The 71221-nt window shown below is 42.7% G+C and overlaps 3 protein-coding genes across 4 annotated transcripts in view; 2 read left to right on the forward strand and 1 right to left on the reverse strand.

Annotated features, from left to right (window-relative positions):
- Positions 1–47970: 47970 nt before the first annotated feature.
- phospho2 (phosphatase, orphan 2) lies at positions 47971–54809 on the reverse strand. The gene is made up of 4 exons (XM_076028431.1): positions 54445–54809; positions 53765–53845; positions 50120–50214; positions 47971–49986 (listed from the first exon to the last, which is right to left on the reverse strand). Exons 2-4 carry the CDS (start codon positions 53833–53835, stop codon positions 49424–49426), a joined length of 729 nt encoding a protein of 242 aa, XP_075884546.1. The 5' UTR covers positions 53836–53845; positions 54445–54809; the 3' UTR covers positions 47971–49423.
- Positions 54810–54847: 38 nt separating this feature from the next.
- On the forward strand, positions 54848–60676 carry syap1 (synapse associated protein 1). 2 transcript variants are annotated; one of them, XM_076028430.1, is made up of 9 exons: positions 54848–55128; positions 55471–55589; positions 55770–55836; positions 56444–56517; positions 56617–56756; positions 57125–57282; positions 57977–58026; positions 58226–58373; positions 60038–60676. In XM_076028430.1, exons 1-9 carry the CDS (start codon positions 54927–54929, stop codon positions 60166–60168), a joined length of 1089 nt encoding a protein of 362 aa, XP_075884545.1. In that variant the 5' UTR covers positions 54848–54926; the 3' UTR covers positions 60169–60676. The 2 variants fall into 2 exon arrangements, with proteins under 2 accessions (XP_075884545.1, XP_075884543.1); XM_076028428.1 differs by having other exon boundaries at positions 54850–55128; positions 58217–58373.
- A 9068-nt stretch (positions 60677–69744) lies between these two features.
- LOC142889645 (adhesion G-protein coupled receptor G1-like) overlaps positions 69745–71221 on the forward strand; it is an 18897-nt gene continuing 17420 nt past the window's right edge. The window contains exon 1 of the mRNA XM_076028433.1: positions 69745–70164. The gene's annotated coding sequence lies outside the window, so the exon portion shown is untranslated. The remainder of the gene's footprint in view (positions 70165–71221) is intronic.

A 71221-nucleotide genomic window follows, 5' to 3' on the forward strand; every position in this document is an offset into this window, starting at 1 on the left:
CATTGCATTCATTAAAGGGCGTTAAATATTTAGTTCAAGCAGAGAAGGACGCAGATCACTTTAAGAGCCCACATAAAAGAATAATAACGCTAACTGACTTACTCTTTAAGAAATACATACAAATGGGTTCCTTTTTTATGTCGCATTTACTGCGATGAACTGGCAACTTGTCCAGGGTGTCACCCTGCCTTCGCCCTAAAACAGCTGGGAGAGGCTCCAGCAGAACCCCCGTGACCCTGAATAGGAATAAGCGGGTATAGAAGATGAATGAATGAATGAGTGTCGCATTTATGTTGTTTGGACTTAGCATGAGTGATGTCTGTGTAGGAATAACGCTGATTCTGACGGGTCAGTATAGTTTTGAAAAGGTAAAGCAAAAAGGGAAAACATAACTGTCCATTGTCTTGTCACTTCCTGTTTTATTTTGAAACCCTGTTTCCTTCATGTGTCAGCCACTGTGGGAAAACACTCAAGGGAAGTTCAAGCTGGCTGTGTCTCAGTTCAGGGTCTGCATCCTTCGAAGCATGCATTTGAAGGCCAGTCGCGTCATAGCACTGCGCGAAGGCTTGACCCAATTCCCAAAAATCCGAAGGACGCTCCAAATGCGCCCTACTTTTAGCCGATTCGAAGGATGCACCGCTACTATCCTTCGTGCCCTTCTGTATCCCAGGATGCTTTGCGCACTGCTGCTAAGCCAATGTCTGATGAGTCTTCCCCTCCCTGATTGTGTTCGCCTGTTCTCCATCACATTGTGTATTTATAATCTGCATCTCCCTTTGTCCAGAGCCAGTTGGTCTTGTGTTTTCTCAGAGAGCCAGCTCGCATTCATAATTTAGTGCAAGCACCAGTTGAATGGTATTGTCTCATTTTTCATCAAAGTTTTTGTTTGCTACTTTTGTTCATGGTTTTTCCTTTTCTGAGTGATTTTCTCTTTAGAACTTTTGATTGTGTTTTTTTTTCCTCTTCTAAGTGTCTTTTGTTAATACCTTTGGTCAGTCGGGTGTGTTTCTCAATTTTTGCCTCATCAGAGAGTTTTTCTTTTGTGGACTCTTATTACTAATAATACTTTTATTTGAAACTTTGGTTTTGTAGTTGTGCATTTGGGTTCTGTTCGAGTCCAGTCGTGACATTATTAAGAAAATACAGTAGAGGACTACGGTGCATTAACTTGGCAGGTTTTTCTTCTGTGAATGTGTAGGGAAGGTGAATAACAGCACATTTTTAAAATAGCCAGCATGTTTATTTTAGTCCTCAAACTCTGAAGTGGCCCCCCACTCTGCACACACACACACACACACACACACGCAAACACACACCCGTGCACTCAATTGACATTTAACAAGTCATTACACATTTTTTGGAGCTGTCCTCAAACGCACAATGGAGCAGCCGATGACATACACTGTTGACACTGAGTTCACGTGAGAAAGAAGCTCAAACTGCCGTTTGGAAATGTCACAGACAGAATTGAATATGTTCATGCACCTGAAAATCTTGCACATCATAAACTTGAATTGGATTTATTTTGGCCAAAGTGATATCTATCCTGCAGTAAAACAAATAAATAAATAAATAAATGAATAAACAAACAAACAAACAAACCCTTAGAGAGTTATAGCATGCAGTGTCACTTGTCCGCTCAGAGAAAATAGAAACGTTGTGGGTGGTTGTGCGAGACAAACTACCCGCGATTCAACTTCATCTAGTGAAAGCACTTTTTCCTTGATTAATTTTTGTCCTTGGTATTCACGCGTTCAATTTTCTGGCCAGATCAATACGGGCACACTAACCTTTCTCACTGCTGTAACTTATTTTCCAATTTGACTGCAGAAGGATCTTCAATAGGAAACAGCTGGAGCCGAATGAAAAGAAGAGCACGCAGCAGGAGGAAAATGTCAGTCCACTGGTGGATATGGTCCGTTTTGTTTGCCCGCGTTCACCCATGACAGTTAAATGAAACACAGCATTTGAATTTGTTAGATTAAAAAATTATTAATTGAAAAGTATTTACTAATACAAAAAAAAGGTCTGCATTCACCTATTTGGTTATAATTCACTAAAATACATTTGTCAAGAATATTACACTCTTGGCTTGACTTGCAATTTTGAAGTGTTTTTTGAATTTGCTGTTTGACTTAATTCAGGAGTCAAGGTTAAGAAACCTAAATGCACAGTCAATCATTAAAAAAGTATTATAAATATTAACATGAATAAATTAAATCACATCCAAAGGCGTCTACAAGCATCTTTGCACAATCAGGAAAAAAAACAACTGACCCTCCAGACCAGCAGGGGGCAACAGTGGGCAGGTAGAAACCTAGGGCATATCCTGACTACAGAGAGCGCTCATGTGCTTTGTTGGGGTGAAAAGGAAATATTTTAAAAAATGAATGGGGGTTGTGGGGGTAGTCAGAGTGGCAGACAGACCAGAGTGAATTGAACGTTGAGATGAACATCCTCACTTATGAAATATACTTTACAGGACTTTCAAAACTCTCATTAAATAGCGATATAAATGTGTATGTACATAAATAATTAAAATATAGAAACACACACACACACACATGTACATATGCACCTGACTGTGGCTTTTGGCTGGCCCAGGTTAACGTGCCTTTCGAGCCTAAGTCGGCAAGCAAACCTGTTTAATACATGAACGATGGGGGCGCCACTGAGATACTGGGACTGGCGGCGGTGTCCGGCAGACTTTTGGAGCTGTGCTTCCTCCTGTCGCCCTGTCTGAGGAGCTGCAGGGACCAGGAACCTCGGACGCTACGCTAACGCTTGAACATTCCAGCTGCTCCAAGCTACGCTAATAAGGGACCTGCTATCTACAGGGAAACTATTTTGCTCAATGGAGCTGACTGAACTCCTCCTTATGCGCTAACATGGTGCTGCACGTCATACAAATGTCGGACCTCAATCGTTGAGGACGAGGTAAAGCTGAGCTTCTGGCAAAGGGAGCAGAGAAAGACAAGACAAAGGTGAAAGAGTAATACTGGTGGGAAATCCAGCGTAATAAGGAACAGAGGAGTGATTAATTGCAGAGCGATCAGCTTTTCTGTCTGCATAGAATAAACTCACACAGTGCAAACTTCACAGCTTCAAGGAGAAGAAACCTCGACTGGGCCACAGCAAGACGAGTGAGCAGTGCGCTTGTTCTGTGCCCCAGGCTAAATACCACTCACTGCAATGATCCCAAGACCTGAGATGGATACACCTTGTGTATTGGAGTATGGAGACTGCAACCAAGGAGCACTCTGCGCTAAACTGCATAAGGAAAAGCAGGCAGTGAGCTGTTCATAAAAAGTGCAGCAGGAGAGCAGGAAGGAGGAGAAGAAGAAAAGAAAAGACCGCCAACTTGTAAATAATGGATTCAGGCTAAAGCGATTGGCATGGATGCTGTGCTGCCATTAGTTTTTATCAGAGCTGGATGGCATTTTCAAAGCAATCCATCAGATATCGTAAATGGACATGAACCGTGCCATTAGCTGATTTAGTACGGCTCAACTCGAGTTTTTTTTTTTTTTCTTTTGTTTTTTGTTTTTTTTATCAAGTCTTGTCTGTCTGCTTTTCTTTCATGTAAAGAAACGCAGTGCATTTAAAATGTGAGTTTAATCTCGTTTTTATCACCAGCCGTAAGAATTGTTGACTTATTTTTGCAAGGGCCATAATTTTAGTCCTTATTATTTTTTCTATTGCCCCTTTGTTGTTTTCGCGGCTGTTTGATTCATGCGTTCCTTATTTTTAACGGAGGAACGCGCCAAGAGCAGCACTCCTCACTGCTTTGCCCAATAAGCTGCAAAGACAGCAATAGCAAAGTCAGCGGCTGAAACCAAATGCACGACTACAAGCTAAAGATTCAACAATCTTTATTCACAAAAGTAACAACACAACAAAATCACTCTTCCAATGGAACACAGAATCACTCCGTAGAAGTAGAACTTGATCGAAAAGTTTAAAACCCAAAATCACTCCGAAGAGCAAAACGTGGTGAGAAACGCACAAAGTGGCAAACAAAACCTCGGCTGACAATATAGGAACAATAATGCAAAACCTGATGGCCTGAATTTGATGATGAAGTTACTGATTCTCTGTTACAAGGAACAAGATTAGCTAAACTGGAACAGGACTACTGAGAACTAACAAAATTAACCAACAAAATGCATTGTGAAATAATTAATTAAATGTGTCATTAAATAATAAAGAGTATTTTTCAATGTCTCATAAATTAATTAAAATACCAATTTGTTTTATGGAAAAACCTATAGAACATATATATATGTATATACACATGTATATATATGTATATGTATATATATGTACATATATATGTATATATATATATATATATATATATATATATGTATATATATGTACATATATATGTATATATATATATATATATATATATATATATATATATATATATATATATATATATACATATATATATATATATATATGTATACATATATATACATATGTACTTCATTCTGTTGGATTCACGCATAAGAACTGAGGAAAGTGCAGCTGAAGCTACTGGAAGGTTCTGGTTCCAACACTCAACCTGAACCCTCGGCTGTTTTCTGCACATGTTTTTTTGTTGTAATTAGAAGTAATTACAACTTCAACATATATATATATATATATATGTATATATATATATGTATATATATATATATGTATACATATATATATATATATATATATATATATATATATATATATAAATATATATATATATATATATACATATATTTATATATATATATATACATATATATATATATATATATATTTATATATATATATATATATATATACATATATACATATATATATATATATATATATATATATATATACATATATATATATTGAAGTATGTATTGTAAGTAAGTATTGTATGGCGTCTTAACGGCACAGGGTTCGCATTTTGGCATATTTCCCTAGTGCCAATACCTATATGGAAAAGTGCATTCCCTTATCAGAATCTGATGTTGATAATTAAAAGGAATGCACCTACTCATACAGGGTTCATGGAAACTGGCCAGTTTGCCAGAACGATGTGGCTGTGATAACTGCTTTGAATATTCTCGCTGTACTGCCAATCTTATTTTCTTCAAATCTAAATGGACCACATCACTGTCAGCCTTTGTCAGACAGTCAGAGTTTTTTGTTTTTTTTAGGTTTTTGCTTTGTTTCACATTAACTATAATTAAGGTAGAATAAAATGCGATAAAATGAAAGGGGCATTCATCGGCGGTGGGTCATTGGGTGGGTGGGCTGCCGGTGGGAAAAGCACAATATTGTCTGCTCTTCCCCAACTGGACAAGGTCAATTAACACAGGACGATTTGCAATCAAAGCTGACACCAAAGATTGACTACAGTGATTATAACATGTAGATGGCAGGGACGGGTTGGGGGGGCTGTAAAGGTTATTAATAATGATTTATGGAATGAATTAAAGAAGTAAGATAGGACACATTATAAAAGTCCAACTGAGGGAACATTGACCACTTGCTGGAGCTGCAGTAAAATTAACGTAATATGTGAGTGGGGTGATTGGACGTTTGGTTGGAAGGCTGCTTTTAGTTACCGTTACCTGGAGAGGGGAGAGGCGGGGGGGGGACTTCATGGCGTACAGGTCGGAGACCTCAACCTTGCAGCCCCGTTCCTCCAACGTTTCCCAATCCCTCAGTCACTACGTTTGCATGACGCTTGAGAAAACAGATTAAGGAGTCAATTTAACGGGGTTCCTCATTGGACAGATGCAAATGTCATCATCATCATCCAGGTAACACTTGGTGCAGGCTGCCGGAGACAACTAGTTTCCCTCTGCTATTATGTTTTCTTTACTTTCATTAAAATCGCGAGTCACATGCTGTGTTTGTTTGTGATTTTTTTTTTTTTTGACGATCCGCTGACAGCGGTGCGGCAGCTGTTCCGTGTGGAAACTGATGGGGATTTGGAGGGGCAGCAAAAAACGCTGTTGTGCCGTTGGAGGGCTACAACAAAACCACGTCTTCGTTTCTACACGTTGTGCCGTCACTGTGTCGACTGACCCTTCGTTGTTGGTGCGTGTGCTGTGCGGCGAACAGACTGATGGGCGAGGGATTGTAATTGCAGTGTATGGAGCTTCAGTAACGAATGCAATGAAACGTACCCGCCGACTCCTTTTATTGTGGCGATAAATCCTCCTGAGACCCAGCCCATTCACTTACGTCCTTTATGATGGACATTTTGTTCACCTGTATATTCCTTAAATATTTGGAGTTACCCTATCAAGCCCTATAGTACTCTGTAGAGGACATCCTGGGCTTCCCAGTGATGTCTCATGTGTTGGGTTTACATGCTGGGAACTTTGCCTATTTTCTCTGTCAAGATGGCTGCCATAACAACAACCACATTTTATGGAAAGAGGAGAGTTTTCCTTATCAAATATTCCTTATCTGTTGCTATTTTTACCATGATAGTTATATATATATTCTTGTTCATTAACATGTAAATAACAATATTTTTACATCTGAAATCAGTTTCATTATTTCTGTTTAGAAATAACAGTCATTTAATGATTGTCAACTGTAGTGGACACCGGGCCGCTTTTAATGTAGTTAATGACTGCACATTGTTGTAGGAGAAAGAAGTGAAGCAGAAAGGATTCTGTACAAAATAGAAGAAGGAGATTCTGATCTGGAGCTGTCAGATGAGGGAAATGATGAGGATGAGTTTCAGCCTGTGATGGATGATGAAGATGATGAAGAAGGAGAATCTGAGACAGGGACAGAGCAGGGAAGTCGTCGTGCTCTGTGGGCCAGGACTAATTTGTATGTTTTGGGTGGCGTAGACCTCTGTGACCGAATGCTGAGCTTCTACCGCATGTCAACCAGGACCAAGAAGTGGACGTCACGTGTGATGACACATTTCTCTGATGTTGCCATCACAAATGCTTGGATCCAGTACAAGTCTGACAGCAAAGCACTGAATCGACCAGCTAAGAATACACAGCAGTACCTGGACTTCAAATTGCACCTGGCTGAAGAACTGCTCCGCGATGAACTGGTGACTTGTCCAGGGTGTCACCCTGACTTCGCCCTAAAACAGCTCGAATAGGCTCCAGCAGACCCCCGTGAGCCTGAATAGGAATAAGCGGGTATAGAAGATGAATGAATGAATGAATGAATGAATGAATGAAGAACTGCTAGATAGTCCTTCATTTGATGACAACAGTGAAGACAGTGAAGAAGAGTATCAGCCACCAACCAAAACAAGGATCCCACAACCAGAGCCATCTGATTAGAGATTAGGATTAGGAGCCAGGCACATGCCAGAGATGATGGACATCAAAAAAGCAGAAAGATGCAATGCAATGGCAAGACATATATCAGGCGCACCAAATGCAAGATGTTCCCCTGCATAACCAAAAAGAAAACATGCTTCCAGCTAAAATAGCCAGAGGAAGAAGAAAAGCTCAACTGCTTGTGTCCTATGTCTTATAGTTCAATGTGATGCATTTACATTTTCAAACACCAAGTAGCAGAAGATATATAGATATAGAATTTAGTTTTTTGTTCAAATTGAATGTGTTCTTGGGTGAATATCAAAAGATATCAGAATCAGAATCTAAATTCTAAATTCCGTTACATGTTTACACGGATATCATCCTGTTGTCCTCTACAGTGGACATGCTGTGTATGCTGTGTAAAAAAAAAATTAAATTGTAAGGTATTTTTTTAGGCCCCAGAAGACAGGAACTCGCACAAAAATAGAAATTTTAAGACACTTTTTTTCTTCAGTTCTCAGGAGGAAATAGAAGTAGAGAACACTTGGTAATGAAGGAGTTTCAAACACATAACGTAGAGACAATCGCGGAATGACGAGCAGATCATTTGAAAAAGTTTGACTTGTGAAGGTGTTCGAAGAGCCTCGAGGAAGCAGCTGTACAAGCGCCAATTCCACCCCAGGTGAGAAGTGCCATTTATTCTGTCTGTCTGGTGAGTTGTGCATAGCACCGTGTCATTGAAAACTCTTTTTGGAGAACACAAATTAACTGAAAAGGTTTGTGTACTTTTCTGCAGAGGAATTGTGTTTGTTATCCACAAACTCCTAAAGATGCCGCACGTTGAAGAAGCTCATGTCTTTAATGTTTTCAGGGGTGTGGCGCATGCGCACACGCATTCCCCAGTTAAACTATGACTAAGGTGTTGTATATGTGACAGTGGCGGTCCTGTCACTATGCCTCCAATTGATCATGCGCCCTGGCTACTTGGCCAAAGGGAAATCCCTTTGGCCGAATGGTTAAGCGCGCATGGCTATTACCCGGGAGTCTGGGGTTTGAAGCCCACCCGGGCCCTCTGCGCCTTGGCACATATACATGAGGGGGAAATTCAAATTCCAATCGCATTATCCCGAGGTCTTAATCAGAGTTCTCCAACTCTCCCACTTTTAGTCAGTTTCAGTTTTTGTAAAAGTAAAAGTAGTGAGTAGCTTTTTTAAATGGATTTTGTCATCTGCAGTTGTATTTTGTTTTCCTAATCATTCATTTCCACCGCTTGTGTAATTTACTTTGGTTTTTGGTAGGTTAGTCAAATGTAATACGCAAATTTCTCCTGGAGATCAAAAAAGTATCTATCTATCTATCTAAATGTCGAAACATTATTGCCAATGCTAACGATGACTCTTTCACTGCACCACTACATTTAAACTTGAATGTGGTGTTACTGCACCATTTTCTCCAAGCAGCACGGGAAATTATATGTACAATGATTTAATTTCGAACCTCCTTTTGCACACTGCTGTTTCGGACTGGCCTGGAGCAGTGAGACAGCTCTTCTTGCCAATGTATCATTCCCCGTGAACATGTCAAAACTGCTGAGATAATTTGATGCATTACTGTGTAATGCCTGCGTAATTATTCTCTCCTTTAACGAGGCAGCAAAGCAGAGGCAGGCAGCAATCCTTTACTTACATGTCTCACTCAAATATACTTGGCATGTCATTTTTCATTTTCTCTTCACAATGTATAGCCGATCGGAGCCTTTTTTCTGTGTATGGGCAAATGTTACACAATATAAATAATAACTCATTTTGGCAATTGATGTGATACATTTGAGCTACATTTCAAATGCACACATCTTTGCTTTTAATCATTAGTTTATTTGTTCTTCTACTCAGGGAAGCATAATAAAAAGAAAGGACTTGTTTGTGTTCAACATATACACAAAAGCTACACCCACATTTGTAAAGCTCTGACAAAAAAAATGTCTAGTTCTGCTTGCTCCATATGCCAAGATTGGAGTTAAAGACCTTTGCTTAAAGCACCTGATTGATCATTTTTGATGGGGGTCAGCAACTAATTTGCTTCCTTCACGGGAGCTTTTCCCCTGCCAGCTACCAAGACTGAACCCAGTGACCTGAAGGTTACATCTCGGCTTTTTTTTTGGCTGCGTTTGTTTGTTTTTTTTTCTCAAGCTGTGACTCCAAACCGTTTGTCAAATACAATTATACTGATTGTGCTCTTAAGTAAAATCAAAGTTTTTCCAAGAAGATGAGAGGTGTAACATGTTTTTGATTATTTGTTTTTTGGGTTTAATGTTGTTCTTGTTGTTTGGGGAGAGTTTTTGTTGGCTGTTTTTTACTCAATGTAATGGGGAGCTGTGTGTTGCTCTGTCTGTTTTTCAATTTTTTTTAAATAAATTTTTTATTTATGCAAACAGGAGTGTGCCGATTACTGATTGGTTCATGATGCTGTTCCAGCTCCAGTGCTGATTGACTGGGTCATCTGGAGGGCGGCTATATAAGATCCAATACGGTGGCGATGCAGGGCAGCAGCCCTTCATCTTCCTCATTTCCCAACTGGCCACCTGTCTGACCCCTTGTGGGAATCTGTACTTTTCAGCCTTATTATATTTACTATATCTGTTTGGCTGTACTGCCAGTTATGTCAACCTTATTTTCTCCTGTTTATGCTGTTTATGTGATTTAGGGAGGGAAATGTTCGGTTTTTTGTTTGATTTTTATTACGTTGTTTTTCTAGTTATGAGTGTTATGTTTGTTATTTTGGCTTTGATACATCGTAAAGTCACCTTATTAACCTTATTTTCACGTTGTTTTTAAGTGCAGGCTTTTCATGGCTGCTTGGGCCTTTTTCATGCAATTTCCCAACACCCCTTGACTGGGCATAACACAAGTCTGTCCAAGCTATTGGTTAAAATGCACTTTATGTTTAATGCTGGACTAAGCTGCGGAGTTCAATTTGCAGTCACGCTAAAATTGTGCGCAGAACTCCCTCTCTTCTCTCTATGCTGTGTCTCACAGCAGGTGAATTCTCAAAAGCTACAGCAAAATGATTGAATGATGAAAAATATGTTGATACAGAACAAATGGTGGGAAAATAATAGGGAAGTAATTGCGCTGCACTAGAACAGGAGTCTTCCTCTCTGTGCATCTCATCTCCGAGTTCATTCCACCACAAGGAGAAAGACTCTCCTTTCCATCTGTCCAAATTCTGAACTCTAGCATATACACTCGCAGGCCACTAATTCTCGTACACCTGTTCAACTGTTTGTTTAATCAATATCTAATTAGTCAAACACATGGCAGCATTTCATTGAATTTAGGCATTGCAAACCTGCTCAAGAAAACCTGCTGAAATTTGAACCCACCAGAAGAAGGGAAGAAATGTGATTCAAATGACTGCCTTGTTTACCAAGACAGAATAATATTTTGGAAATGCTACTGGGAACGTCACCCCTTGCTTTTGTATTGTATAGCTATATTTATATTCGTATTTATATTTATATTTATGTGAGAGTGATAGAACGGTCTGAAAAGGCATGGAAGGCAGCAGCAGTTCATCACTCAAACAACCATCTGTTACAACAGTGAGGCACTCATGTCAGCAAAGTACTGGGAACTTACGCACAGACCTACAAAAACTGGACAATTAAAATATTAGGAATACTTTGCTTGGTCTGACAGGTCACACTTTGTGTTGCAGCCTTTGAATGGCTCAGAGTTCCATCCTGCTCTGCAACAGTGGTCCACACTATTGATGGTGGGTTTGTGGAATGAACAATGTGTGTATATTAGGAATGGTGAGATTCACCGGTACGCATCGGTGGTCTGATACAAATGTTTGAAGTACGACTGCACCGGTTGCTTCAGTGTGCATCGGACACAAAAGGCAGCTGATTCGCAATGTATCGTTTCTAACGTGCCTGCGTCGGTAAAACACGTAGTTTAACCGATTATTTCATGTTTCATTTCCTTCGCTCAAGTCGTGTTTCCGAGGCTCCCTGAACGTAGGCTACTATCGCTAAGTTTCGTCTTTTTTCGGACTGAAACCGCTGTCGCTACCTGACCTACTGTGTGATACGATGTGCATGATCCATATTCAGCGCACCACCATCGACCCACAAGTCAAATGTGTGGCGACAGTTCGGGTTTTACAAAGAAAAAAAGGAAACTTTGACAAGACGCACGCAAATTTGTAAAAAAAAAAAAAAGAATATACCGTGCTGCCATTAAGTACATTAGTAGCACGACGAACATGGCGACTCACATGAAAAGGCGCCATAGCGTTGATACCGCTGCGGCTGCTCCAGCCCCACTCACCTCTCGCTCGGGTCATTCCACCGAAGCAAACGACGGCGGTAGCAAAAGTGGTGAGAAAAGTATCTCAAGGTATTTTGGCTCAGACGCTTCTCTGGCAGCTAACTCTACCCGCTCACAGGCAATAACCAACGGCATTGCCTATTTTATCTGTAAAGATATCCAGCCGTATAGCGTTGTAGAAAACGAGGGCTTCAAACAACTCCTTAGAGTTAGACTAGGAGGTGAAGAACCAGTCCCGAGTTTTGTTTATAGTGTAGCAGAATGTTTTGTATATGTCAGACATTATAAGCGTGCGTGACAAACATAAACTTGATTGAAATACCTTGTGATATTTTATTTTGGTCTGTGCATTTATTTTCTATAAGGGTATTTGTTTCCTGTAGTGGCAGCACTTGGTGTGCTGCCACGCGTCGGTGGACTTCAAGCCCATCAACCCCCTTCCTTCACCCAAGAGACGAACCTTCATCAACCTTCATCAACCTTCAGAAGCATGGAGGAAGTTCAGCTTCTGCGAGATCGAGTGAGTGCAGCCCTATGGCAGCTGAGGGAGGAACCTCTAATGGATGTTTGCAGGTCCTTGAAGTGTGATGGCCTGGACAACAGAGAGCCCGGCAGCATGCCCCGTAGGCTGCTCATCAGGAAAGCAGAGGACGTACTGGATGAGATAGAGACAGCCCGTAGTGATGATGAAGTTAAAGACATTTTGAACAATGTCCTGATAGAAATGGAGAAACAAGAAAAAATATATCAGAACCCTGCAGAGAGAACACTGGAGGAGGGATCTTCACCATGTCACCCACAGTCAGCTGTGAAAGCAGGTGTACACCAGAAGCGCTCACCACTGGCTCACCATCTCCTTAAAAGCCCAGAACCTCCACTCAGAGGTCCATCACACATGTTACCTGAGGTCACACTGAGGAGAGAGTTTAAAATCTGCGGACAAATAGGGGAAAGTGGGCAGAGGGATAAATTGTCATACCTTAGTCTAGTCAGACAGATTGAGATTGGAGCAGAAAAGGGACATGCAGAGTCTGAGATAACTGAAGCCGTGATCAGGGCTGTGAGCCCAGGACTGCCAATAAGAGACATGTTGGAGATAAAGCGTGGGTTGACACTCTCCTCACTCCTCACCATCCTGAGAGGTCATTATAAGGTCGACAGCTCCACAGATCTTTACCACCAACTGATAAGCCTATCTCAAGATCCAAAAGAGACAGCCCTGAACTTTGTGTTCCGTGCTATTGAAATAAAGGAGAAGTTGCTATGGAAAGCTGATAATGAAGAGAGGAAGATTACAGTCGAGCCATCATCCAGCGAAAGTTCCTCAGGTCCATTGAAACAGGATTATTGAGCGACTCTGTAAAATTTAACATATTGCCCTATCTCAATAATGTTAACATCACAGATGCAGAACTCATAGAGAAAGTAAACAAAGCTTCAAGGGTGGAAAATGAGCGACAAGAAAAGCGAAAGAGGTTCACTGCTGCTAGAGGCCCCAAGGTACAAGAGCTTAACTCTGATATTCAAACTGACTCCGTCCCATGCAAGAGCACTTCAACGTTCAAGGAGTCCAATACAACAGTGACTGTCAAAGCAGTGAAAGGCAAAGAGAACAAAACAGAGCAGACCTTGAGCACACAACAGATGATGGAAGAGCTGCGCACAGAAATGAAACAGATGTTGTCCGCTGTCTTGGAAGCCAACCGTCATCCCCCTGTGATGAAACCAAGGCTGAAAGGTTGTCAAAAATGCAGAAACGAGGGAACAGGTGATAATTGTTTACACTGCTTCAAATGTGGGCAAGAGGGTCATTTCTCCCGTGGCTGCAGGGCACAGAGATGGAAACGGGCCAGGACTGCTGGGACGGGACCACCAGTAGCCCCAGATAAAGAGTCCCAGAGTCAGCAAAGGCCTGCCAGTCTGTCATCACCAGGGCCCACGCATCAAGATATAGCAGCATTGGTGAACACAGTCCAGTACCTGCCCTCCAAGCACCAATCACAGCTGGTTGGACTGGTTGGGAAAAGGTGCATTGTCAGCTGTTATATGGACAATCACTCAGTGAAAGTGTTGTGGGACACAGGTGCTCAGTCCTGCATCATCAATGAGTCCTGGCGCCAACAACATCTGCCCCACACAGTTATTAGGCCCGTTGCGGAGCTGCTAGAGGACGACACACTGACAGTGCTGGCAGCCAATGACACACCGATACTTTATGTTGGCTGGGTTGAGGTCACTTTCCAGCTGGACAATGACAGAAATAAATTGCAGGTTCCAATACTGGTATCCAGTGACCCAGCAGTTGCCAGTGACCACATTATTGGTTACAATGTCATTGAAGCTGTAATAAATGGGAAGGAGGCAAAGACAAGAGGAGAACGAAAGCAGCTGGCACACAAAGTGAGCAAAGCCTTCTCCTTCACCGTGAAGACAGCTCACAATGTTGTCAAGTTAGTACAACGTGGTTCAGATCCAGACACCGGGGTGGTCCGCACTGGTGGAAAAAGAGTAGTCTTACCAGCGAACCAGGTGTCCACCATCTATGTGAGAGCACATGTGAATGCACAAGCACAAGGGCTTGACATGATGTTCGCGTTAGAGTTGAGAGGCCAAAGATATGGGACCCACCAGTTGATCTCAGCCACCTTCCTGAGGCCCAACAAAAGGCTGCTAAGACAATGCTGCGAGAGGAATGTGAAGCCTTCACATACGACGGTGACGATATAGGCTGTATTCCATCTTTAAAGATGCGCATTACACTTCACAACACCAACACAGTACAAAAGACGTACATGTCTGTCCCAAGACCCCTTCACAAAGAAGTGAAGGAGTACCTGCAGGATTTGTTGAACAGGGGCTGGATCAAACCTTCACGGTCACCGTACTCGTCACCTGTGGTATGTGTCCACAAGAAAGATGGCACCCTTCGCCTTTGCTGCGATTACAGAGAACTGAATGGGAAATCAGTGCCTGATCGCCATCCAATACCAAGGATACAGGACATGTTGGACACACTTGGTGGGAGCTCGTGGTTCTCAGTCCTGGACCAAGGAAAAGCGTACCACCAGGGCTTCCTGGATGAAAAGAGCCGTCCCTTAACAGCCTTCATCACGCCCTGGGGGCTGTACGAATGGGTACGCATCCCCTTTGGTCTGAGCTCTGCACCCGCTGAGTTCCAACAAAGTATGGAGCACTGTTTAACCGGTCTGAGAGACACAATCTGCCTTCCATACCTTGATGATAACTTGGTGCACAGTGACAGTTTTGGTGAACATCTGGAACATGTCCACCTCGTTCTCCAGCGCTACAAAGAACATGGTGTAAAATTGACACCAAAGAAATGTGAGATCTTCAAACGGAAAGTGAGGTTCCTGGGAAAGATGGTAACAGGAGAAGGCTATAAAATGGACCCAGCAGAGATTGCAACGGTGATGGCTCTGAAGGAGAGGACGTTTGCAACGGTTGGTGACCTGCGCCAGATGCTAGGTTTCCTGTCCTATTACCGCTCCTTCATCCCCAACTTCGCCTGCAAAGCCAAGCCATTGTACAAGCTTCTTGCCCCAACCAAGTCTGAACAACAGGACCCTGAAACACCATCAGAGAACCAAAGGAAACCAAGTAAGACAAAGAAAGGTCACTTACCCTCTCGCACACCAATACAGTGGACCACAGAGCACCAGGAAGTGCTGAATCAGCTGATTGAGACCCTCACCAGACCCCCCATCCTGGGTTATCCCGACTTTGACCAGCCTTTCGCACTTCACTGTGATGCCTCACAGGACGGGTTGGGTGCGGTGCTGTACCAACGGCAGCAGGGGAAGATGAGAGTCATCGCGTACGGCTCGCGCAGCCTAAGCCAGTCCGAAAAGAGGTACCACTCAGGGAAGCTAGAGTTTTTAGCTCTGAAATGGGCCATTTGCGAACGCTTCCGGGACCACCTGTATCATGCCCAGTCATTTGTGGTTTATACGGACAACAATCCATTGACGTATGTCGGCACAACTGCAAAACTCAATGCTGCAGGGCACCGATGGGTGGCGGACCTGGCCGACTATCACTTCACAATACGTTATCGCCCAGGAAAGAACAACAATGGTGCCGATGGATTGTCTCGGATGCCACTTGACATTGAGGACTACATGAACAGCTGTACGAGAGAGGTTGGTGGAGAGACTGTTGATGCATTCATGGAAAATGTGAAAATTGAAAAGAGAAACCCATGCAAGGGTGTGGGAGTCATCAGGACCTGTGCTTTGAGTCTGATAAAAGACTGTAGCAACAGTACTGGCCCGCCTCTCACTCCATCACAGATCCGCGAGGCTCAGGAAAAGGATGAAGTACTGGCACGAGTCATCTGGTTCAAGAGCCAAAGACACAGGCCGAGTAGAGCAGAGATAGAAGGAGAGCAGCCAGCAGTCGCGACATTGTTAAAACAATGGCTCAAAATCAGCTTGGATGAAGATGGTGTCCTGCGTCGTAGGTCCGTCCGGCGAGAACAGTTAGTCATTCCCAAGTCCTATCAACCATTGATCTTTAAGGAACTGCACCAAGATATGGGTCACTTGGGGGTCGAAAGGACACTGGATCTAATCAGAGATAGGTTCTACTGGCCGCAAATGTACCAGGATGTAGAACATTTTGTGACCCAAGTCTGTGAGTGTGTGAAGAAGAAAAAAACGAGTAGGCAGATCCGCGCACCTCTGACTCCGATCCTGACCACTTATCCCTTCGAGCTGGTTTCAATCGACTTCCTCCACCTGGACAAGTGCAAACATGGCTACGAGTACATATTAGTAGTTATGGATCACTTCACAAGGTTTGCACAGGCCTCTACGCCACAAAGAACAAATCAGCGAAGACTGTGGCTGATAAGATATTCAACGATTTTGCTCTGAAGTTTGGTTTCCCCAGCAAGCTACACCATGATATGGGAGGAGAGTTTGAGAACAGACTGATGGCAAGGCTGAAAGAACTCTCTGGCATCCAGGGCTCACACACCACACCGTATCACCCTCAGGGAAATGGACAGGTGGAGAGATTCAATCGTACTCTTCTCTCCATGCTGCGCACCCTAGAGGAAGAGGAAAAGAAGGATTGGAAGGAGTCACTGTCCAAGGTTGTGAATGCATACAACTGCACGAAGAACGAGAGCACGGGTTACACCCCTTATTACCTCATCTTCGGACGTTCTCCACGCCTTCCAATCGACCTCCTATTCAACATAGAAAGAGATAATGCTCACGGAAGCTACGAGGACTATGTGAGTCAGTGGAAAGGGAAAATGCAGGAGGCTTACAAGATTGCTGTCAAAAATGCAAATAAAGGAGCAGCCCGTGGAAAAGCCAACTACGACAAGAAAGTGCTTGGCAGAGACCAGGTGATCGCGTCCTCATTCGAAATCTCACCCCGAGAGGAGGAACAGGAAAGATCCAGTCCTGCTGGGAAAACCAGGTCTTCAGAGTGGAAAATAGGAAGGGTGATGACAGCCCAGTGTACCAAGTCAGCCCAGAAAATGGAACTGGGAGAGACAGGGTGGTCCATAGAAACCTGCTTCTGCCATGCGACCACCTGCCCCTTGAGTTGCCATCTACTCAGCCTCCATTGCAGCCGAGGGGCGTGCTGAGACCTGCAGGTAGGAAGAGGATGCTACACCACGACCAGCAACAGCAGCCAGCGTCAGACAGTAGCTCTGAGGATGACGACAACAATGGCGCCTACCAGTGGCATCTCCGGTCAGGTGGAAAGAGGCAGCAGAGCCAAGCATTGCTGAACCCTGAGGCAGAACCTTTCCGGCCTCAGTTGGGTTCCTCAACTACAGAAGAGGATCTGCCACTCCAGAGAGAAGAGGATGTGCCACTACAGAGCGAAGAGGTTGCTGATGTGTTGCTGTTTGCTGACCAACATGAACCGAATCCAGCGACTTCTGTGGCACCTGAGGGTGGTGAGTCAAGAGAACAGGCGCCTCAAATGGTACGTGCACACCCACACAGACTCAGGCAGCCACCGGTCATGTTGAGCTATGAGACATTGGGGCAGCCATCACTAATCTCAAGAGGTCGATAGAGACTCAGTATGCTGCGCGGAGGCGCTTATGGCGACCTTGGTAAAACTTTGGTTGTAATGTCGGGAGCCATTAAAACTTGTGGGGGAGAGTGTAGCAGAATGTTTTGTATATGTCAGACATTATAAGCGTGCGTGACAAACATAAACTTGATTTAAATACCTTGTGATATTTTATTTTGGTCTGTGCATTTATTTTCTGAGGGTATTCGTTTCCTGTAGTGGCAGCACTTGGTCAGCAAGGGGCGCTGTGTTGCAATGGTCTTGGTGGCTGACGGGGCTCAGAAATAGAAGAAGCAGTCACAGCAAGATTGCGATGGTTAAGACAGGTGCTGACTCCTGACGTGTCTGTGTTATTGTTCCATACAGAAATAAAAAAAAAACAACATTAATGTGCTGCACAAAGAACTGGTCAGGCGCCATTCTTTAACGTGTAACAATAGCAGCTGTAACAGCCAATAAAAGTTTTACGTTTGGAAACAGATGTCATTTGTTGTTTGAAATCAAAATAATTTCTGCTCACGGTTCAGTTGATTATTACTACTATTAATGTTATCTGCACATTCTTATGCAGAGAAGAATAATATTTGTGTGACCTGGTAATGTTATTTGCAAATTAATTGCAGGGAAGCTTTATAATTGCACTGGTATTGTTATTTGCAAAGTTCAGGATAGTGTTGTAAAATTAAGACAGAATCACTGAAAGGACTGAGTACCAGCAGTCTTTTTTTTTTAAGAGGCCAAAGAACATTTCAGGAAGAAAAACACTTTTGTTATGATGCTGCTTATAAGAAATACATTTATTTATTCTGTTCTATTTATTGGTTTGGGTCATAGAAAACAATTAAGTATTGAATACATCGTGCTGGTGAGGTAATTTGGTCTTACAAAGTTTTTACATCATGCTGAATCGTATCGTTCTGAATTGAATCGTATCGCATCGTACCATGAAAAGGGGCGAATCGTATTGCATCGTATCAGCAAGGGGCTTCACCGTATCATTAATGTATCGTATCGCTGGCAGCGTATCGAGATGTGTATCGAATCGGCTCAGTGGTGGAGATTCACATCCCTAGTGTGTGTGTGTATACATACATATGTCTATATATATATATATATATATGTGTATATATATATATGTATATATATATATATATATACATATATATATATATATGTATATATGTATATATATATATATATATATATATATATATATATATATATATATATATATATATATATATATACATATATATATATATACAGTGCCGTGAAAAAGTATTTGCCCCCATCCTGATTTCTGTGTTCTGGGTTTCAGTTCATCAAACCAATTTTAATATCACTCAGAGACAATCCAAGGAAATATAAAATGCAGTTTTTAAATGATGATTTAATTTACCAAGGGGGCAAAAAATTACAAACCTATCTGACTCTATAGCCTCTGTTCCACTAAAATTAGTGGGTTGACACCATGTTTTTGGACGCGGGACGTCGTGGAAGCGATCGGCATTGAGTTCTGTTTCCACGCACCAAACCCAGCGGCTTGTCACCCCCGCCGCAAGCTGCACCCCCCTCCGCCTTCACCGCTGTGTGTCTGCTGACGTCATCGCGCTGAGATCGCATGATGAAGTTCTACAGAATTCAAGAGTCCGGCGGGTGGCCAGTGTTCTTAGTTGTCGGTCACTTTTGGCTGTAGTGGAACGATGACGTCGTTCATGCCAGACTTGAAGCGGCGCACACCTCCACGGCCGCTTCCCGCCGTGCAGTGATTGTTTCGGCGTCTGGTCCACTTTGTGCCCGAGCAGCGGGCGAAACAGCCAAGAGGACAATGAACAATTATCCAGCGCCGATGGAACGTGATCGAAAACGTTTGCATCAGTGCTTGATATACGCCGCGACTGGCGCGATATTATGATTTAGCGCACGTTACGCTCAACGTCACCCCGTACGGCAGGTAAAAAAAGGTGGTGTTGTCCTGGGTTTACAGATCCCATGCATCCCATCGCATGCCGATTGGTGCGGAGCCGATCGGAGACGATTTTGACCCGGGTCCGTTTGCCGGGTTGCTTGACCTGCTTTGTCGCGCGACAGCGCCACCAAATGCAGATTATTTAAAAAAAAAAAAAACATGTTTTTTGGGCAGTGGAATTGTGGCTTATCTGAAAAAGTAATTGCCCCCCTTTGTTAAATCACAAAGTAACTGTGACTAACCACAGTTTTGGGAAAGCTGAGTTCAATTTCACAGGCCACACCCAAACCTGATTACCACCACATTTGTTGAATCAAGAAATCACTTAAATGGAATCTGTCAGACAAAGTGAAGCAGGCTTCAAGATCTCAAGAAACAAACGCATCATGCCACAATCCAAAGAAATTCAAGAAAAAAATTAGAAAAAAAGTGACTGAAATCGATCAGTCTGGAAAAGGTTACATAGCCATTTTCAAGGCTCTGAACCAGTATCAGAGCCATTATCAACAAATGGAGAAAACTGGGAACAGTGGCAAACATTACCAGGAATGGTCGACCAACTCAAATTACTCCAAGAATGCAACGACGACTCGTCCAGGAGGTCACAAAAGAACCTAGAGCAACATCCAAAGAACTGCAGGCCTTGCTGGCCTCAGTTCAGGTCAGTGTTTACGACTCTACCATAAGAAAGACACTGGCCAAAAAAGGCATCCATGGGAGAGTTCCCAGGCGAAAACCACTGCTGTCAAAAAAGAACACAAAGGCTCGTCTCACATTTGCCAAAAAAATCTTGATGATCCTCAAGACTTTTGGAAAGAAATTCTGTGGAAAAATTTTACTTTTTGCAAGGTGTGCGGCCCGTTACATCTGGAGTAAAAATGGCACAGCATTTGATAAAAAAGAACATTATGCCAACAGTGAAGCATGGTGGTGGCAGTGTGATGGTCTGGGGCTGCTTTGCTGCCTCAGGACCAGGACAACTTGCTGTGATTGATGGAACAATGAATTCTGCTGTATACCAGAAATTCCTGAAGGAGAACGTCCGGCCATCAGTTTGTGCCCTCAAACTCAAGCGCGCTTGGATCATGAAGCAGGACAACGATTTGAAACACACCAGCAAGTCCACCTCTGAATGGCTCAACAAAATTAAGGTTTTGGAGTGGCCAAGTCAAAGTCCGGATTTAATTCCAATTGAGATGCTGTGGTGTGACCTTAAACGAGCAGGTCATGCTAGAAAACCCTCCAATATGGAGGAGTTGAAGCAATTCTGCAAAGAAGAGTGGGCTAAAATTCCTCCACAGCGATGTGAAAGACTCATCACCAATTATCGCAAACGCTTGATTTCAGTTATTGCTGCCAAGGGTGGCACAACCCGTTATTAGGTTCTTACTTTTTCACATAGGGGCAGATAGGTTTGGAATTTTTTGTGCCTTAATAAATTAAATCGGCATTTAGAAACTGCATTTTGTACTTCCTTGGGTTGTCTCTGTGTGATATTAAAATTGGTTTGATGATCTGAAACCTTTGTGTGTGAGAAATATGCAAAAAAGAAATAAGGAAGGGGGCAAAAACTTTCTCACGGTACTGTGTAAAGATATACTAGGGCTGGGCAACGATTAAAAATTTTAATCGCAATTAATCGCATGATTTCCCTGATTAATCACGATTAATCACAATGTATACGCAAAATCCAATAATGAATTTAAAAGAAGTGTATAGTGCACTTTTATTTTAATGTTCTACCATATGAACGAAGTCTTTTCTTTTCTGGTTCCGCAGAAGCCAGCAACACACTTTTACTAAATAAAAGCACGTATTGCGGGTAACTGGGAATCGATAAATAAATAAGCCGCGGTGGGATAAACGAAGGAGTAATTGTTGACGCGCATGCAAAAATAAATCCAGTCTTGCTTCGAGGTTCTTCTTTATTTACTTTATTCTTTATTACAATGACTTCCGACACTCACCCCACCACACCAAGCCATCTGAGGCGCACAGGTAAATGTCACTAAATAGCGTTGTGGCTACACCCCACAGTGACTATGGAATCAGAATACTGCCATTACTCGTAACCTCAAATTAAGAGTTTGAATCTCCGAAAAATCTTTTTGAATGACTGAAAAATCGTTTTGAATCTCTGAAAATATTTTTGTATGACTGAAAATAAATAATAATAATAATAAAATAAATATTTTTCAAATATGACTTTACAGTGTTTCACCAACACATTTTCAGAGGTTCAAATTAGTCACAAGCAGGGTTTCAGGAAAGGTATTTTGACATTGTTCTCCATGGGCATTATTTGTTTTCCATGTTTGAAACCTGTAAACTCTGAATGTTATCCAAAATTTGAAAAAAATTATTTTCAAGACTGGAAACTTGTTTTGAATCTTTGAACATATTTTTCAAACCGAAAACTGGGTTTGAATCTCCAAAAAGTGTTTTGAAACTTTGGGGGAGAAAAAAATCAATAAGCCAAAAATCTTTTTTAAATATAATTTCACAGTGTTTCACTAATACGTTTTCAGTTGTTCAAATTTGTCAAAAGCACAGTTTCAGAAAATGCATTTTGGCATTGTTCTCCCTGGGCATTCATTTGTTTTCCATGCTTGAAACCTGTAAATGGTGATCATTTTTAAAACTTGTAACGTTTTCCAATGTTTACACTTTTACTTTGAAACTGTGATTCATTGTCCCATTCAGTCACACAACAGCGCCATGCACAGGTTCCATGGAGTCAGAATACTGCCAAAAGTCTGCCTATTCGTAACTCGTAAAACATACTTGAAACTTGAAGGGGTGGGGGAGCGGGGGCCAACACTGTTTGACCAATGACTGAAGCGCACGGGGGATTGACAGACCACTCAGCCAATGTCAGCCGCAGATACCCATCACCGCGAACAGCAGAAATCGGCGCACCTGATTTTCGTCATCATGGCTGGGATTGAGGTGAGCAATTATTTTCCTAATACTTTTGTAATGTTGTTCGGAGCGCTTTGAATGGAAGTGAATGGTACACCCTCCAGCGTGTATTTAACTAGTCAAATACGCCGTTAACTAAAAAAAATGCTTAATATTACACTTATTCACCTATACGCTGATGATACAACCCTTAATGTTACTGGCCCTTCCCCTGGCACTGTAATCAAAACAGTAGTTTCCTCCACATCCAACAGGCTTTCTCTCACCTAACACTATCTGAACACAAAACCAAGGTTATGTTGTTCTGTCATAAGGCCTGTACACGATCCAGATGTTGTTGTTGTTGTGTTTATATATATATATTTTTTTTTTTTTACTGTGTTTTACTCCCTATCCCACCCACCCTTCCCTCAAGTGGCCCTTGTCACTTGTCAGGCCATCATTGTAAACAATAATCCTTAATTGACCTGCCTGGTTATATAAAGGTGATGATGATTGTAATGTATTTCCTGGTGACTGACTGTGGAAAGTCAGGCGTCACTTTCTGGCCGTCCAGCACAGTTTTTAGCTAAATTAAAGCAATGTTTCAACAGTAATAATACAGCACTATGGAAACTTACAAGCATTTCCATTGCAGGGTGTTCAACTGAGCCATAGTTCTAGTGTATCACGTTGCGACACTGTTTGACTCTCATAAAATGTCCTTTTGCGAGACGTCACTGTCAGGAAGATGGATGTTGTTGTTGTTGCTGCACTTGTTCTATTTGAAACAAAACACACAGGTAGCAGCAGAGGATATTTCCAAGGCAAACCAGAACCGTGTCCTTTGTCCAAGGGAATCACCTGGCATGAAAATGTGCAAAAGTGTTTTCGTGACACTTTTGCGTCAGGATGCGCCGTCACCACTTTTTTTTACAGAACCCGTAGAGTACGAGTACTTGCATTTCAGTACTCACTGATGCAAATACTGAGCAGTTAATAAGGCCATTACATTCATTCATCCATCCATCCATCTATCCAGTTCCAATGCCCCCTATTCCCGAGCTCAGGGTCACGGGGGTCTGCCGGAGCCTATCCCAGCTGTCATAGGGCGAAGGCAGGGTTAAGGCCATTACACGTTATAGAATTACTTTGATTTTATATTTCCAGATGTTCTCTTATTTATAACATAACATTTTTCAGTCTCTTTTTCTAGAGCAACTTTCACCGCAGTGCAACACAAATTTAACAAAATTTTCATATACATACATATGCCAATCGTTGGTCGTGGTATCAGCATTTTAAGAGTACCTGTAGAGTACTCATTGCCAGTATCAATACTGATACTGGTATCGGGTATAGGTATCGATTGCCGATACTGGCATTGGGGTCGAGTGCTAGTATCAGAATCGGTGCATCCCCACTTTTGCAGTACACATCTGTGTCGACACATGTGGGGGAAAAACACCTCATGAGAGGAAAGACTTTTGTAACGTTCAAGAGAGTTTCTGAAACTACTTTTACAGCAAAATTTCGAAATGTGCGCATTCCCCAGGTGTGAAGGAAACCCGGCAGGTGAGGCAGAGAGAAAGTGACTCGGGAACAGGTGAGTGAGAGTGAAGGAGGTGAGCGATGGAGAAACACACACCCTACATGGTTCAGGAGACTAATTATACAAGAAGGCCAAGCTAAGTCGACCACTTCAGAGAGTCTGCAGGCTACACAGGGACCGAGCGACATGGATACCCCATTCAGAGAGGGGAAACAGCTTCTCATGCATGAGTTATTACCCCAAAGACCCTCGTCTGTGGCAGATAAGTCACCTCCTCCTCGTCCCCCTCCCCCTCCTCCTCCCAGCCTTGCTCCTCTGCAGACACAGATCCCGTCATGATACATTTCACTTCTGGCGATTTACAGTCTGATGGCTCGAAATGTGAAAACAAAAAAAAAAAAAGAATGGGAAGCGTGAGCGATGGGGGACGTCGTCTCTGACCTCCCCCACCCCCGCCCCCATCAAAGAGTTTCCCTCTCACATCCTGTGGTAAGGCCACACCGTGCCAGCCCCTCATTTTCCTGCAGTCCATCTCTAATGGGATTTGGGTTTTATATTAAGTCCACCTTCCCCCCTTTTCCCCACCGTCCCAGCGTCCCGACACTGTAGGGCGAGTGATTTGAATTTGAAAAGTGGCTAAATCCACAGAGCAAGCTTCAAATGGGATTGTGTGTGCCTTTCACTGTTAAACAGGGCCTTCCGAGTAAGCCTGTCCTGTAAAATGACGGGAAAGGTGAGGGGTGCGGTTATGTAGGGCACCGCTAGCGCACACATTCTCTTACCAGGGGGAGCTCTCCTGCTTGGCTCGCATGTAGCACTGAGACTGAGTTCCTGTCTCAAAAATACCCCTGGTTTGTCTGTCTGTAAAGACATTGACCATCAAAATAATAATAATAATAATAATAATAATAATAATAGTGCATTAAAATAGATCTGTATATAAAAACAGTAAAATTGATGAGATGGGATGTTTTGAGTTTGGATTTGAACAGATTGACAGATGTGGTGTCGTGGAGGTCATGACCTTAATGCTCTGTTCCCCCTAGTGGCCAGGTGGGCTCAAGGGAACAGGGAGGTGGATGGAGGAAGAGGATCTGAGTTCATACAGTTATGAAGGGGGCGGGGTTGTGAATGGCTTTGCTGGGGAGCAGTAGGATGTTGTTGTGAATGCGGTGTGTGTGATGGGGAGCTAGTGGAACTGCTGCTGGATGGGTGGGTGTTGTGTGGGTTGTTGTGATGATAGGGGCTGCTGAATTCTGTACTAGTTGGCGTTTGTGGAGGGTTTTTTTATTGGTCATCCAGGAGCTCAAACTGTGCTCTTTCTGTTTTCTTCCTTGCATTTGACGGTCAGCGACATAAAACAAACAATTTTGAAGGTATAAAGTTTCTCCTTAAAAGCATGACGAAGGATCAAAACACATTTATCAGCTGTGAGCAGGTCTATATTTGAAGTCTTTGAAATAATAAAAAAAAAAAAAAAACATTAATGAATGAGGCGACGTGTAATATCCATGTTTGCTAACTCAATAGTGCCTCTGACAAGTATTGCTGTTGCTAGTTTTTGGTCGTTCACCACTTTCTTCAAAGATGGAAGTAGAGAAATACTGCAGGGAGTTGAGGGATTATTAAACTGAATAAACCAACATCTCAAGTCTGGGTCCAATGTCAAGTCACTTCCTATGCTCTCTCCCTAAATTTACTGATTGTTCAGATGTTAGCAAAGACAAAACGCCCCCGTCATCAAAGGTCTGCATCTGTTGGAATGAGAGATTCGAGGTCAAGTCATGATAGTTTTCCCACAGCTCCTCAATCTGAACTAAGATTCTGAATGTGTGTTAGTGCTAGAAGGCGAAACAATGTATTGCAACATGAACTCAGCAGCCACTTGATGGCTTTAAGCAGTGGATAACTGCGTCAACGTGAGAGGTGCTTTTGTGTCATGAGAAATGTATTTCTGCAGACCTCAGTTGTAACCATTGGTCATTTGAATTACGGCCCTGTTTTTTTCTCTTTATCTGACTTTTCTCTGATTATGCATCATAATGCAAGTCGATCAGCAGTTTGTGAAAACCTCCCAGCAGCCCATCTGGCACCAACAACCATGCCACGCTCAAAATCACTTTGCATGGGTCGACAGCCACAGTGCACAACTGGAGACACTACAAGAAGGTACCTGCCATCGCCCAGTGGGGTTGAATGACTATAAAAAAAATTATTCAGAAAGATTTTCATTCTACAGTTGCTAATGAGAAAACATTTGGACAAGTAAGTTAAAAAAAATAATAATAATAATAACAATAATAATAATAATAATAACAATAATAATAATAATAACAATAATAATAATAACAATAATAATAACAATAATAATAATAATAATAATAATAATAATAATAATAATAATACATCTTCACATTAATGTCCACGAGTAAGTAACATTTTTTCTTTCTCAAGGATGTGATTTTTTTTTCTCATGTTGTCTCAATGATAAACAATAATGGGAGGCCTAATGAAATAAAACATTTGAATGTATTTTGTAATTGTAGTTGCAGATGAATTACTACAGAGGAATTAATCTTCCAAGAGATTGAAGATTCAAGAACTTTATTAGTCACATGCTTAGAGGATGTGCAGTGAAATGTAAAAAGTCACCCAGCACTGACACTCTGCAGTGTTCCTTTGACTTTAACCTTGCTGCTTCTGCAAAGAAGCCCGAAAACCAAAGAAAATACTTGCATCCAACCGTAGCTGTGCTCAGGCCCATCCTCAACTCACTCCGTCAACTCAGAGATGAGTGAATGTTACGGCTGCCGTCTTTGCCGTACGTATGTTGGTTCGAGTGTGTGTATGTGTATGTCTCCCAACTGCGTTTGCCAGGTGGTTCCCCGACCAACAGCGGCATCAGCGTCATCAACTGGGGAGTTCCTGCCTCCGCCCACCGTGATTTGCTGATCGCCGCCACCTGCGCAATTGGGAGTCCCCGCTGATAAAAGCGTCCGTGTTCCGGAACTCGGGGGCGCAGTCTGATTGGGGCTGTTAGCGCCGTACCCTGTCTGGGGCGCAGTCTGAGGGTGGCTGTTAGCCCGCGGGTTTGTTTAGGTTTAATGTTCGATACGTGCAGCACTCGTCCCCTGTTAGTCTCTACGTGCAGCACTCGTCCCCTGTTTGTTTCTACGTGCAGCACTCGTTACCCTATTCGACTCCCGTGTTTGTACTAGGTAGCACTCGGCACTCGTACCCTTACCATTTTTGATTCCTGTGTCTGTGCTAGTTACGTGCAGCACTCGGCACTCGTACCCTTACCCTATTCGATTCCCATGTGTGTGTTACCTATGTGCAGCACTCGTACCCTTACCCTGTTTTGGCCCTCGCGTTTATGTATTTGTGTGTTCGGATTTTTGGGTAGTTTTGGGTTTTCTTTGGGGTTTAGTTTCCCCATGTTTTCTGTAACCTTTTCTGTTTAGGTTTATGGGTGGCGTCCCTTTTTCGGGACGGTTGTGTCTGTCTCAATCAGTATAATTTGTTTTTTATTAAGTTATTGATTTGGCGCCACCCGCTGCCCTTCGTCTGTTGTTGTTGTGTGTTGTAATTATTCTTTGTTAAAACCATTAAAACATCTTAATGTTGAAACCTGTTCGCAGAACTTGTTTGGTGGTCCCATTTTTGTTACCAACCACTTTCCCCTAGACGAAGTGGTTCGTAACAGTGAATGACCAATAATGGCAACACTGGACACAGTCCAGGTTATTCTGCAGCATCTGTCCCCGCAACTGTGACCGTGTTGACAGCAAACCAACTCTGCTGCCTTTTGTGTCTAGGAAAACAACCTGCAGCAACACGATGCGCTCTTGTTGGAGCTAAACACACACAGATGGTAACGGAGACACAATGGACCATCAGGACAGGGTGGCGCTTCCAAAAAGGCTGGACAAATACTTCACAGTGAGATGGCTATAATGTATGTTCATTAAAAACAAAAAAGTCCCATTTCATGGCCAGAAAAATGAAGGTGATGTGTTTTTTTGTTATCAGTTTTTCACAGCTGACGTATTGAAAAATGTGTGGAAACATCACAGGAGCCACAGGCTTCGCAGAGTATCCTCGGTGTACAAACTATGGCAAGTATTTGCTGATGAAAAGAGGAGAGGAGCGAGCTGAGAACACCCAGAATGCATTGCGGCAAGAATTGGCAAATAACGCAGCGACTGCATAAACACTGCGGTGAGTTTGACTTCATCAGCACAATCGGCTTCATCTTTGACTGATCTGATGCTTCGTAATTAGTATCATGGAATGAAGTTTACATCTTGACAATGTGTCGACCTGCAGTCTGGAGTTAAAGCCCAACACACACCAAGAGCGTCCGCGGTGCGTTTGCAGCTCCGTAGCAAACTGTGGCCGCTAAAGTCAGTGTGCGTGTCTCCGCCAGGGGGTGGTGCGGTGGTCTATCTATCTATCTATTTAGTCTATCTATTTAGTATCTATCTATCTATCTATCTATCTATCTAGTATCTATCTAGTCTCTGATGTATCAGCAGGTAGAATCGTTCAGGCAGGAAGTCACTGATTGGAAAACACGCTGGATCCGGTGGATTTTCATCATAATGTACAATGTGGCTTTATTTACTTTTTATACGTGCTGCTGTATTTGTATGGCGAAACGTGACCGTGACGCATCGGCTCCAACACTGTTCAGTTTGGCCATCAAAAAATCACGGCGATTTAACTTTAAATCTGAAACTAGGATGAATAAAATAAATGTGTACCTTAAATAACTGAATTTTGTATGATACCAACAGTTTGCTTTGTTATAATTTTTCTTTTCTCTTTTACACACAGCGACACTTGAGACACAGTTTGGTGTGAAGCCAGGGTGAGCAACAAAAAGCCCAGACTTCTGTCCACGAGCAAGGGCTCTCTTCAGTGCACGGAAGCATTAAAGTTGTTTAACATTTGCATATTGGTTTTGAGTGAGCAGACTGGAACAATACGGAGCTCATTCAAATCTGTAAAGTTTCGGTCTTTGAAAAGGTCAATTCTGACAGATAGCCTGTCAACACTTTATACGTGTGTTCAAAACGCAAGAGAGAATATCTCATGCCAATCCCTCAAAGACCTTTTTTTTTTAATTAGAATCTAGAGGACTTTGTTTTTTGTTTTGTTTTTTACAAGCAGCATCTGCTGGAATGCTCAGGGATGACTCAAACAAAGACTCAGAGGCAGTGATTCACTGCAGGGAGCCTATTTGGCATCAGTGACCCAGCACCCCAGCAATCTGTGATATTGGTTAGTTTGTGAGACACGAAGACAGCATTGCTGTAAAATAAATAAATAAAATAAAATATTACCAGCCCATCAACACTGAAACTCTCTGTAACTGTCAACTAGTCTGGTTTTTTTTTTGTTGTTTTTTTTTTTATTGTTTTCTTAAACACTCCTTCTTAGGATCTGAATGTGACTTTCAAATACCAGACAGCACAGTTTTAGTCGTTATAATGAGCCGTGACAGCTTGTTGTTTTGTGGAACATCTCTGATGTGATGAGTGCCCTTGCCATGACGACATCACTCAAGCAAGTCTCTGAAATTGACTTCAGTCTCTCTCTCTCTCACTCTCACTCTCACTCTCTCTCTCTCTCTCGCAGTCATTGCGTTTACATGCAGAGCTTAATCGAACTAAGCAATAATTCGGTTTTCTCGTCCAATCGGAGTTCTCACCTTGCCCCCGTATACATGCAGCTGAGAAATTCGAATTATTGACGGGAACATGTCCTCCTCCCAACACTAGTGGGTGGAGTGAGTCTTTTCAGCTGGTCAGCTGCTTTCGGTTGACATATTAAATCATTATGATATGGAACGATAGTTCATAATGTACGTGTTACTTACTTTGCAGATAAGTTGTACCTATTTCTCGTGCTCATGGTGATTTTAAAAGGCAGACAAGAACGTTGTTTGCTGTTGGAGGGCTACAACAACACAATGTCTTCGATGCTACGCTTCGTGCCGTCGCTACGGACCCCAAACTCTCGTTCTTGTTGGATTCGGGTTCGGAGCAGACTGGTGGGAGAGTTTGTGTACAGGTTTTGCAAAGGAACGGTGTCTTCAGTTATACACACGCTCATTAAAGTGCCGACCGTGGAGGAAGCTCGTGCCGCTGCACGCCGTTTCCAGCAGAAGAACAACGGAATTACCAAAATAAAAACACATCAGAAAAACATCCCTTTGGTGTGCTTTTATTTACAACATTAAAATGCTTCTAACTTACAAAAAATGTGAACGAAAAGGTAGAAATGTATACGAAGGAATACGTGTTTGTTCAGGGCTGCGCAAAGCCGCAGACCTGCATTTGCTGCGCTGCCTTTTTAAAAAGATCTCCGTTGCGCATTAATTTAATATGTCCGTCTCTTTTAGAAGAGAAAGCATCACCCCGGTTTCATCCTCTCTCCCAATGTGAACATTCTTATTCGCGTTTGCCAGGTTGTTTCGCGCCGTCTGTTTTGTTAGACGACATAGTTGTGCGGTCATGAGTCGCGAAAGGGAGGCGTGGCGCATGCGCACTCGCGTTGTCGTCCGACTAAGGCGTATACATGGCAGAGAAATTTGAATTCCAATCGCATTATCTGGGTGTCTCAATCGGAGTTCTCCGATTCCAATCGGAGTTCTCAAACTCCGATCATAATCAGACTATGATGTTTACATGCACGTGAGTTCTCCGATCATAATCGGACTAAGGCAATAATTTGAATTTCTCTCGTGCCATGGAAACGCACAGAAAAAGATTCTCCTTCACAAACGGCGTCATGATGACGTCGTCATGATGTTATGACCAAAGACCAAAAACCAACATTGTTGGACCGCCTGTAGAATGTACAATAGTGCCGATTCTAATTATCTAAAAGGTGTCCTACTATGAGAGAAAAAAAAAAAAGCCTTTTTTTTCCTTGTCTGGACAAGCCGTCACTACATGAGAGCTAGTAGCTATCTTCCCCACTAGCTCGCTAGCATTAGAAGTGAGTGTGTGGCCAATCTAAAAGCAGTGGGCTGTTCCAAAGCAGAGCCACAGATGGTGAATTGCTGAAAGACTGTCACCTCACAGCAAAAAGGTTGCGGGTTCGATTCCCAGGGTCTCCTGGGGCCTTTCTGTGTGGAGTTTGCATGTTCTCCCTGTGTCTGCATGAATTCTTTCCAGGTTCTCCAGCCTCCTACTACCTGTCCAAAAACATGTGTAACCCCTGTCTGATAGGAACCCAGTAATTTTTAACTTCAGCTTCAATTACACTAGGACCAATTACCAAAAAATCTGAGGTGTCGCTCGTGGAGCCCAAGGTAGTACATCAAAATGAATCACACTCACACAACTCTGGTTCTCGAGAAAAATGTATATATTCTCACTTGAACAGTATTGTGAGGATGAATAACACAATTTCAAACATATATGGAAAATAACAAAGTGCGCACAAAATAAAATAAAACTAAATAAAATAAAATAAAACAAAAAAAAGATATGTTTGACAGATACAATGAATTTGTTTTCCCCCTTTTATACATATGAGCTCAGTTCTTTCCGTTGGGGCCCTTTAATTTGTGTGTCTCTTCACTTTTTGCTTTTTGCTTGTTGTATTTTTTATTTTCTTTGATTTATAAAGCCTGGGCTACACATGCATGTGAGGTAAATTGGGAACTCTAGATTGACCATAGGTGTGTGTGTGAGAGTGAATGGTTGTTTGCCTCTATGTGGCCCTGTGATGAACTGGCCACTTGTCCGGGGTGTCACCCGGCCTTCGCCCTGTGACAGATGACCCCTGCAACCTTGAGTTCAGGACAAAGTTGGTATTGAAAACGGATGGATGGATTGAAGGAGAACTATCGGTCAGCCTCAAAGAAATCCTGTCAAACCGTGTGGGGTTTGCCAGCAGGGGGAAGCAGGGCTCCACCAACTATGTTTACAGTGCGGGCAGGGACGCAACTGGGGATGTCGTCGGATGGTGGAAGGAGTACTTTGAGGATCTCCTCAATCCCACCGTCAGGTTTTCTGCTGAGGTGGTGGACTCGTCCATCACCCAAGCAAGCCAAAGTCACTGAGGTGGTTGGGAGTCTTCCCGGTGGTTAAGACGCAGGGGTGGATGAGAACTGCACCGAGTACCTCAAGTCTCTGGATGTGCAGGGACTGTCATGGCTGACACATCTCTTGGTGTTCGGGGGACAGTACCTCTGGATTGGCAGACTGGGGTTGGGGTCCCTCTTTTTAGCCTCCTCAGGAAAGTCTATTCTAGGGTTCTGGATACGGCTGATATTCAAACCTGGGATTCAGGAGGAACAATGCAGGTTAGGTTTGTCAGCTGTGTTACACTTCACACAAGATGAAAGATAATGTTCACATATTTATGTCCGTCAAACAAATTGCTCTTGTCTTCTAGCAATGTTGACCGAGTGGTCTAACTCTAAACTGTTAAATCAGTGATTGTGGGTGTCACCTTCATTTTTCAGCTCTGAAGGGAGTTTTGTAGTGAGGTATGTTGGTTTGTCCAAGAAGAGTTCTAGAATAGAGTTCTGGAGTTCTAGAACGTTTAATATTGAAAAAAAACCAAGCGAGCACATACATGGATTCCCTGTTGTTTGGCCTGAGGAGCAGTCCCAACCAAGAAACATCTCCAGCTGACCTCCCAAGGGAGAATGAAGATCCTGGCCTCATTCACAGTTTATATGAGATGGGAGACAGTCCACATTCTCACAACTCTCAGCCTGGATAGACTTTGCTGAAATTGGCACAAGTACAAAGCTGTATAGGGGCACTGAAACTCTTGTGCCAAGTCAAAGACACACGCTTCGACAGTTAAAAGAAGAGGGAAGTCGTAGACAGGAATAAATTACAAGATATATATATAAGAAATAGCCCATTATACAATGAGTAACCGATCATTCAACAATGAATAGCTGATGAGTGTAAGCACAATGACTGTGAAGGCAATGTGAGAAATGAGGAAGGGGGGGGTTGGAGGTCTGGAGGTCTGGAAAGTAAGTAAGGCTCAGTCCATAAGAGTCATAAGTCATGGTATAAACATGGAGGAAAGGAAATAATGTAATGAATTAAAAACTGCTTTCTGACACGGTGACATCATGATGTCTTCCATTCAGTTTACTTTAATGCTTTTTATATATATAGGATACGCTGAGAAAACCAGCAGTACATTCCCTCATGATACTGATGGCGATTTGATCGTTCGACAGTGGAAAAGGAGTTCCAGTGGTAGCAAAGGTTGCAGTAAGTGCACGCTTTTAGTGCCATCCAACAAACTGCATTCAGTTCAAAACACTGTATGAATTATCATCTTTCACTCCTATTGCAGACCTCATAAAAAATGTATAATATGATAAGAATCTCTCTCAGTCTCAGTTTCTTCTGGTTCCTCTTCTGTTCCATCTCCAGTTTAACACATTTCTGGGACTGCGTCCCCCTGTGTTCCCCTGTGTTTCCCGCCCCCCGAAACCACCTTGTGTTACCATCTACAAACATCTAGATGGTACAACAAAGCACCAGTTTGAGCTGGAAATCATGTCTGAGCAGACAAGGTTAAAGATGCTCTGAGAACTGAGAACTACAAAGGATTTTATTTTTTAATAATTAATCACGTGAGGTTGTCCCACTGGAGTCCAGGATACACTTGAAACCGGGGTGTTTGCTTGCAGCGTAACCACGAGTTCATATAGATGCCTCATACATTAAAAAATAAATAAATAAATAAAATAAAAATAATCTGTTATCTGCTTTGTGAGGATTTATGGCCAGATGCACAAAGACAATGCTGTCGCTTCCCATTAGGCCTCTGTAACACACACGATACATCAGGACGCATCAACCAATGAGAATGAGCCAAGACACAAGTACGACATTGTGACGCCGGGAATATAAAACTCTTTTCTGGCCTTTATAATTTTTACATTTCATGACTTAAAAGTCTACAAGATAAAGTTTTCAGGTCTTAGTCATCCTGTCAACCTTTCTACAAGTGTTTATTTTTGTATTGCAGTCTATAGGCAAAAAATGCTTTTTTGGGCTGCATGGGCTTTTTCAGTTGCAGTACATTAAATGGCCACTGCATAAAATCGCTGCAGCAATATCTTGCCAGTCTGGAATCCAGTTTGATAACACATCCATGAACCATTCGTTGCGTGAATTGCACAAAATAAACAGCTAGACATGTACACATACGGTATATCTGCTGACGCAACCTGCGCCTAATTGCATTTTCTGCTGCTTTTCGCATTTACGTGAGCTCTGTGGGTAGGAAGCTTTGCTTTGTTTTTGTTTTTTGGTTTCTATTTGCAAAAAGCTGGTCAATCACTCTGTGGCTCTGGCTCTTAGTTTGGTATTGAACAAAGAAGAAAGTTCTTTCTACTTGTCAAAGTCCTCTGGGCCAGTTTGTGACCATGTACCGTGGCAGATACTGTGACCTCTGGTGACAGCGAGCTTTTCAACCAGGCGACTCTGGCCAACCTGTGATCTGTGGTTTTGCTCGATCAGTTCCACTTTTGAAGAGCTCTCGTGGTGGCAGCCTTCCCAAGGGGCCCCGTCCATTCTGATGTTAGGCTTTGTTGGCTTGATTGGAAAAGGTGGCTGGAGAGGCAGCATACTTGGTTTGAAAGCTGCTTTTAAACCAAGTATGCAGCCATCGTGTCTTCCTGGCTGGAGAGAAATCAAATCAAGCGTCAACTGCCTGTGCTACGTCAAACTGACGTGACATGAACACGCAATCGCACTTATAACAAGCAGCAAACACGGAGAGCGCAAATCAGAGACAGCCATCAACACACAATGGGGGTCGGACTCTCATCGCGTGTTGGTCAGGCACTTACAGAAGTAGCTTGCTGCTTGATGAGTGTCCTTTCCTTCAATTTTGAAGCAAAGAAAGAGTACATGGAAAATACACAGGAGAGGAGGAGAAATTAGATATCTGGTGTGAAGCCAGAGGATGAGTTGAGGTAAATAGTCGGGAGATGTAGCAAAGGCGTGAGTTTACAATACAGGGCAAACTCAATCAATCAAAATGGTATTACAGACTCAGTGTCCAAGATCAAAGACCAACACAGCAGTAGAAGAGAAAAGAAGCACACAAAGTGCAGCTCCTCCTCTGGGTGAAACGCAGATGCCAGAATTCTTTCATTCTGAGTAAAGACTTGGCCTGTGCACAGGTCCAGTTCACTTTATTTAGCATCCCTCATCAGAATCTCTAATCAGATTGATTTTAATGTGATATATCCCTCCGTATTTTGCCAGCATCTAATATTTGACAATATATTGCAATTTTGAAAGTAATTGGGTGACACTCTCTCTCTCTCTCTCTCTCTCTCTCTCTCTCCATCTATCTATCTATCTATCTATCTATCTATCTGTATCTATCTGCTCCAGGTTTCTTCCTGCAGGGCAGTTTTTCCTGTCCACTGTCGCCACCTGCTGCTCTGGAGGGTTTCAGTTCGTTTTCTCCTGATTGTGCAAAGACCCTTCAAGGCGCCTCTGGTTGTGATTTAGCGCTTTACAAATATATATAATATAGATTGACAGCATTTGTATACTTCATTGAGAGGTTGTCATTCTTCTGCTTTATTCTCAGTTCATTATACAGCCAATGAGAGGCAATAGTTGCTAACCAAATGTCAGGTATGGGGCTCCTCCTGCCCCCCTAGTCTGTCTGTCTCTCTCCCTCCTCCCCCTCTCGTTTCTAATTCCAGGATCATCACCAGCCGTGTGAGGAGGTAGCAGGTGGAGCCAGCTGCTAACCACCAGCAATGCCGACTTAGACCTTTGCTTCATCACCTGTCCTGCTGGATCCTGCAGCTGGTCTTGGCTGGATTTACCACTGACTCTGTCTCTGTCTCTGCTAGCTTGGGTCCAACAACACCAAATTGCAAAATGAGTAAACAGGTTCAAACCTGGTAAATATGTCCATCTCAATTATTTTTCACTGACTTGAGTTCATGTATGTCACCCACCCGAGACAAACAGGTTTTTGAGTCATTTGTCCTGAAAACCGTATGCTTATACAAGCTCCTCCCACTCTCTACTCACTCCAACTGAAAAAAACAGAGTTCAGAAGTTAAAGCAATGAGAAAATGCCAAAGAGCAACAATCCTCAAAGGGAAACATATATTTTTCTCCCTTTCTCAAGAGAACAAATCCTTAATTTTGTGTTAATGGACTAAATGTGATCAACTGAGTGATTTGTTTCTGTTTTTACCAGCTCAGCCTCATGGCAGGAAAGGAAAGGGTGGCCTGAGTTCAAGCCAGAAAACAGAGCTGTTGCTTTTCCCACAGGGTCGATTCAGCTTAACTTGCTATATTAGTACCATGATGTATTTATGCAAAATGCAGTGAGAGTAGCAGTCACACACACAACAGTGATACATTATCTGAGTTCTTTTTTGCAGCGAGCTAGTTTACATGTCAAATAATAAAGCAGATTTCACTTTAAATCTGAAACTATGATGAACAAAATGCTGGTATACTTTAAATACCTGCATTTTGTATGATACCTGCAGTTCGGTTTATTATTATTTTTCTTTCATCCACACAGTGTGTGGGTGTGTGTGCATGTGTGTGTGTACATATACATATATATGTATTTATATGAAAAGTAATGAAAGTGAGACACCACAGCTATGATATTTTAGAACCGACAAGCTAAACGATTGGTTGAGGATTCAGGAGGGTGCTCAGGCCTGATTTCACTAATTTTGTTTCAAGTCATTGCCAGACCTGATGAAGCACCCCCCCGACCCCCCAACCCCCACCCCCTGCGCCACCATCTACTCCCACTAACCCCGATATCCCTTCCCCCTCTCCACAACCCCCAACAAAACAGGTTGCAGCACCAGTCACTGGTCCCCATCTATTGTTTTGTGAACTAGAGCAATTTCACAAAATGAGAGCTGGGTCTGTGTTTGTGAAGCTCGTAGCCATAGTTAAAGCAGCCAGTTGGCTTCCACTCAAGCTAGCATACGATAAAGTCATATTTGTATATTACTGTGGAAAAAAAAATATACAATCTTAGCAAAAAGTGTAAAGCAGACAAAATTCATATTAAAAAAAAGCACTGTGTTCCTAAAACACAAAAAAAGCCTCCAATAACTATTCTGGTGGGTTTTTTTTTTTTTCTTAAACGCACACACACAGACACACACATGTCAACAGCCCACCAGCAGCCTTTTCATTGGCCAACACAAGACGCGATTTTGGCCTGAGAAGTGTGAGGACATTGCAGCACCGTCTAATTAATTGTAATCAGGTGTCTTGGCAGTGATGGGGGGTGTGGGGAGGGGGGTGTCTGCCCCCGCCCCACCCCCACCGCAAGAGCCAGACAGGAGTTTGAGTCGTGGAGCTCCGGAGACTTGGCTCTGGCACTCACCTCGACGCACATCTGCTCTGATTAATCGCTGGCTTCGCCCAGCGCATACATTTCATTATCAGCTCTAAGTGGGTGAAAACAACACAGATCAAGGCCTCCAGCAGGGCTGCGATGACGAGAGCGCAGATGAAAGGTGGGGTGGTGGGGGGGATTAGGAGGGGTGGGGGGCATCGTTCTGTTTCAATTAAATTGAGTCAAATCAAACTTTATTTATAAAGCACTTTTCACACCAAAGAAAAGGCAATACAAAGTCCTGGACAGAAATAAACTGCAACAGAAATGCCACAGATAGTGAAAACCCACCCACTCCTCCCAAACACAGCAACCCACACCCCTACGCACCCATCCACCCATCCAACCACCCATCCATCCACCCACCCACACCACAGAAACAGTCAGCGTCGTAAAAATGGCAGGTCACCGAGGAAGCATAAGAGGAAACAAGCACCAATAGAGAAATCATCCCCAAGACGAAGCTACCCAGTGGGCAGACCAGACACGACACCCAGTGAGGAGGTCCTCCGTGAGGAAACATTGGAGCTCAGGAATTAAAATAATAATACCGGTAATAAAGAAAAAAAGCTAAAGCTAAAACACAGTAGAATTTAAAATATGCCAAAACTGAAGAACAATGGAATAAAAAGGCTTGAATGCAAAATGATAATAAAATACAATAGGACAATAGAATTATATAAAACTTCAAAGAAAACAGAAAATAAAAGAGCAAGAATTCAAAGCTAAAAGACTATTTATTGTTAGGGGTTAGAGGAAATCAGCTAAAAGCCAAACTAAAAGGTGAGTCCAGAGCCTCCTTTTAAATAAATATATAAGTGAATGGTGATGAGCGTCCTCCTTTTGTTCCCTGCATGTCAGAATAAATGTTTGACCTTTGCCAGCAGCTATCGACGAGCCTTTACCACTCATCTTCCCTGCCCTCCTTCCAGCACCTCACTCACTTCATCTTCTCCCGCCGCAGCACTGAGCGACTTGTTCCGCTTCAGTCCTTAAGGCCAAAACACCTCGTGAAGGGGTCAGTTCGGATCAATCAAAGTCATATCCTCTTTCTGAACGACACTCAGCGTGCGATTATACAGAAGATGGCGGCTTTTGTTGGCTGGATCAGCGGCCCCCAACATTTTCTTTTTGTGACACGGACCGATTTTATGTCATGTTTCCAGGCGTGATTACTGTTGTACTTTCTTAATGTTATAATAATAAATGTGAATCCACTATGTAGTTCCTCATTCTCAACTGTATGAGCAGCATCCTCTTAATATTGCAACGACAACCAACATTACATGAGTAACATTTGATCTCGTTTCTTTCAAAATCTTCCAAAGGCTGCTGGTCTTTTAATGCAGGTGTTTGGTCTCCAAGTGGAGAAGAAGCAGTTTTGAAGGCTTCATTGCCTCATTAGAGAGCAGGAATGCCGCATATAATACAGAGTGGACTTGGCGTGTGGAAATCTCCTGTCCAGATAAAATCCATAGTTTAACTACAACTCCTGTCTGTCCTGTCTGTTAAATGCAGCTTTCTTTTTCCATGAAGTCGTGGGTTCTTCCTCCATCTCCTCGCTCGGCTTTTTCCAAAGACGTTTGTTTTCACTCGTTTTGCTAGCCAGATAGCTAAATCATATGTTAAACTAGCTAGCTTGCTCCTGGGTTTAACTTGAGCGGTAACGTATCACGTGACCGAGATGATCCGCCTTGACGTGCGTCAAGAGTTCAGCCATTATACAGATGAAACAGAGAGAATCTGCTAATTTTTCAGAATAAAATAATCATTCAGACTCAAGAGGATTTCTAATAAAATGGAAGTAATGTCAGTTACTTATTCCATCTGTGCAGCCCGGTACTGGTATGCAGGACAGAAGGTTCGGGACCACTGGGCTAGATACATGACTTGAGGTGACAGGTCTCGGCTGTGCGGTTGCAGTTCTTTGCCAAGGCGCACAAAGGGGCTTTGAAAAGTGGCGCAGCAACCAACAGCAGGTAGATGTGAATTCAGTGCAGCAGCAAGAGGTCACACACACACACACACACACACACACACACACACACACACACCATCGCGCTTTAAAGGAGCTATGCAACAAAAGACCTCGAGAGTGCTGCGAGCGCCGCTCGCTCACGACGGCCGTGTTGGAAAGGTGATGAAACTGCACGTTTTTAATGGACAGCCAAGGGCTTGGTGTCCTCCACCGCGCAACTTGGGGGACATCCAAATGTATTTCACCTCCATCGTTCTCTCCTCCGTCCGTCGGTCCCTTTGATTGATCTTTAACAATGGCTGGCGTCCCTCGCTCGGGGAGAGCAAAAGTGCGTTTGAGCTCCGTTCACATACAAAATGTGTGAGAAACTTTGACGGCTGCCGCCCTCAACGCAGAGCAACACTGCCCTCACCTGGCGCTCGCACCTCGTCACTCTGGTTTTAACCTTTGCAGTTTGTGGCGCACGGGGAGGCGAAGCAGAAAAGAAAAAGCTGCTGTGGAGCCTTCGGAGCGCAGCGGAGTAGCCTAAATTGAAATGGGTCAAGGAGATGTAGATGTGGGGCCGCTAATGTAGCAGAGAACAATGATCGTAGAGCAGGCAAACTCTGGTCCATTTACGGCCCGTTAAAGCTTTTTAATCCGGCCTTGCACAACTTCAATAAATTATATTAAGAGTAAATTAGTCATAGAATAGATAGTATTTCATCCACTTTTCAGGGTTTTAAGAGTCATTTCAATAGAAAGCTAAATACCATGGGGCTTCAAAGACACTGATTTGGTTGTAACTTTGCTTTTGTACGCGTTCAATTGACATCAGAGAACGTTTTCTACATATCCCATGATATATTTTTTCGCCTTTGAGGTGGGTCACCTAAACACTCCGTCCATCTGCTCCTGCTCCAGCACCGCCTCTGTCACATTTTAGAACCCCAACAGTCAAAGGGTTTGCCCACCCCTGCTGTAGACCAGAGAGTAATTGGTAGAAAAAGGGGAAGTTCTTGTCATGCAGTTCAGTCTGGTTTCAGCTTATGAAATGCACATTTGCATTTTGAAAGCCAGAGTCACATCTGCTTTCTGCTCACTGCATGCGTATCACAATTACTTTGCTCATTTAAGTGACTCAAGATGACTGTCCTTAGGTTTTACCATTACCAATTATGATTGAATATTTAATTGTTAAACCTGGTGGTTCTTGTTGCTGGCTGTTGCACAATGAAACCTTTAAGTTGTAAGCATGGTGGCATTGTGTAGTACTAGCACAAACGAGACTGAACAATCTCATTGCCCCAGTTGGATCATTTCCCAGCATCTGCCACCAGTGACTACACGTCCAAGCTTGTGTTGTGTAAGACGCTAGTGTTGTTTTCGCACATTACATTGCTGCTCATTGATAACTGGTACTGGATATGTCATGTACAACATTGTTAGTGAGCCAGTTGATTGGCACTCAAGTTCAATTAAGCTGCAAGACAAGATGCAGTCATTGAGGTAACTATGCGATGCTAATGTTAGCCACAGCAACAGCGCACTTAGCGTTACATTCCAGGTTTTTACCATGCAAAGAGATGCTAATAGAACTTTTCTTTCTTTTTTTGCTGCTTCCACTGCCTTTAGTTGGCTAGGTGCTCTCTTGGTCGTTCTACTCTGAGAAGAATACTCAATTTTTGCTTTTATAACATGCCATCTAGTTTTTAGCCATGGAATTCTCACAATAAGAATCAACGTAGAGCGCTATTTTTAGTCAGAAAAACAGGAAGTCAGTGGACTGTTGCTGCTTCACACCATATTAGTGGCATATAGTGAAACCATATTGTGTTAAATCGACTTAAGAGGTTATTTTGCCTCGGTACTGTGGTCACACACACACACACACACACACACACACACACACACACACACACACACACACACACACACACACAGACATTGGTTTCTCAGTCTTTGTTGGGACTTCCATGGACTTCCATTATTTTTCCATCCCCTCAGTCTTTAAATGCCACTGCCAGGCCAACAAGGACATCAGGCCAAAACACAGGAGAAAAATCATTTAATTTTCCTCAGAGTTTGTGATTGGCACTAAAACACTCACTTTTTTGGCTTATCTGTTTATTTACTTACTTGACTTATTTGCATTTTGTTTAAAAAAAAAAAAAAAAAAGAACACAGTGACAGTTCAAAGCTCACAAAATACCAAGTGAGCTTCAGGTTCTAGGTTCACGCTGCTCTTGATGGTTGTAACACAAGTCGTCCCCAACTAATGACAAGTCTCATCTTTCCATGGAGGGAAGGAGGTTCACGTTCATGTTTGTGCGTGTTGCGACATCTATTCCAATCCAACTTCATACACTGTCCCATAATGGGGCCACAGCTGAGACAATATTTATACATAGTTTTTAAGAAACTTGTCTGCGCTGGTGCGATTAGGTGCTTGATAAACTACACTGTGTCCTCGGCAGTGCAGAGAACACAGTGGCGCCTGTGTTTGCACCCACCAAGTTAAATCCAGGCTGGATGAGCAGCAGAATGACAGCACGTCGAACAGAATTGAGAACTGCAGGCCAGACGCAGAGCGGCCGTCTTTGGTCATGTTTGTTGTTCTACACTCACTTATTTGATCCTTCAGAAAAAAAAAACAACTATTTATTCAGCCCTATGAAAAGCATCACAGAGCAGATTCAGGGTTTATATTTCTCTGAACTATAAATCACAGCTCACATCATCTCATGTCATCTTCTTCTCCTCCTCCTCCTCTGGCCTGTTCCCTTCAGGGGTGGCCTCAGCCAATCATCTGCCTCCATCTACCTCTGTGTCACACCAACTATTACTACTACTTTGTGCCATCTTTCACTGCATCCATCCATACATCTCTTCTCTGGTCATCATCACCCCATCCACATGGGGTGGTCCCCCTTAAATGTATGCTTAGAGGATTTCAGGGTGTCTCATGGGTTAATGGGGGGCTGACCCCCCCCCCCCAAACCACCCTGTATTTCTCACACTGCTCTTCTGTCTGTCCATGTCCAAACCGTCTCAGTCTGACCTCTCCAGCTTCCTCTCCAAAACCTCCACCATGCTCCGTCCCTCTGATGTCCTTCTCGTCTTCATTCCCCAGAGACGAACCCACATCCACCGCAGGACCCCACCGCCCTGCTCCACCCCGTGTCTATATTGGTTTGCGATGGTGGCCGGTCGAAGGGTTCACAGAGGGAGGTTTTGAACCCCCTGCCGGCCTCGATTTGCTGCTTAAAGACTTCAGAAACATCTCGCCCTCGGTGGTGAGAAGCAAGAACGTGCCTCAAAAGAAACGGCGTTCTGTAGGCTCAACTGTAGATACATAGATATATTTCTGTCACGACTCGGCTCGAGACTCAGCATGAAAACGCAGACATGTTTTTGATCCGTGGCGATTCATCTTGTGATCAATACCGATTGAAATCAGTGTTGCTATATTATGACAGGAGAAAAGTCAGAAGTCTTTGCCTGTTTGCTCCATCAGGGTTTTATAATACGTGCTCTGTTCTTCTTTGTTCTTGACGTCAGGGTGATCTTTTCTCTGCGACGCCTTTCTAATATACTAATACTAGGAATACCTCTGATATAGCCCATCAGTTATATCACAGACACCAAATACGATGAAATTTGTTTGGAGCCTTCTTTTCTATTTAGCAGAATGCAATATCTACCTTTGTTCAATGACAGACTTGGTTGATGTTTGAGCTCGTAGCCTGGTGCTTGTTCCACGAACCAGTTTATGATATTGATGATTTTCACCAGGAGCTGACAAACCAGGACATTACATGGAAGGACAACAGGGACATTCAAAATGACTCAGGCTCTTGCTATGAATAAATTCTTATATATTATTATATAATTATCTTATTCCATTCCATTTTCCATACCCGCTTAGTCCCGAGCTCAGGGTCACGGGGGTCTGCTGGAGCCTATCCCAGCTGTCTTAGGGCGAAGGCAGGGGACACCCTGGACAAGTCGCCAGTTCATCGCAGGGCCACATAGAAACAGACAACCATTCACACTCACATGCACACCTACGGACAATTTAGAATGTTCAATTGACCTCACATGCATGTTTTTGGAGTGTGGGAGGAAGCCGGAGAACCCAGAGAGAACCCACGCAGACACAGGGAGAACATGCAAACTCCACACAGAAAGGTCCCAGGTCCAGGCCCCGGAATCGAACCCACGACCTTCTTGTTGTGAGGCGGCAGCGCTAACCACTGCGCCACCGTGTCGCCTAATTATCTTTTATTTATTATTATTATCATATTTGCATTTAATGTCTATTTTGAACAATTTTACAAAATAATACCATGTACAAATGGTCACATCTTTTCATACAGGTCTGTTTTTTATAGTAAATCGTACAAAAATAGGGGGAATATGGCCAAGGAGTAGTGTATTTCACACAGCCTATAACCCCTGGAGAAGGAAAGGCCTGACGTGCGTCGCATTGACTGGACATTGGCAGATATGAGTCACACATTTGCTGCTAATGTTTTATTTCCCAATTTTCCCTTTAGTCAAACATCCGGATGCTAATGAGAAGAGTGAAGAGTTGAGCCTTCAAACCTCTTCTCCGTCCATTTCATCCTGGGTGACCCTGTCACAGAACAACCATCACCCAGTCAGTGTAGCCTTTTGCTCTACTACTACACTACTGCAGGTTTCTGTGGACTTTTTGTAAATACCTTACTGATCACGGGAAAGATCACTCTTTTTCTCCAGCGACAGAGTGGTACTGGAGTGGAGACCAGTCTGTAAAACATCACATTACAAATACCAACAGGTTGGAAACAATGCTGCCGTCCATGCAGATTAGTTCAGCATTATTAGTCTCTTTCTTAATCAGCTTAAATTGCACCGACCGAGTGATGCAAGTCAACTGCAATGTTAATGGCAGACAAGCTCTTATCTTTTGTTTTGTGACCCCCCCACCCCCATCACTTATTATATATACCCAAGACTGTTGGCCCTTGCCTTCGTAGCGCCAGTTTGTGACCCTGGAGTGCCCCCATGTGGCAGCTACTGGGGAGTGCCGCTAAAAAAAAAAAAAAAAAAAATCAGGCATTCGGAGTTTCCTTTTCGGTGATGCGTGAAATCCAACACCGCCAGAGGTTCTGGTTGACTTTGGGGTGAAGTAGTTTCAGATTTGACAGTCAAAACCACCTACAACGAGTGAGGGTTGGATGTCACTTCCTGTCTGATATTTTGATCATGTTACATGAGAAACATTAAAAGTTTTATTTTTTTTTTCCACAACGCCGTTTTGGCGTTTAAAAGCACGCAATTTTTTGATCAACTATTGTCTTGTTTGTTTCTTGCTGTTTCTTATGTGACATAATGTTAGAGTTAGTAACGACACTGCAATTCAATGCCAGGGTCAGTGCACTAACCCAGTATTGCTAGTTGTCCCTCCTGGTTGCTCCACTGAAGAAGAAAAAAAAGGCAACAGCCGTGTTTCTCAAGTTTTTTGCATTTCCTGGTTTGCTCTGTACAAATCACTCAAGTCATCGAACAAATGTTTAATTATAGACCAATTTATTCTTCTGAGAAAGCTGCAAAGGAAACGGTTTAAAAGTGTCAAAGCAAAGGTTAAAATGTAATATCTTAGGGCTCCATGAGGAACTGGTACATCTTAAGGCGAGGTAACATTTTTACTTGCAGCTGTCACGCTGGATTGTGAGTGTTTTCCCCTGCAATGCGTAGGCCTATGTAGGAAAAATGTGTGCGTTACATCCTAACATTATTAAGGCATAATCATCTGAAGCACCGCGTCCCTGCACAGCCGTCAGTGTTTTTCCAGCACTGAGCAGACAAAGTTAACTCCCAAACTTTAAAAACGTGTTCCAGTTTGCCAACCTCGGTTTTGAGTCTGGCTCTTACTTATGCAAGTAAGCACCTTCATTTAATGCACCCCAAGCTTTGTGCCTCTGAAGAGTGAATTCAGGGAAGTAAACAGAGCCTGCTGAGCGTTGGACCATAATACCAGGTTAGATCTTCGGCATGAGCTGTTTCTTTGAGATGTTGGTCTGCATCCTTCTTCAAATCCATCCCCAAATCCGCCCGTATTCTTGCCAATTTTATGTTGTTGTTTTTTGGATCATGGGCTACTTTGCACAATTGCCTTGGGATGTATTCAGAAGGGAGAGGCACGGAGTCTTCTTTTTTCCCTGGTTATGATCTTTTTTTTATGGGGCAGGGGATGTTTTTGGGCACAAAAATGTGTTGGAAATATGATATTTATTATTAGGTTTTAGGAGTTTTTTTTGTGATTGATGTTCTGAGAATGAAGCCAACTGTCTCTGGTGTTCACCCAAATTTCACTCTTGTCCTGTGACAAACAACATTTTCCAAAAGACAGGGTCATTGCCAATCTTACTTTGTCACTGTTTGTTTCCATTAATGCCTGTTTTTGTTCCAAAAATTAAATTTCTAAGACAAAACTCTTGACTATTGTTGGTTAGGATTTTCTTCAACACCATCAGGGCTTCAGTGGCTCTTATCTGAAGAAAAACTTGTCTTGTCTTTTGTGTCTTCCTTAAGGTTTATCATTGTCAAGGAGAGGTGTGAAGATGAATAAATTATGACTTACTCAATTTAATTTGCAGTTAGAGAACTACACAGAAATGGGGGAGGGGGGTTCAACTCCCTAATTATCGTCGACCTGAAATCAACCCTTTGTGACATGACAAAGGTCATTGATACCTCCACCACCACAGTCGAGGGCCCATTCTGTCCTTGTTGGTGTACGTTGGAACACCAGGATGACTCACTACAAAGACACCAGTTCTAGCAGAAAGTTAGAGCCAAGTGTTTTTGCAGAAGGCTCTAAACCAGGCGGGGGGCGGGGCGGGGCGGGTCTGACTGGTGGGGCCACTAAACTTCTAAAGAAGCCATTGTGGGTTCTCCATGTGACGGAGGGGGCCGGAGCAGGAGCAGATGGATGGAGTGTTTTGGGGAAATGTATTGTGGGATGTGTAGAAAACATGTTACAACAGTTACAACAATATCTGTGTCTTTGAAGCCGCACGGTGTTTAGCTCTTTATTGAAATGACTTTTAAAACACTGAAAACAAAAATAGATGAAGTACATCTATTTTGTGTCTTACTGACTGTTAATATCACTTCTCCAAGTTCGGCGGGCTGAATTAAAAAGCATATCGGGCCACATGCTTTTCTAGGCATAGTGCACTTCCCTTAGAATGCCACGTCCCACTTTTTAATTCCCTACAAGTCCCATTTCTGCTGTCAGGTTGAACATTCTCTTCGGTTCATTATTGCGGCCTCTCACTGTGGGATGCTGTCGGGAGCTCACCACCATCTGCTACGTAATCATTCTTTCTGAATTCAATGTTTTCCCCCCACTTCTTATTTTATTAATCATTATATTACTTTGACCCAGACCACACGCTCTCTTTACGTTGCTATTCTGCAATATGCACACAACCCGCTGAGGATCTGCGGGCAAAAAAAAAAAAATCAACTTCTACTTTCAAACTCATAATGAAAAAAATGACTGGCCCTGACGGAGCCGACCCTCAGTTGACCTCCCTGACCCTGCTGGACTGTGTCCTCGTTCATCCCGGGTTCCTGCGCACCTTGTTCTCCCAACACTATTTGATGCAATTATTTGAACGCAACCCTGCAAATTAAGAAATGCACCGGCCTGTACTTCCTCAGGGCAAGGTTGGAGAAACCCAGGGCCCAGAGTCCCGCAGCAGAGCACATTAACGCTGACTGCAAAGGCTCAGAGTGGAACTTACTTCCCTCCCCCCCCCCGCCCCCCCTTTTTTTTTTTTTAATCTGCAATCAAGTTGACAGACAAGAAAATCTCACTAGACAGGTGGGTTTTTTATTATTTATTTATTACTTTGCAGTGAGGACTTTATTTTTTTTCCTATAGTCGATTTGTTCAGTGCAAAGTGTAAAAAAATAAGTTAACAAGAATAAAGACGCTCATACAATACATTATGGCAGTGTTCTAAAGTGTATCTATATATAAATTAAAATACATTATAAACTCCTTTCGTGTTCAATGTGAGCTTCCAGTGAGATAAACCAAGTTTTATTTCCCTCAAATTTCTCCCACCTCCTTAGCGCCCGCAAGCTTTGATAGTCAGCAAAGCTTACAATAACATGGAGTCAGTCATTATTGTAGTTTTAAAAAAATGCCCTGTTAATTGCATTTACAAAAAACAGCCATGCAAATTCCACACTGTGCAATAAACTCTCAACAATGTGTGCAAACACTGCAGACACTTAAATGTTTACGTACGTGTATAAATGTTAATTTAACAATAATACATCTGTTGAAGGTCAGTTCAAAATGTTGTAAACATAAACACTGCGGTGTCTCATGTCCACTGACAAACTAGTGCTTCCTCAAATAGGCGCAGGCGATGTCCCCATATATATAGATATAGATATAGATATGTGTGTGTTGTGTGTGTGTGTGTGTGTGTGTGTGTGTGTGTGTGTGTGTGTGTGTGTATTAAGGCAGTGAATGCATTTTCCTTTCAGAGCGAAAGTCAGAGGGCGCCATAACGACTGTTAAAAAAAAAATCTTGCATTTGACGGCAAATATGGCGATATCGGCCCAAGCCTATTCTCAACCTCCAGCGCAGGAACTAAGATCTTGGCGGCAGAACAGTGAATCGTTTGCTAGAAAATCTACATGCTTTGATTCTGACAGATCAAGTTGAAAGGTTCAAAGACATGAAGATAGGAATATTAACACTGATTATAGGTGGGTGCGACGTTGAGGCAAAGATGCATGGCTTTCTGCGTTCTGCAAAAACAATTTCACCGAAATACTTCACACTGTTGAACATTCCCAGCTGCAGCAAAGTGTACCTCACAAAGTGTGACTCACAAATGTCTTCATGTAAATAAGATGCAATGTGATACTCTCAGTTCAACTCATCTGGCAGGAGTCATTAAAAAAAAAGGCATTCTCTACTGAAAGACAACTGCAGCTGCAGGAATGTCTACTGCAGTAGCAGTGAATGCCGTTTAAAAATTAAATTAGGTGCTGTGGTGTTGACCAGAAACCTCTCCAAACAGCACATCATCAGCAGACCTCCTTCATTCATTGCCATTGTGTGTGTGTGTGAACACCTTCAACTTGTATGTGCACGTTAGAAAAGGGCCAATGACGGCATTGCATTTTTATGCGCAAGTTAAATCAAAGGAATAATACAAAAGCTTCTGGCATCAGATGGGGTGGGTTAAAGAAAAGAGAACCAATTAACATAGAATTCAATTCAGTTCATTAATAAATAATCATTAATTCACCATGTGTTGCTCACCACAGTATTTCCTTGCTTAAAAAATAATAATAAAAGAAACCCCTGAGGAGTTATACTGTGTCTTTCCAGTTCAATGAGAAGCTGTGTGTGGGCGGATTCAGTTGGAACGCATGCTCTACGTGCAGGAAAGCCACAAGTTCTAATGCTGTCATTCCCACATTACAAAAGTTTAAAAAAAAAAAATCATTACCATTAAATGTGATTGCAGATTATCATGAGGATGTCGCCATTGATGTGCACCCGCTGACTCACGAGCCGCCCACAACAGCAGGAAGGTCCTAACATTTTATAGGAAACAGAACTTTGCAGTCTGGAGCTCATCAACGTCACCCATAAATAAACTGGGGAGGATTCGAAAATAAAAGGAGTTCTTTCATTTTCAGCAGCGTGATCACTCAATGTTCAAGTCGTGCCAGAAAGAAACCCACTGTACCATGGCCTGAATTCAAAAATCAAATTAGGAGCTGGAGTTTTGACTGATCAGAGTCCCAATGATCACATACTGTTTGTTGCTCGATGGGTAGAAATGGTTGGTGTTTTTTGTTGGCCTTGCTGTCGTCCTTCGGACCTGTGGGGGTCTTTGAGGTCTGACGCCGAGACTCAACTATGATTGCAGACTCTTCTTCAGCTCCTCGAGGATTTCAGTGCCGGTGCTCCAGGCTACAACTTTAGCCCTCAGAGAAACATCTTCCTGCTGACGGCCCTGTCTGGTCAGCAGTTTCTCCAGCGTGTAGCCCTTCCTGGGCATCACCACGTCACACCCTCTCAGACAAGATGTCGGGCAAAGGTCATTGCCTCCGTCCCCCACGTAAAATATCTGTTGGTACTCCACACCTCTCTTGAGCTGATCGGACAGGTAGAGCTCCAGCACCTTCCTCTTGCACAGGTTCACGGGGCAGCGCTCGCAGTCGTGGGAGTGGTGGTGCTGCACCTCCATGTAGCCGCTCTCATTGACGGTGGCCGGGTTGGTGAACACCTGGTCCACCGCCGCCCGGAGCCCAGACGCGTTCAGGATCCAGTCTATGAAGATGGTGTTGGAGTCGGAGATGACTACGCAGTCAGTGTTGTCATGCGCCGATATGAATTTGAGCAGGTCTTTCATTCCGGCCGTGAAGGGGATGGTCTCCATCACGCCGCGGACCCTGTCGAGGCTGACATTCTGCTCTCCTGAAGGGGCCAGACGAGAGAAAAGATCAGATGAAAGAGGAGCATTCAGGTTGGAGGGTGGCGTTAAATATTAATGGAGCAATGTTCAGAGCTGTAGCGAGGACGGCCTACAGACACGGTGACGAACACTGACCTATGTAGTTCATCACTCTGCCCATGAACTCAGTCCAGCAGCCTTTCCTGTAGGTACTCTTGACAGAATCTGGGAGTTTCTGGCCTGGAAGAGACCTGACAGGAGAAACACAACGGCTTTGTATCAAAATATCTGAAATTCAATTTCACATTTTGGTGCTGAGGTGGAAAAACAGGTTAGAATAAATCTCCCAGCAATGACAATATAAAGACATTCATTTCAAATGTGTTTCCAAATTAAATAGTGTGCGTACACCTTCACCTTGTATATGCACATGTCAACACGTTAGAAAAGGGCCAATGAGGGCATTTTGGTATTGAGGTTCAATCAAGAGAATAATGCTAAAGTTCCTGACATTAGATGGGGAATCAATTAGCATTGTATTAAATTCACTTGATTAATAACTAATAGTTAATTTCCCATGTTTTGCTCACAACAGTATTTCCTTGCTAAAAAAAAATACCCTGAGGAGATTTACTGCGACTTTCCAGCTCAATACCGTGTGGGCGGATTCAGTTGGGAACCAATAAGTTCTAATGCTGCCATTCCCACATAACAAAAGTTTAAAAAAAAAATAAAAAATTATAATCATATTCATAGTCAGTAAGTCATACAATAGTTGTATTTCATCCAGTTGTTCTGTGTTTTAAGAGTCATTTCAATAAAGAACTAAAGAAACGCGTTTTCTTGAAACTGCTATGCTTTGTTTTCAATGGGCATTAAAGCACGTTTTCTGCGTATCCCATCATATATTCTTCCTCCTATGAGGTGGGTCACCAAACACTCCATCCATCTGCTCCTGCTCCGCTCCCTCTGTCACATTTTAGAACCCAGTGCGGCCAACCAGGCAAAAGGTTTGCCCACCCTGGTGGAGAGTGAATTACTGGAAATGCTCCTACATGCAAAAAAGAAAGAAGATTTCCAACTTTGCAAATGAACACTTTCTATAGGCTTCCTATTCACAGCATGTATGTCAGGTCAACCTGTCTACAAGATTTCTTTAGAGTTGATGGATTATGTATTTGCCTACTAAACCTACATGTTTGCCCAAGCCTTTGTGGTACTGTTGTTGCTTGTTCTTGTTTGTATCCTGTACTCTATGTGTTGTTATATTCTGTAAAGCAGAGAGACCTTGGCCTGTTGCTGTGGCTATAATGGATTAAGATGAGCTATGTTGGTTATCCTGGCTGAACTTATCCACGATCCAGATGCACAGATGTTACAATGGAAATGTATTCTGTGATTGTGTGTGGCGTATATACACTTTAAAACAATTTGAAACAATTTTGGACTCCTTAGTACTCTTCCAAGTAGTGAATGCACCCGCCATTGGTATGAACATGCTGAAGACCTCATCCTTACTCATGGTGTCTAAAGTGTCAAGCATTATCAGCTCTTATCACAAACTACAGACACTGATAATTGAAGGGAATATACCATCTTATAAGAGTGGCAACGTCATCTTAATGCAACTGTAGCTCAGGAGGTTGAGCGTGTTGTGCCATGACCGAAAGGTTGGAGCCTTTGTGTCCTTGGGCAAGACACTTAACCCACATTGCCTCGTACAAATTCGAGTGGATGCTGGGTGGCGGTCAGAGGGGCCGTTTGGCACAGATTGGCTGCCACACTTCCATCAGTTTGGCCCCAGGCAGCAGTGGCAACACATGTAGCTCAACCACCACCAGTGTGAATGTGGTGTGAATGAATAATGGGTTCAACGTGAAGCGCTTTGGGTGCGTTGAAAAGCGCTATATAAATGCTATCCATTAGTAGTAGTAGTAGTAGTAGCAGTAGTAGTAGTAGTGGTAGTAGCAGTAGTGGTAGTAGTAGTGGTAGTGGTAGTAGTGGTAGTAGTAGTAGTGGTAGTAGTAGTAGTAGTAGTAGTGGTAGTGGTAGTAGCAGTAGTGGTAGTGGTAGTAGTAGTGGTAGTAGTAGTGGCAGTGGTAGTAGTAGTAGTAGTAGTAGTAGTAGTAGTAATAGTGGTAGTAGCAGTGGTAGTAGTAGTAGTAGTAGTGGTAGTAGTAGTAGTGGTAGTAGCAGTGGTAGTAGTAGTAGTAGTAGTAGTAGTAGTAATAGTGGTAGTAGCAGTGGTAGTAGTAGTAGTAGTAGTGGTGGTAGTGATAGTAGTAGTGGTAGTGGTAGTAGCAGTGGTAGTAGTAGTAGTAGTAGTAGTAGTAGTAATAGTGGTAGTAGCAGTGGTAGTAGTAGTAGTAGTAGTGGTGGTAGTAGCAGTGGTAGTAGTAGTAGTAGTAGTGGTGGTAGTGGTAGTAGCAGTGGTAGTAGTAGTAGTGGTAGTAGTAGTAGTAATAGTGGTAGTAGCAGTGGTAGTAGTAGTAGTAGTAGTGGTGGTAGTGGTAGTAGCAGTGGTAGTAGTAGTAGTGGTAGTAGTAGTAGTAGTAGTAGCAGCAGCAGCAGTAGTAGTAGTAGTGGTAGTAGCAGCAGCAGTAGTAGTAGTAGTAGTGGTAGTAGCAGCAGCAGTAGTAGTAGTAGTAGTGGTAGTAGTAGCAGCAGCAGCAGCAGTAGTAGTAGTAGTAGTAGTGGTAGCAGCAGCAGCAGTAGTAGTAGTAGTAGTAGTGGTAGTAGTAGTAGTAGCGGCAGCAGCAGTAGTAGTGGTAGTGGTAGTAGCAACAGCAGTAGTAGCAGCAGCAGTAGTAGTAGTAGTAGTCGTGGTAGCAGTGGTAGTAGTAGTAGTAGCAGCAGTAGTGGTAGTAGCAATAGTAGTAGTAGTAGCAGCAGCAGTAGTAGCAGCAGCAGCAGTAGTAGTAGTAGTAGTAGTAGTGGTAGCAGTAGTAGTAGTAGCAGTAGTAGTAGTAGCAGTAGTAGCAGTAGTAGTGGTAGTAGCAGTAGTAGTAGTAGCAGCAGCAGCAGTAGTAGTAGTAGCAGCAGCAGTAGTAGTAGTAGTAGTAGTAGTAGTGGTAGCAGTAGTAGTAGTAGCAGTAGTAGTGGTAGCAGTAGTAGCAGTAGTAGTGGTAGTAGCAGTAGTAGTAGTAGTAGCAGCAGCAGTAGTAGCAGCAGCAGTAGTAGTAGTAGTAGTAGTAGCAGTAGTAGCAGCAGCAGCAGGAGCAGTAGTGGTAGCAGTAGTAGTGGTAGCAGTAGTGGTAGCAGTAGTAGTGGTAGCAGTAGTGGTAGCAGAAGTAGTGGTAGCAGTAGTGGTAGCAGTAGTAGTGGTAGCAGTAGTGGTAGCAGAAGTAGTGGTAGCAGTAGTGGTAGCAGTAGTAGTAGTAGCAGTAGTAGCAGCAGCAGTAGTAGCAGCAGCAGTAGTAGTAGTAGTAGTAGTAGCAGTAGTAGCAGCAGCAGCAGGAGCAGTAGTGGTAGCAGTAGTAGTGGTAGCAGTAGTGGTAGCAGTAGTAGTGGTAGCAGTAGTGGTAGCAGAAGTAGTGGTAGCAGTAGTGGTAGCAGTAGTAGTGGTAGCAGTAGTGGTAGCAGAAGTAGTGGTAGCAGTAGTAGTAGCAGTAGTAGTGGTAGTAGCAGTTGTAGTAGTAATAATAGCAGCAGCAGCAGCAGCAGTAGTGGTAGCAGTAGTAGCAGTAGTAGTATCAGTAGTAGTGGTAGTAGCAGTTGTAGTAGTAATAATAGCAGCAGCAGCAGCAGCAGCAGTAGTAGTATCGTTAATGATTTTAAGTCTTCTCTCCAAAGTTTTCTCACCTTATGACCCACGTGTCGCTGTTGTCATCTACCACAGTGTGGTCGAAATCAAACACCATCAGAAGCTTCATTTTGCTCCCACTGCACAGAGAAGGACATCCCAGAGGAGCAACTTTCAGTCAGAGGCCAGTGTGATTTTTGACCCAAGAGAAAAGAGTGGTCAATGCTCCCTCCGATTATTGTATATTTACTTAGTGGAGCGAGGCCCTTTGAGCGTCTTTAATATTCAAGATGACATTTTAACCAGAATTCGAGTTAAAATAAATAAACCTGAAAGCATTATATATCACCCGGTGCAGACCGCAACTGATTCAAATGAACCTGTCTATCATAAATCTCACATAAATAGTGTAAATACCGATGTCGGTATTTCAACTTATATCGGTATTAATATTATTATTCTAAAATCGGCGTTTTAAATACCGTAATGGCTTCTTTTATTCTGCAAAATCAAAACTGAAAGTTGGAACATGATCTGCATAAATCATTTATCAAGCGATCAGTCAGTTGTCGGTTTTTAGTTGTGACCGGTTGTGTGGACAGCGATTACGACTAGGCTCTGAAGGAATAACAAATACTATAGTTAGCTTTACGTTTGCGTTTACCTTAGCGTTAAACAAAAGCATTAAACAAATAAAAATACAATACAATACAATATAATACAATAAATCGCTCCCGACCTTAAAGGACAGGAGACCAGCGGTCCGTCCTCTTGAATCGTCTTCACAACACGAGGGAACTGTGTTGGCCGACAGTGCGGAAGCACTGCTGTCCCCTGCTGGTGAGCAGCTCAAAGGACACTTAAAAGGAACACTTTGATTATCTAAAGTGGAACCCTTGTTTCTTTTTTTGTTCTGTGTTGGTTATAATTCTTACTGATGCCGATAAAGTAATTAAAACTCAAAAATATTAAGCTAAAACGTGGTAAAACTACGTTCTGTATGTTGAATACATTGTCAACGTCTGTTTCCGCTTTTGGCCACTTGGTGGCGGTGTGAGTGTCACGTTGGGTGAATTGAGATATATAAAGAAAGCAGCGAAGAAGACTGCATCAGTCGTTGCAGTTCCTGGTTATAAAGGGTCCAAACGCTTTCTACCTTCGGGTGTCTTTTCCCCTTTTTGTTTCCTTTGTTTTTTTTAGAGTTGTGATATTTCTACCGGCATGCTTAAGAATTTCGGGAGCTGGTTGGGCCTTGCAAGCCCGACGGCAGCCCAGCCGCCGGGTGACACGGAGGAGCTGATTGCAGAGAAGGAAGAAAAAGTGGTGGAAGCGCAGAACGAAGTAAACAAACCGCAGCCGACTGACACGGATGGAGAAGCTGAAGCGAACCAAGATACGGACCACCAGGGCAAAGGACTGAGTGGTAAGCTCAAAAAGTACTTCCCCCTAACGTTCTTATAGCACTGTGCAGGGACATGCTAGTTTAAATGCTTTGTTTACCTACCGATGTAGCATTACGTCATCGACCTGGTTCTGTTATCATAGTTCGTAAAATGTAGGAGTTACTTTAAGTTGTCATTATTGTCCTAATGTTAAATAACAGTCACTGTACCGAGAAAGAAATTCCATAACAGCTGTGTCTATTACGTATGTTTCCTTCGTCACTGTCAATGTGTGTCTCTGTTTCAGTCACAACCCCCACTGCTATTTATACGAATCTGATCTTCCTCCTTTCTCCCCCCCGCCCCCTCTCTGGCATGTTAAGATTACATCTTCACCTTTGCAACCAGTGCCACAAAGAAGATCTCGGAGTCCGTGGTAGAGACTGCGCAGACCATCAAGAAGTCTGTGGAAGAAGGCAAAATTGAAGGAATTATAGACAAGGCACGCGTCCCTCGTTAATAAAAAAAAATAATTCTGGCAGAGTTGTAGAATTATCTTTGTGTGTTTTACCTTCACTTGCTCCAAGTCCAATTTAATATACCACCATGCAGTATACCGTTTGTTTGTTTGTTTGTTTGTTTTTAAGATCGGTTTTTAATTTCTGTGTGCCCAAATTTACAGACCTTTCTTGGAGACTTCCAGAAGGAGCAAGAGAAGTTTGTCCAGGAAAACAAAGCCAAGAAATCAGGTAAAAGAAAAAAATAATAATGACAACATAAAAGTGAGACCTCTAATGTAAAGTAGGCACAATTCTTAAATCTTAATTCTCAACGAGAAATCTTAATTCTTCTTAAAAGTATCTTCTTTTGCTGAGTTTAGGTTTTCGCAATGATCTTATTTTGCTTGAGCAGGCTTAATCGAATATTTTTCATTATTTATGTTAACTTATGTGTCACTCAGTTATTGCAAGTGACATGCAGCAAAGGTCCTGCGTGGTCATTTTGCTAAATTGATCTACCGGCCATAAATTGTCAAACTTTTGAGTTATTGTTACTTTAATTCCATAAATTTTCTAGGATTGCAGTGAAATGTTTTTCTAGTCATTTTAAAACCTCAACGAGTGTTTTAAAATGTGATTCAATGCGAGCTGTAAGACACTGTAAGAACTCCCAATGATACATTTCCCACTGAATGATGATGTGCCACATGGATCGTATGATCAGCTTAAAAGAAAAAGGTCAAGCTTCATAATGTTGCGTTGGCCTCTCATTCGCTGAGTAAGACACCCGTAGACTGAGTCATCCCTGCGACGGCTGCTTTGCTTTGTGACGAGGGATATTTCTGCGTGTCCTCAGAAGTGGCAGTGCCTCCCTGGGTGGGTTACAACGAAGAAGAAACCATCCAGCAACAGATGCTGGCTCTGTCGGCAGTGAGTAACAGTCGCGCAGCGTTCCACAAACGTGTTGCCGCTACTCCTCGTGTGAACCGCTGCTTGTTTTCCTCGCCCTGATGTTCGCCTTGCCTCCAGGACAAGAGAAACTTTCTCCGAGACCCTCCTGCTGGCGTCCAGTTCCACTTCGACATGGAGCAGATGTACCCGCTGGCTGCGGTGATGCTGGAGGAAGACCAGCTGCTCAACCGCATGCGCTTTGACCTCGTTCCCAAACAGTCAGTAGTCTCCCTGCATTGTGTCTTTGGTAACGGAAAAAACAATGCATGACTGCATGGGATCTGTTTTGCAATGGGACGGGGGGGTGGGGGGGAACACACTGTCTGTGTAAAAAACCCCGAGCATTTATTAATGCTCGGGGTTTTTTACACAGACAGTGTGTGGAAATCTTGCCACTGTTGTGTTTTCTCATAACAGTCGTGACAACATGTTTTTTGCCTGAATATCCACTTGAGCTCTCCCACATAGCAGCCGTGTTCAGGCTTGGCAAGGCAGTTGCTACTGGAACCTGCTTTGGTGAAAGTGAGATTTTGAGTCTGATTACGCAGATAATGACAAAAACAATGTTTGTGACTGTGTTTGACAGTGTGAAGGAGGACGTTTTCTGGAGGAATTACTTCTACCGAGTGTCTCTGATCAAGCAGTCTGCTCAGCTCACGGCGCTGGCCGCGCAGCAGCAGCAGCAGCAGCAGGACGGCGAGGACCAAGGGGCCAGCGTCTCACCCGAGGACATGGTCCTGAAAGGTGACGACACACCTCACTCACTCACTCACTCACTGGGGCAGGCAGGGGTGCACTGGGAAAGGACCGGTCATTCTGGAAAAACTAGAAACATGACCTTCGCGAATGCTGGCAAACAGGTCAGCGTAGCTTTTCATTCCCCTGTCGGAACAAATGCGCCCGGCCCATGATGATGAAAGCAAATATCAGCCCAACCAGATGTGCAGTCCCAGTCACACAGGCCCTGATTATTCAATCAGCTCATTTGTTTGTGTTCAGTTTGGCAAAGATTCAGTCTCTGAATCCTTGTAACAGTCCAACCACCATTGTGTCGTCCTCAAACTTAATAATAGTGTTTGGCTGGTGAGTTTTTGTGCATCACTCTAAGTGACTTAATTAGATGACTGAGTAATGGAAGCTGCTCAGGGAGATCCCGTCAGGCTTTCAGATTCGAGGATTCAAGGATTCAAATCGCTCCGTTGCCGTTCATGTAACAAGATAGGAACTTGTTTGACGTTGTTCGTGTCCAGTGTAAGATCTGTTGATTCAATGGGTTTTCCTTTTGCTTTGCTCAGGATGTGTTTGATTCCTCACCTGTGAATTACGTTTAGTGTGCACAGACGCTGCAGACTGGCCTGCGGCTCAATGTGTAAGGGGAGAGTCATACAGGTTTGCACATAGAAAACTCACAGCAATGTTATGTTTGTGTTTGTTGTAGACAAAGTGAGGCCAAAAACTCCTCCAGTTTCCATCAGCAACTTGCAGAAGGTACGAAAAACACGGAACTGAGTCTAAATTACAAATCGCAATAATTGCAATGCAGTCTCTCAATGGTAAAAACTGATTAAACCCTGTGTGTGTGTGTGTGTGTGTGTGTGTGTGTGTGTGTGTGTGTGTGTGTGTGTGTGTGTGTGTGTGTGTGTGTGTGTGTGTGTGTGTGTGTGTGTGTGTGTGTTAGCCGTCTCAGGAGGAGGAGGAGGAGATGTCGACGAGTCCCGGAGTGTCCGAGTTTGTGAGCGACGCTTTTGACTCGACGGCCTTCGACCAGGAGGACCTGAAGAAAGAGATGGAACAGCTGGTGCTGAACCAGAAGGACAGCGCCCCCACCCCCGATGGTCTGCTCTAAACCTACGCTCTCTCTGTCCCTCTCTCTCTCTCTCTCTCTCTCTGTGTCCCCCTCTCTCTCTCTCTCTCTCTCGCTCTCTCTCTCTTTCTCTCTCCCTCTCTCCCCCTCTCTCTCTCTCTCTCTTTCTCTCTCTCTCTCTCCCTCCCTCTCTCCCCCCCTCTCACTCTCTCTCTCTCCCTATAATAAGACGCAAGCTAAAATAGGGCTGCAACAATTAGTCGACGTAATCGATTACATCGACAACATAAATTCACTAACGAGAAAATTTCAGTGTTGCCGCGTTATTGTTATTGTAAATTGCTGAACGATGTAATCACACCCCGACCGCTCGATGCTCAGTTGTAGCTGCAGTGCAGTACTGAGCGCTGAGGGTGGCAGTGTCGCCCGTTGTTTACATCCTGCAAAAACCGAAGAAGAAAAGCTCTGACCCAAAGTTTCGGAATATTTCAGAGAAAATGAAGCAGCGAAACACATTAGGTGCAAACTCTGTGGAGCTCACCTAGCATTCCAGGGTAGCACTGCGGCCACACGCGAACAAGTTGTCGGCACCCGGAGTTGCTGTGTCATCGCTCACCGCAGAGAGGAGCATTGACCTTTTTGTTTCCGGTTTCGTAGTTATTTTTTGAAATGACATGCTTATTTGTTGTGTTATCATCAGCCTATGACGCAAGTAGACAGTACTGTAACGTTGGCGTGCTCATCAATAACCAGCCGTTGTTGCTGGGTTATCAGCTGCCTTGATTATTGCTGGAATGCAGGTTTTCTCCGTCAACCCCCTCAGCCAGGAAGGGAAACAAGACGCGTCTTAATAATTCTCAAGAACTCTGGCAAACCCCTGCGCGCACACCTTTCCCAGGAGCACGCACACCTGCTTAAAGGGACCCTCACACATACACCAATAAACTGTGACACACAAGCAGGGACACATTTTCAGAAGTTTACAAAAGTTTTTTTTGCACGTGGGTGTAAATCATGGACCGAGCTTAGCGAACAGCAGTTATTCGTGAATCACAGCCCCTGTCAATACTAGCGTTTATACTGCATTGTAACCCTCTTTCACTTATGTCTTACCAACTGTGCTATTTAATTTGATTTTTTGATTTGAATACTTTATTTCGATCATGTAAATTATAGCAAAAAACAGCTAGAATAAAAAAAGAAAACGGTTAAAAAGAAAAAAACACAAAAAATCAAACAAAATAGAAGCTGCATTTAAGATTACATGAGCGAAAAGGAGTAGGAAGAAGTACAAACTTATTTAATCCTACCCCGTAGAATATAAATCCTACCCCTTAGGGGCAAATTAATTTGATATTTAAGTTAAAAAAAAATCTGTTTAAGTTATTTAACTGTGATAAACATTGCATATAACCTTTAAGTCATGAATTAATATACCTATGATATTTTACTTTGAAAAATGTAACAACTATGTCACAGATAAATGCTTTGTGTGTCATTATTTTTGACAAATTTGTTGAAAAACATGCTGTCAAAGAACAGCAGTTTAACACAGGTGTGAAGATTTAAGCAAGTTAGATTAAACAGTGGCCCAAAATGAAGACGGACTAATTGATAGATTAGTCGACAACAAAAAATAACCCTTAGTTGTAGCCCTAAACCTAAATAGCTGCTTTTCTTCACCCTCACATCCAGACGAGGCGTCCGAGTGGGAGAAGGAGCTGCAGCAGGAGCTGCAGGAGTACGAGGTGGTGACGGAGTCGGACAACAAAGACGAACAGTGGGACCAAGAGATCGAGAAAATGCTGCAGGCCGACGAGAGCTAGACTCCCCCGAGGGGAGGAGGACTCTGAGACATCATGGCGGATGGAGGGAGGACCGTCCTCCCTTCCAGGGGCTCCAGCCAGTGGTTTTTGTACACAACGTCCTTATAACAAGTGATGGTGAAGGTCTTTAGCAAGAGTGAGTCACCTCTGCTGCAGACGCTGGATGTGTTCTGGTGCGTTAGTCAAGCTATACCCCCCCCCCCCCCCCCCTTTTCTTTTCCTTTTTTGTTAACTGTATTTGCCCGCTTCCCCTCTGGCCTCCCTGTCATTGACGAGGTTCGCCACCAGAGGGCGTTCCAGTATAAGCACTGTGACGCACAAGAGCGGACGGGGCCTGTTAAAAGTGAATATTAATGGTGAACTGATGTTAATTCAGAAGTTTTGTTTCTCCTCTTCTGCTCTGTGATGAGTTGTACAGTAAAGTCTCGGCATAGCCACACAACAGGATATAAATCAAGATATAAAAGTTTAAATGTATGTAAATAAAGAGGACTCTACTAACACTTGACTTCAGGTTGCGTATTTCTTCATCATGTTTTTTGCCTCACATTTTAACAAGCAGCTGTGAAGGTTTATGCTTTACTTTGTTTCTCAAAGCTCTCATAGATATAAATAAGACGCATTAAAACCTCCTTTTCTCTGTAGGAACTGTTCGACTCCGTGAGGAAGGCTTGATTGCTGAAATGCGTCAGTTTTTAATGGTTCAAATGTAACCAAGCCGCTACAATAAAAGACTTTTTAACTTTTCCATGAGAGTGCCTTGGAGTTTCTCACGTTTTTGCTTCTTCTTGGTTCTTCCCATACAAAGAGCACCTCTAACCTACAAGTCCTGAGTCCAGCAAGCACTCCTATATTGGCTTTTCTTGTAATTATTTAATGTTCACCCTGCAGTTCACCCTCCAGTTTAGAAACACTGCTCTGGAGGGTTCAGATGGTTTTCTCGTTGCAGGCCTTTGGTTGTGATTTAGCTATTTTTATTTTTAGTTGATTGATTGATGGATTGATTGATTGATTGACAAAGAAGAATAATTGGTAAATTAATTGAAAATACAATGCAATACAGGTTTGGTTTATTAAATTAAACCTAGAAACATTAATGTCCAGTTCCATGCAGTCTGCCGCAGGATTTTCGGGAACAGGAACAGCACCTGGATTCCTCTGAACTGATTGAAAACAAAGCCAGCCAACCCTCAGTTTGTACCACTGAAAACACCTGTGCAAACTCGTCTCTATCTTGTAAAGATAGACCATCGTCAATGGCCTGAAACTTATCAAGCATCTCGTTGAGAAACTGAGGCACTCAAGGAAAAGTTGTAGTAGCAGAAGATATATGGATGCTGGAATTTTTTCCACCACAAATTCAGGGGAATGTTATTTTAGGTTCTAGTGTGTCCAGAAATAGAATCTTATCTAAAGTCTGTCGGATTTAAGGTCCTTGTTCTAAGTTTTGCGACCCAGTCGTCAGGGAAAGCACCAGACACCAGAAACCAAAACAGAATGGTCAACACAGTTTGGTTATTTTGACTATAAAAGGAATTGGATTCTACATGCTGCAAAAAGCAAACCACTCAGTCTGGTTAAGATGTTGTGACAGATTTTATAACAAAAATTGTCTATGTGTCGAAGATCTTATAAAATAAAAAATATATATATAATTTCTTGTGTTTCTGGCGATGCCTGCTGATATAACACGTTTGTGTTTTTTTGAGCATCGTTGTCGTTGCATCATCTTTGTGTTTGCAACCTTGAATGCGTAGGGGGTGTTGAAGGAGCTTGCTTAATTCAGTTCATATTTCAAAAGTCCTACGGCAAAGATATTTAACGACGTTGACAGACAAACTGAAATGTCTTTTTTTGTTATGTGTTGGCCGCTCCTGTCTGCATGTTGATTCCCTCCCTTTGTGTTAGACCTCACCTCCCAACCTCTACTGTCTAATAACCAGTGACATTACTTAAAGGGGAGCGAGTGGGGAAGCCACAAGGAGCCACCTTCCCCTCCGGGTTCCTGAGACGCACCATGTTCTGATCTCTCCAGTTCCCTTTCGTACCACCCTGCAACTGAACACGTGCACCCTAAACAGCTCCTGCACTTTAATGTGTGGTTTGAGCAAGCACGCAAAGTTAGGACAACTTTGGACGACAACAACTGAGGTTGAAAAAGGAGGCAGTGGGTTGGGAGGGAGGAGAAAAAAATCGGAGCAAATGAGTAAGTCGCTGTGGAATGGCAGATAGGATCAGCTCAGATGCTCTGAAACTGGAGGGTCTATAATCATGTTTGATCGAGACGAGTGCGTCGCTTCGCTGGTGCCAACCAGACAGCCTGACGTGTCTCAGCATGATCCCTGTGTGCCTTCAGACATGGTGGAAACAGATGGTGTTCTCTCTCTCTCTGTCTCTGGTGTCAACACTGCAGCCACCGCCGTGACGGTGCAGGAAATCAGAGAATAAGTACTGATTTGCAAGCAGCGATCAATACAATGATCAATAAGATAATTTATGCCCTGCTTCCTCCATTGCTGGTGCATGTCCAGCACGTGGAGTGAAAAAAAAAAAAAAAAACCTTCAGTGAATACATCCATCAATGATGCACCATGGGACACCTCTTTGTTTGGTCTCCTTCAAAATCCCCCACTGCCTTTTTATCCACGCAATCAGGGTCCACCAGCTGGTCTCTGCCGGGACGTAGAGGCGTTGCTATGGGGACGATGCCGGCCAGAAGAGAACCCGTGTGTGCGTCTGTGTGTGTGTTTATTGCTTGGTTTACCAGTCTTTAAATAATGCATAAAGCCGCCTTTGTGGGCTTTGTGTCCGGCCAATGCCACCTGCATATTTTCTAGTCCCTCTCACGTTTCGAATGCAGCATTTGTGATGCACAAACTACTGCTATAACGACTGCCGCTTATTTTGATCTATTGGATGTTTCAGAGCTGTGTTCAGCCCAGTTCACTCGCAGTAGACATCTCCGACACCTAGTCAGCTTGAGACGGAAAGGTTTTCACTCTGGATATATTTTTAAGCTGATAGAAGGCTGTTTTGGTGATGGATTTCATGTGACTGTTGAAGGCCAGATCTAAGTTTTTCAGCAGGCCAAGGTTTCTTACTTGGTCTTCATACTTAGCTTCAGGAGACAGTGATTTAAGGTGTTTACTGAAAGACCTCAGTTTTTCCTTGATTCAATCAAAGGAAATTTTGATTCAGCCAATTTTTGATTTGCTTTAAACAGTGGCACAGTGACTCTATTTGACTGTGCCAGACATATATATCTAGATATCATCTGCATAACTATGATAGTTTGCGTTATAATTGAGTAGAGTTTAACACAAAGGCAGCATTTATAGGTTGAAGAGAAGGATCCAAAAACTGAACCTTGAGGAACTCCACGTCATAGCCACTTGATCAGATGGATAACTTCCAATGGTCCACTCCACCAAGTACGACCCGAACCATTCTAGCACTGTTCCGTTGAGTCTGCCAAGGTTTCCAACCTGTTCAACATGATACCATGATCCACAGTATCAAGCACAGCACTGAGATCCAACATGACCAGAACTGACACCTTCCCTCAAGTCAAGTGTATCTGTAAAAGCCAAGAGTCAAGTAAGAGCTGTATCTGTACTTTGAAAGTTGTCAAAGAGGCCATGGGAATTCAAGAAATTGCTGAGATGATTATAAACCACTTTCTCAATAATCTTGACTATAAAAGTAAGATTTGAGATAGGTCTGTGGTTGGTTAACAGGGAAGCATCCAGTGTGATATGAGTGAGAAAAACTATTATTTCCTGCAGATCTATTTGGGCACTTCTGTCCAAAGAGTTCACAATAGTTTAAGGAAAAAATAATGATAAGATGGCATTGTGTCAAGACAGCAAATCGAAGGTTTAAGATGTTGAATGTTTTCTTCTACAGTTTTTGAGCAACTGTATTAAATTCTGACATCACAGCCGAGTTGTCCCAAGGTAGTTTTAAGGACTGCATCATTTCAGTTTTTCTAATTGAAAAAGTAGGTAAATTCATTGCATTTTTCTGTGGAAAATAGTTTTTTCAGCAATTTCAGGGTGTGTGTGTGTAAACAAACAAGGTTCGGGTGTTGTCGATGTTCTTATCAATAAGGGATTGAGAAGGCTACCTGAACTCCACAAGGACCCAACTGTCACTAATGTAGAATATTATTCATGTCAGGAATGCAGCCTGGACCTGGCACATATCAATCAGTCTCACTGATTAAATGATTCAGAGGAGAGTTGGGGGGGGGGGGGGGGGGGGTTGTGTGATTTTTGAGTGAGGGTGAGTTCCAACATGGTGGATTGGGGAGGTTAAGGGAGGAGAAAGTGGGATTTGTGTGTGGTGTCATTTGGATTGGATTTGTTTCCAGAAGTTTGGAGTCCAAATTGTCTGAGTGGGTAGAAATTGGAGGTGTCCTGTTGGGTCAGGGGGAGACTCCACTTGCTGCAGTGGTGGGTTTGGGAAAGAATCCTCTTGTTGGGCTGTTGGGCCTGGGAGAGACTCTTGTTGTAGTGAGGATGATGACGTACAATCTTCTTTCTTGGTCCTCTGTCTTTCATGGTGATTCCTTATCTCAGGCGCTAGCGGTTCAGTACCAGAGCTCTGTCTGGCACACTCATGTTTGAGAAATCTGTTGAGCATGAACCTGAATCTCTCATCTCCTTTCCATTTCCATTTGTCCATTGACAAACACTTCAGTATTCATACATCAGACTGTTTTCATTACATCCTAAAAATCCTGTTTCAATACCTCCAGTTGCTTGTTGCTCTACAGTATTAACCGTTGGAGGCCCAGTGGTTAGCTAATACTGAATCCTTTTAGTGTATGATTTACCCTTAAACCTTTCTCTGGTGCTGGAAGATTAGCTCTCTCTTTGATAAGCCAGGATTTGGGCGAAATTGAGCAAGTCTGCGCTGTAGAGGAATCTCTGTGTCTTGAGGCAGTTTGCCGTTATTTTTTGTTGAAACCTTCATGAATGGTTGTTGTTTTTTTTCCCTTGGTGCTGGGGTTGAAGAGGCATTCACATGTGTTGGCAGTACATGGCAGTGCGGGCCACACTGTGTCATCAAGATTCCTCTGGTGTTGGGTTCTGCCTGTTAAACCATCTCCCCATGTCTGAGGGAAGCTTTGGCACCAAGACAGTTCGAGGGATTCCTGCCATTTACACCAGTCTTGTATTTCTTGGTGGTGGTGCTAGGTTGCTTTCTGTTAGCCTGCCCCTTTTTTCTGTTTTAAGACACCAAAAGAGTGGTTTTATTTCCATTAAGTCCATTTATCTCCTCATTCACTTCAAGCAATTAAGTTTTATTTCCCGTACTTCTATATTCTAGAACATTTTGTGGTAATCGTCCATGCAAAAAGTAATTTTTTTTTATTGAAGCAGCCAAAATTTTAAGAGATGAGAATTTGATGATAATATGTAATAATGAGGAGCAAAGAGAGAGGGCATGTAGATTGACAAAATAGAACATTTTAAAGTAGATAGTATTAGCTAAGTGGAATACAGGAAGTACTTCGGGGCAAACAAATATACATTGCTATGGGGGAAATGAAGGGGAATTTTAAAGTAGGTCATTTAAAGGAGGCAAGAAGACTACAATTGTTTACAGAACGTGTTCACTTCCTGGATGACATTGCTAAGTGGCGCTTACCAACAACAGCATCGGCCAGGTGAAGCCCGAACTCACGGCTGTTGCAAACAATAAGCAGTCAGTATCAGTCTGATGTACGTGCTGTATTTGGCGTTATGAGTGAAGATCCAGACAGTTGGGATAGTAACTCTCTACTGATTGATTGCATGAGTGATATGATTGATGGCTGTCAAAAGCGTCAAACATGCATGAGGGAGCATTTTCAGCGAGACTGATGCACTTTTCAGAGTGCTGCAAAACAACATTGGATATTGCTGTGCACGGATTCACAACACAGTAAGAGATGTTGAGAGGTCTTGAACAGACAGGAGTTTGACTCATTCAGTGAGAGATTTGAGTCAAAAGTGCACGATACTTGGCTTGACGGAAAGTGGAAGTGAACAGTATGGGGAGGGATGAGAGGAAACAGACATATTACAGCATCATGGACAATAGAGTTGTCCATTTTATCAGAGTTCAGATGAAAGCTCGTTTTGATCATTTTGGCGAGCTAGGTTTCCTTGGTTTGCTCAACTGTAAAAAGTGTTTTACAATTTGATGACACCACTAGTCTGTCCAAATATGCTAAATTCTTTGACTTTGTCAAATTAAAGGCTGATCTCATCGGACTGTGCAGATCCCAAACCACGAGGAAGAAAACAAGGATTATTTTCACAACCAAGTCATTTTGAGACCGAAACATGTTACACTTACATACTTTCAATATTTTTATTTTATTTTATTTATTTTTTTTTTTGCTGTTTGCACCATCTATGGGAAGCATGAACCTTTTTTACATTTCACCATTTGAGCATGTGACAAATAAAGTTCTTCAATGTTGGATGTTAAAATAATTTATTTTACTTGAAGTAGGATGTGTTTTTGTTTCGTTGCTATAGTTTTACCCACACTAGAGTCCGAACAAGCAGACTATTAAAGGAGGTCAGCTCACCTGAGAAAACAGGCTCTTTAAAACATGACCTTGGTGCTGAATATTTGTGGCTTGAGATTTTGACTTATTGTGGCGGTTGATTTAATACTATACTAATATACTTTTTTGCATTTAAAGAAACATAAGCCCCTGGTAACTCGGCTGAAATAGCAAAGCTGCATATGATCGTCTATTTACAGGATAGAGAAAACTAGTATCCATAAGAAAAACAGGTACATTTTTCCCAACTTGGTATCGCTGGAAATGTTAATGGTCTGTCACTGTTGCCCAAACCCTTACTCAAATTCCAACATCTTCGTTTCTTCTTCGTTTAACAACTTTGACATATAAGATGCACTCAAGTTTATGTTCACTTGTGAATATGTGTCGCTATGTGGCCAATGACCAGGCCTCCCTGCTGCAGACAACACCTCAATGTAAGGCCATTTAATGGAAACTTAGACACCTGCTAGCTTTATGACCAACCCTTTATAGTGACTTGTACATACAAAACCCTCCAAAAGAGATACTCCCTTTAAAAGGGAGTGGTTCCTCTGTTCACACTACAAACACAAGCACACAGAGAAACTAGTGGCAAGTACTGAATACTTTAGAAACACTTGACCCTCCATATATTTGGAAGACGGTGATCTGGTATTTTGTTCAAAACCAACCATCAAAAACAGGGGTGTCAAACTGAAACAAACAGTGGGGCCAAAATTTCAAACTTGGACAAACAACAATGATATTTATTGAAAAAAATCTTCCTCCTGATAGAACAGTGAACATTTTATATGGACCCAGGCAAGTTTTGCTTCAACCTGAATATAGAAGAAGCAATAATAATAAAAATGTAAGTAAAATTATTGTGGCTCTTTTTTGCTTGATGTGCCAAAATACCAGCAGAGCATTCTGGAATTTGTAGTATTAGCCGTACATGTGCTGTATAATAGCGGTGGGCCAGTTCTAATAGTGATTTTGCATTGCCTTGTGGGATAATTACATTGCTGGGCCAAATTTGGCCCACGAGCCAGAGTTTGACATCTATAGTCCAAACGGTGAGCAGCTTTTGTTGTTGATTGTCACTGTTCACATTTATTATCTTTGTGAAAGGATTAAGGCCAGACTCCACAGTTAAACGCTACACGGGTTGTGCAGGTTAACTGTGAGTTCTGGGTCAAAGAACAAATTTGCTTTAGTTTTATTAGTTCTCAGCGCAACGGCTCGATAGTACCTCAGGCCTTGACAACCCGCTGCTGCTGTTATCTTGTGCAGCCACTTTGATGTGTGACTTCCCTTCACAGCGAAGCTCACGCTGACAGACAGAGTTACCACACGTACATTAACAGCTTTTGATATTCATCACGGCAATAACATGTTTAATTCCAAAGAGCATTTTGCTTTTGGATGTTGTGCTTTAGTGGGACAACCGTAATTGGCAGATGCGAGATCAGCTGAGTCACAAGAGCACAGTGTTGTATTTCCTGTCTGGCACCGCTGCTGAAACTTAACAGACATTTCACAGATTCACAGCTGCTCTGATCAGGGATGGTTTGATGCACAGAGACATGCAAGTGTTCGGAAGTCAACCTACTGACGGCGCAGTTAATAGTCAGGGTGGATTCATATTGAGGAGGAATCAGTTTAATGGAACAATCTGAACAAAGAAAACAAAGAATCCAAATCAGTATTTACTTCTTAAAAAGCTGCAATAAAAGCCAATATGTTGAAGGAACATGTTTGTTTCTGTTTATCATGAAAAATAAATAATCATGTCAGATTTTCTGTTTTGTTTGAAGAAGTATTAAAGGGAAATTGTACCTAAAGTAGAATGTGAATGTCAGCTTTGGAGAACAGCTGTTTTATTTATTTTTTATTATTATTGTTATCATTACTGCTATTATTATGAGTAATTCCGATATTTATTGTGTTATTGAAGGTTTTTTAGCTCTTTGTAAATGTATTTCTTGGGGTAAAAGGGCCAGATAATATAATATTATATTCTTCTCTACTCCCTTTCATTCAGGAGCTGGGAATGTTTGTTAGTGTCTCGCTGTTTTCTTTCAACGAAACGAATGCAATGAAAAAATAAATAAATAAACAAATAAGAACGCTCAGACTTTAACGTCCCCCCTCCGTCTCTCTCTCTCTCTCTCTCTCTCTCTCTCTCTCTCTCTCTCTCTCTCTCTCTCTCTCTCTCTCTCTCTGGCAGTTGGACGCCAGGTGCTAAATCCAGAAACCCGCCCCCCCACCCCCTCACCACCACCCTACACACACAGGCGCACCATCGGTCCTTCGCTTTCGCTGCATCTCACCCTCAATATTTCATTTGTCTGTTCAGACAACGGCTCTTTTAAATGTTGGGTGAGTTTGAACAATAACTAGGTTTAAACATTAACCATCTTTAAATCATTGATTGGCTTTAAATCGACAACTCGCGTTGATCTTGGTGTAGTCAAAGGGCGAAAGGCGTTTACATATTTATCGACCAAACTGAATTTAATTGTAGGTCTGCGTTTATAATTACAGATTTAGATTTGCCCATTATAAAATTCAGATTTTCAGAAGAACAATGGAACTGAACAAAGTGTGTGTCGGTCTGTCTGCCAATACATAAGCCAAATTTAATAAAGTTCTGTCACATACACTAAAAAAAAAAACCCCGCTTGTACGTGTTTAATTAAATCCGGTGGTTTGGTGAAGTAGCCGGTTTTTACATTTGTTCACGTGCGGACCATCCTTATCCAAAAATAAAAGTAAAGCGCTTCATAACCGAAAACAACCCGTTCACATAGCAAAGACGTCTGTAACTTGATGATAAGACATTTTCTAATGTGCACAATTAAACGATGCAAAATAACATAATGTAAAACAAAACAAAAAAATAAAAATAGTCAATTGGTTTGTGACCCCGATGTTACTCTACTACTTTTACTGTGAAAGTAATAACCGGAAGTAAATGTCCTTCCACCTGCTCGCTTCTTGCTATTCTACCACACGCATGTACGGAGCTGCCCAGTGACTCACAGCCACTTTGCGCGAGGAATGACGGCTTCCTACGGCACCTCTTTCCCACGTCTCGCCTGAACCACTTTCTTTCTTTTTATTTTTGTGGAGGAAAAAACAAAACAAAAACAAAACAAAAACCCCAAACTATTTCAGGCTTTCGACGCAGGCGTGTTGAAGGACCCGATAAAGCTGCACTTCGGCGCCGGTCTGCTGGTGGTTTAATGGCCGGCCGCTCATCACAGGTTGCCGCTGCCGTGTGTCATTTAACTTTACGCCACTTTCTCATTTGCTGTCTGCTGCTGCGGGGACTTGTTTCACTGAGACAGTAAAGAGAGGGAAAGCTTCAACTGGAACCTGCAACAGTCGGAGGATTCAAAAGTCTGCCAAAGAATACAAGAGAGATAAAAACTAAACGACTAAAGGTAAGAAAGACGGCGTGAACGCGCCTCGACCTTTGTAGTAACACGATAAGGCTGATTGTGTTGACGACGCTTTAATATCACTGAAATTAGCGTCTTTAGCGCCATAATGGCCTCGCTTTCAGGTGTGTTGCATTGCTACGCAATGGCAGTGCTACCGTTTTCATTTTCAAACACCGTACCTTAACAATTAACTTCCAAAGTAACCGAACAAACTAAAATTAAAAGAAAAGAAAAAGCATACAGATGTAACTGCAGTTACTTCAGCAATTTGTTTTACCTTAATATTGGGCCAAATTAACATTTTTGTTTTATCCCATGCTTTATTCATATTTTAAATGTAATAATTAATAGTATTAATTTACTGTAAATTTAATTCAACAGTGATTTTTAGTCACAATAGGCATTTGTCTGCAGGTTGTTGGTGATGTTTCTTGCCAAACTTTGTGTTGCATTTTTTTACTTTCCACTCATATATATTCCTCACAGCTCCAGAATGTTGTACATTGACTCTCCACGACCCCCCCCCCCCCCCACACACACACACACACACACACACACACACACACACACACCCCAAAAAAGAAAACCTGACAAACAGACAGACAGCAGACAAAGAAAAAACAAAAGCAGCATCTGACTCTAACTTTTACCACAGTTTCATACATTTCTTGTGGTTTCCTGGATCTATGCGAGCTCAATCACAAGACTTCACTCATTTAATAAGAGAGAAGATGATCTAGTACCCTCGCTAGATGAACAGAGATAGTTCAAGTTTTGGATTGAGTGTGTGTGTGTGTGTGTTTGTGTGTGTGTGTGTGTGTGTGTACCTGACTCATTGCAGGAATATTTCGCCCCCCACCCCCTTGCATTTTATTAGTTTCATAATGAGGAAAAGAAAAGCTCCCAGCAGCTGCTGAAATTTCCCCCGGGGGGGCACAACTGAGGTGTTTTACAATTGATTATATATGTGTGTGTTTTATTGATTTATTCATCCCCCCCCCTCTCAACCAATGAAACTACTGGTAAATACCATGGGGCTTCCAAGACGCTGATTTTG

Source organism: Nelusetta ayraudi, unplaced genomic scaffold (genome assembly GCF_046127955.1).
Source record: "Nelusetta ayraudi isolate G7.1 ecotype Tasmania unplaced genomic scaffold, CSIRO-AGI_Nayr_v1 ptg000023l, whole genome shotgun sequence".
NCBI classification, from domain to species: Eukaryota; Metazoa; Chordata; class Actinopteri; order Tetraodontiformes; family Monacanthidae; genus Nelusetta; species Nelusetta ayraudi.

What these genes read in the sequence shown, in the direction of transcription:
- syap1 (XM_076028428.1), top strand. Translation starts at nt 54,927, where the DNA reads ATGCTTAAGAATTTCGGGAGCTGGTTGGGCCTTGCAAGCCCGACGGCA. An exon ending in AAACAAAGCCAAGAAATCAG is followed by an intron (nt 55,837 to 56,443) that starts GTAAAAGAAAAA and finishes GCGTGTCCTCAG; the next exon opens with AAGTGGCAGTGCCTCCCTGG. An exon ending in TTTGACCTCGTTCCCAAACA is followed by an intron (nt 56,757 to 57,124) that starts GTCAGTAGTCTC and finishes TGTGTTTGACAG; the next exon opens with TGTGAAGGAGGACGTTTTCT.
- phospho2 (XM_076028431.1), bottom strand. Translation starts at nt 53,835, where the DNA reads ATGAAGCTTCTGATGGTGTTTGATTTCGACCACACTGTGGTAGATGAC. An exon ending in AGCGACACGTGGGTCATAAG is followed by an intron (nt 50,215 to 53,764) that starts GTGAGAAAACTT and finishes TTCTCCTGTCAG; the next exon opens with GTCTCTTCCAGGCCAGAAAC. An exon ending in CAGAGTGATGAACTACATAG is followed by an intron (nt 49,987 to 50,119) that starts GTCAGTGTTCGT and finishes TGGCCCCTTCAG; the next exon opens with GAGAGCAGAATGTCAGCCTC.